Source organism: Acinonyx jubatus, chromosome E4, assembly GCF_027475565.1.
Source record: "Acinonyx jubatus isolate Ajub_Pintada_27869175 chromosome E4, VMU_Ajub_asm_v1.0, whole genome shotgun sequence".
Classification (NCBI taxonomy): domain Eukaryota; kingdom Metazoa; phylum Chordata; class Mammalia; order Carnivora; family Felidae; genus Acinonyx; species Acinonyx jubatus.
The window spans coordinates 11,770,047-11,842,135 of NC_069395.1; positions in this window are offsets into that span (position 1 = coordinate 11,770,047).

Below are 72,089 nucleotides of genomic sequence, written 5' to 3' on the forward strand. Positions count from 1 at the left end.
TGTTAGAGCCCAGTGCTCAGAGGTGAGAGGCTCAACATCACGGCCAAGATCCCGAGAACTGCACTAGATACTGTCCTTCATACAGCCCCCGTTTTAGCTCTTCCCTTTGATTCTGGGAACGGTCCTGTTTCCTCGCAGCAAACTCTTTTCGGGGAGTGCTTGCATTAGCCAGAGCTAACTATTCCGTGCGGCCCAAGAACAGCAACTGATACACTTCAGAGTGTCCAGTAATTGCCTAGATCTCGCAGGTACTAACTGGCAAAGTTGGGGTTTGAACCGGGCCAGTAGACTACGAAATTCCACAAGTAGCCATTAGTTACGCTGATTCATTTACCCTGTCTCATGCACCTCACGGCTTTTGTGGTTCTTGTAGCAACAGGTTTTGTGATTTTTGCTTTTCTGCTTAAAACGTTGGCCAGCTTATTACTAGTCCAACACCTCAGCCAATACTAGGGTTGTTTTGTTCGGTTTCTTAATTTCTGCCAGGAAGTACCTTAGTAATACTAATCCTGTAATGTTGAACGACTTACCTCACCAATCTGGGTGTCTGCCTCCTCACACATTGATGACATAAAAGGGCAGAGGGAAAGTCATATAATTACAGGGAACCTTCAAAGGAAGAAGGATGCAGGTAATTGGAGGGTCCTCTCTGCTGAGCGGAGGCGAGAGAAGATGGTCAGGTGAGCTTATGGTTGCTGAGGCACAGCCAAGCTGCCTCACGGACTGAGGGAAGATGATCCAGGGCCTTGAAGATGGGGGACGACTGGACTCAATCTTAATGGTTTTCAAACTTTCACTCATGTTGTTATGTCAAGGTTTTCTGAGCATGCGTCTCCCAGATAGAGTTCATTATTTTTGTAAATAATCAATAGTTATGGGGCGCCTGGGTGGCTTAGTTAAGCAACGGACTCTTGATTTCAGCTCAGGTCATGATCTCACAGGTCGTGAGATTGAGCCCCGCATCTGGCTCTGTGCTGACAGCGTGGAGTCTGCTTGGGATTCTCTCTCTCCCTCTGCCCCTCTCCAGCTCTCTCTCTCTCAAAATGAATAAACATTAAAAATAAATAAATAGTTACTACTGAAGCATTATGTCATGTTATAAAATATATGCAAAAAATAAAATTCAAGGATACATTTAAAAGCATCAACGGGGCGCCTGGGTGGCTCAGTCAGTTAAGCGTCCAACTCTTCATTTCGGCTCAGGTCACGATCTCACGCTTCATGGGTTTGAACCCCACGTCAGGCTCTGTGTTGACAGCACAGAGGCTGCTTGGGATTCTCTGTCTCTCCCTCTCTCTCTCTCTCTCTCTCTGCCCCTCCCCCATGCGCTCACCCGTGCACACATGTGCACTCTCTCTCAAAGTTAATAAATAAACATTAAAAAAATAAAAGCGTAAACATCGTATTTTGTTTCTGTATCTGCACGATCAGCGCATCCACAGTTACTTTGGACGCCACTGATCAGGGGTCAAGAGAAAGAGATCCTTGTAATAAGTCCAGATAAATTCTTTTGGACCATGATTTTTGCTGAAGGATTTTTTTAAAACATTTATTTATTTATTTATTTATTTATTTTTATTTTTTTTAATTTTTTAATGTTAATTTATTTTTGACAGAGAGAGAGACAGACAGAGTGTGAGCAGGGGAGGGGCAGAGAGAGAGGGAGACCCAGAATCCGAAGCAGGCTCCAGGCTCTGCGCTGTCAGCACAGAGCCCTGTGTGGGGCTCGGACTCACAAACTGTGAGATCACGTCCTGAGCCGAAGTTGGACACCCAAGCGATTGAGCCACCCACGTGCCCCCCTGCTGAAGGATTTTAAAAGGTCCTCCCCTACCCCTGCAGTCTACATAAAAAAACCAATGTTCATAATTACTAATTTAGCACATATCATATTACATGAATTCATTTTTTAATTTGCATTTTTCTATCAAATGGTAACATTCTTGGGGGCAGGAGCCATGTCATATGTATCTTTGCATTCTCAGTGGACAGCTCTAACGAGGTTCTACAGCACAAGTAGGTGCCCTATAAACAGTGTGTCATTTAATAGAATGCTGCTCCGTTTGTAACTTTCCTTCCAGAGCAGTCGGCCCAGACGTCTGCACTCCTTCATGTGGGTCAGGCCTGGGCCAGTGCTGAGGTCCTTGCAGAGGCTGCCTAGTTCCAGCCCAGCAGCCTTGCTCATCAACAGCAAACGCTCAACACGTTTTCAACATGAACAGATACAAATATCAAGAAGGCAATGTCTGAAATGGCAATATATTAAAAGCTATCTTTGCCTTTAGATATAATCTCTATTGGAAGAATGGTCCAGATTTCCAAAATGGACCTTCTGATTTTACTGCACGGTGGAAAAGACATTCATGTGTGTCTCTGGGTCCTCCCAGGAGCTATCAGGAAAGAACCCCATGTGGCCTCAGGATCCCTCCACGGTGAATTGCATTTCTCGGGTCTGTGGTTCTTAGGTCTGGAGGCATTTAGGGTTCACAGTCAAGGCCTTTCATTGTGCTCAGGTCAGGGAACCACACACATGTTTCTCGGTTTCTCTAACCCTTTGACCCTATTTTATTAATTTATGGAGGCGTAGGTTGTATCTCACATTTTTGTGCGGTTACGCAACTCGGTCTTCCTTGGCATCCCAGAAGCAGCCTGGGAAAACTCACAATTGCAAGCTTTTCTCTTTCCCCGAGGAGGAAGTAGAATTCCATTCCTTTGTCCCTGCTGTTTTGCCCCACAGAGGACAGAGCTGTGTACAACAGTTGGCCAAGTAAAGTACTACACTCACATCCTTGGGGAGGGAACACATTAATCGGATTTCTGGGGCGGGAGACATTTAATCTGTCCAACTTCAAGGATTAACCCACCCCGCCCCCATTTATCAATGATGAGACAAAGGAATATCAGACCACATCCCCCCCCCCCGCCCCCCGTCTGGTGAGTGAGGTAGAATGATCTGGAGCAGGAAGGAAGAGAAAAAGACAAAGTGAGTGGAGAGAATTTAAGCATCTAAAAACGTCCACACTGCCATCCTTCACCGAGCTAGTCGGTTAACCTGAGAGAGAGCCTATCATTTTTGAGATGGGATCTTCATACCCAATCCAGAAAGCTTTTTCTTGGACCCTAGAGCGGTATGAGGCTCGACTCAGAGTTGTCCAACCCACAGCTCGAGAGGGTTTATTCAAGTCTCCTCTCCTCCAGCACAAATGCTGCCTCAGCGGTTTGTGGCGGGCACTTTCAGATGCAAATGCCACGTTGGTCCCTCGATGCTAATCTCAGTTGCTATTCTGGTTGCTCCTCTGTCCAGGGGAGAACACCAATGCTACTGTGCAACATGCAGTGTCATGTCCCTGCTGCCATGGCACTTCTAGGAGAGGAGAGGAGAGGAGAGGAGAGGAAAAAGAAAAAAGAAAAAAAAAAGAAAAGAAAAAGAGAAAAAGTCCTGATAGCACTTCCCCCTCCAACAGGGCCAATTAGTTACGGGCTTTCTTTTGGCTGAATACTATTCAGTGGAAACCAACCAAATGGAACCCTCCACCCCTCCCTTGCCCGCAATTCCCTAACAAATTCACAACGCACAAACCAAGGGAGTGTCTTTCCTGGGCTGGATTTTGCTCTCTGAATCTGTGGACAAAATATCACTGTAGCCCTTGTGTTCCTGGGTTCTTCTCTCCCTTTGCACAGAGGTCGTTGGTGTTCTTCCTTCTGAGCCTGAAAGACAAGGAAATGTTTGCACCCTAGAACGGTTTGAAATTCTCTCTTTGCGGTGGGCTTGTTTCCCATGTGGCCAGATTTGCAACATGAGATTGAGTGGTCTTCAGGGCTGTCAGCAAAATAATATCACCCCTTTGTGGTGGGGTGACAGGCCACACAATGAGCACGGCTTCTTTTATCTGCTCATGCTGGCTGCCAACTTTGTGAAAAAACAATTTAAATATTTTCCCACAGAATATATGCTAATTGAGGAAAATGTATGAAACAGAGACAAACCAAATCATTTCACTACTTAAAGGTAACCACGGTTCACACTCCATGTGTACCTCTTACCTCTTATTTGGCTATACGTTTTCTTTTTGACAAAACAAAATGACTGCTTTAGGTCCTGCTTCTTTACTAGATGAAATACACCGCATATGTTTCATATCAGGTGTTGTTCTGAAAATTCATTTGCAAAGGGTTTTCCTGAGGATGTTATCAATCACTTAACCAATTCCCCATTTTGGAAGACACTTTTCTATGGGAAATAATTATTTGGACAAAATCTGTGTTTTGGACACATTTGTGATAGTTTCTTGAAGATCAGTCACTGGCCCTAGAATTGCTATTTCAGCGATAAAATGACAAATCTTTTGACATATCACCAAAAGATTATACCAGGGTATGAGGCTGTGAGCTACGTATAAAATATCTTTAATCTCTGGCATTTTGATTGGCACCCACCAAAATATATCCTATTATTGTTTTAGTTGGCATTTATTTATTTATTATTATTTTTTTTAACGTTTATTTATTTTTGAGACAGAGAGAGAGCATGAATGGGGAGGGTCAGAGAGAGAGGGAGACACAGAATCTGAAACAGGCTCCAGGCTCTGAGCAGTCAGCACAGAGCCCGACGCGGGGCTCGAACTCACATACCGTGCGAGATCGTGACCTGAGCTGAAGTCGGACGCTTAACCGACTGAGCCACCCAGGCGCCCCAAGTTGGCACTTATTTAAATAGATATTACACTAAGCATTTTTTTTTACGTTTATTGCTCATTTTTAGTGTCTCTTTTGAGGCTATTCTATTAAAGACCTTCTATTCTATTCTATTAAAGACCTGGTTTTCTCTTGGGTGAGTATTTGGCACATTGATGAAGAATTCTTTAAAAAAAATTTTTTTTAATGTTTATTTATTTTTGAGAGACAGAGAGAGATAGGGTGTGAGCGGGGGAGGGGAAGACCGAGAGAGGGAGACACAGAATCTGAACCAGGTTCTAGGCTCTGAACTGTCAGCACAGAGCCTGATGTGGGGCTCGAACCCACAAACTGCGAGATCACGACCTGAGCCAAAGTCGGATGCTTAACCGACTGAGCCACCCAGGCACCCCTAGAATTATTTTTTTTCTTTAAGTTTATTTATTTTTGAAACAGAGAACACAAGTGGGGGAGGGACAGAGAGAGAGGGAGACACAGAATCTGAAGTAGGCTCCAGGCTCTGAGCTATCTGCACCAAGCCCAATGCGGGGCTGGAACTCGTGGACCACAAGATCATGACCTGAGCCGAAATCGATGCTTAGCCAACTGAGCCACCCAGGTGCCCTGAGAGGAGTTGTTTATATATTGTATTCTAGAAGGTTATTCTATGTGCTACAATTCTTTTTTCTTAGTTTAATATTTGACTTTCATTCAGCTGGAATAGTTTTGGCATAAGATAAGGGTGTAACTTTATATCTTTACAAATTCTCTTTCTTCTGCCCAGTGTATCTCTGTTCTATGAAGTGTAGATATTCAGTTCTTTCTTTCTGCATAATGTGAAACAGTAAATGGAGGAAACTCTAAGCCAAGTGGTCCTAACAAAAGCAGGAAACTATACCAACAACAATAAAGCCTCATCAACACGAGTGGTCACATACAATAACCACGTCAATAGGGGGCCTCCCAATGGGTGGTGAAATTATGGAACAGCCCAAGATTGCAGGAGGTGACCTGGCTCAATTTCTAGCCCTCTGTCTTTTCCTCATCACCACCCGGCACTCCTGGCGTAACCTCCTGAGAAGTAAAATACAAGCCTACTCATGAGGGTGAGATGGCGTTAAAGCGTAATGAAATCTGTGAACCTACCTGGGAAATTGACCAGGCCTTGATGACCATGAGGTTGGATAGGTTGACGTACCATGGAGGGCACCAGAATTCCCTCAGTGCCAGCTCCAGATGAGAGTAAAAAGCCATCCTCTAGGTATGTGGAAGATTGTTAGCAGATTTGACACGAAATGACTTGCCTACCCTTACTCCTCATTACAGGAGAGTCACGGAGCTCTAGGGTTTAGCTCAGACAACCCGCTTCATGCTCCCTGGTCCTACCCAAGCCTCTGTTAGAACAGCCTGGCTTACGTTAGCTGCCCTGACAACATGTAGAACCCAGGCGAGCCGGCTTCTGCTTCTCTCTGTTTTTCTGTCAATGCCCTGTCTGACCTGGGCTAAGATGTTTTTCCGTTAACCTACTTTGCTGCTTCTACATAACAGCGCGTCTGTGCTAGATCTTAGGAAACACTCGCCTAGCGCCCTTCTGAACACGAACCCTAGGCTGCTTAATTGCAAGTTATGTCCATGCTTTGCTCCCAGGGATAAAAAGACCTCTCTGACTTTGCTCTTGGCTTGTCTTCTGCACTTCGGGACTAACACACGACTAACTGCTGCTCGCCGAACCGCATGCCAGGCCTGATCCCAGCCTTGGTCTCCCTGCCTTCTGGCCCTTCCAATAGCTAAGATCGGATGCCAAGCACTCCTCTTTACTCTCAAGTTATCTGCCACTGACAGTGAGATTTCCAAGTCAGTTCAAGTAAAACTGGGTTTATTTCATCACTGTAGAAATTGGTAACGATTTTCTTTTAAATGCTTGGTGAAATAAAGTATTTTTTTCCTCCCAAGTCTTTTGGCTGGCTCTTTTTTTTTTTTTTTTTTTTGGTTTCAAATGTGTTCATAATTGCTCAGTGAAGCAATTATCACTATTATAATGGCTGCTTTAAAATCTTTGTCAGATAATTCTAACATTCCTGTCAGCTTGCTGCTGGCACCCATCAACTGTCTTTTTTCATTTCATTTGAGTCCTCTCAGTTCTTGGTGTAACAAATGATTTTCGGTGGAAAACTGGACGTTTGGGGGATTGTGTTAGAAGACGCTGGCTCTTACCTAAACCTGTTTCAGCCAACTTCTTCTTTTTTTTTTTTTTAATTTTTGTTTTTTAACGTTTATTTATTTTTGAGACAGAGAGAGACAGAGCATGAACGGGGGAGGGGCAGAGAGAGAAGAAGACACAGAATCGGAAGCAGGCTCCAGGCTCTGAGCCATCAGCCCAGAGCCCGACGCGGGGCTCGAACTCACGGACTGCGAGATCGTGACCTGAGCTGAAGTCGGACGCTTAACGGACTGAGCCCCCAGGCGCCCCTCAGCCAACTTCTTCTGACACAGCTCCAACAAGAAACGTGGTGGGAGTAGTGGTCAGGGTCGCCCCACTCCTCGACCTCTCTGTTGACACTGGAGGAGGTTACTCCTAGTACTGCGGGGCCAGGCGGGGAGTTCCGACTCCCTGTTAGGCTCCACTGATAGCCTGTGGTTGTGAGGCATCAGAGTGCTCCCTCTCCTCCCCTTGTGGCCTCCACTGATGAGGGAGGAACCTTATTATAAGTGGGCAGTGGTGAAAGTCCACTCTACTAACCTGCTGTGACTCCACCCCAGGGGAGAGGGAAACACGCCTCAGGGCCACCAAGGAAAAATGGAAGTTCCTAGTGGACCTTCTGGGACCCCACTCCCCTTGGAAGGGACAGGGACTCAGAGCACCTAGTGATAGCTGGTGAAGGTGGAATGCTTGCGACCTGCCTGGGCCTTTGCTAATGCTGGGGGGGGGGGGGGGGGGAACACAGAGTCTTTTGCAATGTGGGCAAGGCTAAACTATTATTAATTATTGGGTAATAGTTTTCTGTCCTGCTGGGTTGCTCTTTTCCTGGTCCTTTGGCTAGAGAGAACAGGATTTTGTTAGAACCGTTTTTGTCTGTGCCGACTGGTGTTTGGGGATGTCAGCTTCCTGGGACCTGAGTCCGGGAAACATGAAGCAAAAGGAAAGGTCACCTCTGTATCATCCCTTGGGTCCCAAGGTCCTTAACCAGTCAGGTTTCTTGTCTCTTCTTTCGAAAATCATGTCAAGTTTATTTTATCTATAATGCCCAGGGTTTTTAATTATATTTAGTGGGAGAAACATCCAAATGTATTTCTACTGCATCATTCCTGTTACTTTCTTTAATCTTAAAAACAAATAAAAGCAGTAATGTGGATATATGAAAATATATACCTATGCGTGTGAAACGTATATATCTGAAACACACACGCATACATATGAATTCCTACCATGGGAGCACTAAATTCCATGCTTCTTTCATCAAGTTGAATTTGCCTCAATATTTAAGTAAATATGAATGGTCTGTGCTCAGAAAGATTCTTGTCAGAGAGCGTCAGAATCAGCTAAATACGGATTGTCACTTTCTTTCGACGTTTAATTAAACTCCTCACTGTCAGTCCTTTCTTATAATTATATCTTTGTAAGGACAGAGTGGTTTTCCTGATGCCAGCAGTGTGGAGCACTATGAAAGCAAGCTCAGGTCTTACGTGGAACTTACATGGAATACCCAAATTATTGTGTGCGTGTGGACACACACACAGGCATGTGTATATTCTACATCTACATCAGCTGCATCTATTTTTAAGGTAGTTTTTAATGTTTATTTATTTTTGAGAGACAGAGAGACAGAGTGTGAGTAGGGAGGGGCAGAGAGAGAGGGAGACACAGAATCCGAAGCAGGCTCCAGGCTCCGAGCTGTCAGCACGGAGCCCACGTGAGGCTCGAACTCACCCCTGGTGAGATCATGACCTGAGCCAAAGTCGGCGGCTTAACCGACTGAGCCACCCAGGTGCCCCATTTGCGTCTACTTCTATCTATCCTCAGTGAAAGTACCTGTTTCGAGTCATGGCAAATTCCCTTGAGTTTCACTTAAGAAAGAAGCATAATTTGTGGCTTTCTGGAACCAATGTTGAGAAGCACAATGTAGAGATGTCTCCCACCAGAGCCCTCCCGATCTGCAGAAGATCTCACCGAGAGAAGCAGGCTGCGCAGTAAACTCAGTACCCCCCGCTGGAGGTCAGGTGCCGGGATTTGATATCCGAATCCCAGTTGAATTCATCTGCCCTAACCAGTTGTTGGCCTGAGCGGCTGAGCTTTGGCATGTGCTAGACCTGGCTTTTCCGTCTGCCGGGACCCGGGGAGAGGGAGGGAAACTTCAATATGCAGTGACACAGCTACAAAGTACGAGAAAAGAGAAGGAGCCTCTGAGACTGACCGTGAATCTCCCTCGACTGAATGGCCAGACCTGCTTTACAAGCGTCAGCTGCCTCCGAGCTGCAGCACAGAGATTCTTCCCATCTGTCCACACCCACTGGGGAGACCCAGCTCTAGGAGGCCGAGCAACCTTTCTGCAGCAGTCAACACAAGGTCGTCTCTGATTGTGGCGGTGGCAGCTTCGTCATCCTCGCAAAGGGCTTTCAGAGCACCGAGGAGACCAGACTTTCCCCTCCGTGGCCATTGAGAACTGTTTCCAGCCCTGACATACCTCAATGGAACTTCAGCACACACGGAATGAACGTCACTTGTGGGAGGCCCCATTGCACGTCTGCCTGGATGTGGCCTCTTCAGTTCAGCCTCACTCACTCAGGCGCTCACACGCGTCCATTCCCCAAAGTAGCCCAGGACACCCCATCCCGCCATGCCTCCAGCACCACAAATGCTATTACTGAGGTTCTAAGGAAGCCACTCTTGCTTGCCTCGTGGACCTGACTTTTGCCTATGGCTGCCAGGGTTTAACACGCAACTCTCTCTAGGAGGCTCTGACCAGTTTTGCTCTCCTGACTCTCTACCTCCCTGTGCCACTCCCAGCCCCACCAGTGTGGCTTCAGATAGGACCTCACCCTAGCTCCCGGCCATCTGAGCACGCACCCTGACTATACGTGGCCTCTCTGAACCTCAGCTTCCCCATTTGTAAATGCTATGTTACATCACCTTCAACGACTTGTTTAATGCTTTGATGAGATATTCCATGCCAACGATCTAGCACAGTGCTTGGTGCGTAACGTATGCCCCCCATTTCTATCTCTGTCTCTGTCTCTATCTCTATGTCTTCGTATCTCTATCTCTATCTCTATCATTTCTCTCTGTCTCTGTCTTCACCTCTGGGCTGGCTTCAGGAGAATTATGCTTAGTTCTAGGCACCACTTACTTTCAGAAGGGCATTGATGACGTAGAGTGTCCAAAAGAAAACCAGCCCCAGGTGGGGGAAATAACGATTTTGAATGATGAAGTTTTCATCATTGAACACCTGTGTGCCAGACATTGTGCTAATGAACTTACAGTCATTTTTGTCATTCGTTCTTGACAAAAGCCCAAAAGGGAGCTACCACTAACCTTCTTTTCCTGTTATAGAAATGGAGACTGAAAAAAAAAGTCCAAATGCCCAATATCGGAATCCAGAGGGGCAGACATGGGATTCGCTCCCAGGTCAATTGGATTCTGAAATCTCTCCACCACGTGCCTCTGATTCCTGCCCTACGATGCGAGGGGCAAGCAAGGTGACTAGGAATATCTAACAGGCTGTCAGAGTAGGAGGAGGATGGGTGCAACATCCAGAAGTCCCTAATAGCTCATCTTTCTCCAAGGTTCTATGATGTAATGACCACCAGGAAATGCAACCAAACTAGAGGAGACTGTAACCTGCTGTGGCCCTGCTCTGGGTGAGTTCTAGCTCCCGCAACTGACTGTCAGTGTTTTTTTGTTTTTATTTTTGTTCTTTGCCACACTTTTACTTTTTTCTCTATATGCCATAAAAGGAAAGTTCTCATCTTCCCCGGACACATGCTCGATACATTTATAACGTGCTGGTTTTCAGAGGAAATAGGTTCTTTCATCAAAAATCGTTGGGAAGCCTGTAGGGAGGCCTGCTGGTCTGATAGCACCTGAGATGGCGCCTAAGTAATAGCGACCGTCGCCAATGCCTGGTGGTGCTTACAGTGCACCGGTCTCTGTTCCATGTACTTTTCGTGTATTGACTCGTATAAATCTCCCAACAACCCCACGGCAGTTTCTAAATAATGTTCTGTATCTCTGACGTTGTGTCTTCTAGAATATTCTTGCCCTGAGTATAGGAGTTCTAAGCTCAAATGATACCTTATTTTTAAATTTAAGACAACTCCTTTCAAACTTATTTTTCAGTATGGTCTTTGACAGTGCAAACTCTGAAGCCAGGACTGTCTGCCTGAGTTTGAATCTTAGCTCGACCACTTTGCTCTATGACTTGAGGATACTATTGTATTTGCCATTAAGGTTATTAGGAGGAGGGGAAATTTAAGGAAATCGCCTGGAGGCAATAGAAATAGAAATAGAAAATAACCTCCTTCCTCTCTAGCTAAAACCAAAGAGAAACAGAAATTTCAGCAATGTGCCAGTGGAAGTCCCAGGACTTCCTCTTTTTTATTGATTAAAATGGATTCGACAAGTCTTGACTGGAGAGATTTTTATGCGCTGGGCACCATTCTCGCGGTTAAGGATACAGAGACCAATAACATAACCCTTTTCTGAAAGCTGCTTATAGTCTGTGAAGGGAAAAAAACCTGGAAACAAATCAACTCAACGTAGTGTGTGAAGTGAGCGGAAGTAGAACATTTCTGGAATTTTAACTGATTTCTTTTTAAAACGCTCTACTCGTGGTCCTTTGCTTTGTCTCTACTCAAGCAGTGAGGCCAATCCACACTTACTGCCATAGAGGAGGAGACTACCAGCAGAAAGGCCTGAAGGAGTCCCAGCCTGAGGGTGTGAACGCCGAAACCCTCAGGGAAGGGAGGTTTAACAAAAATATTCGAGGACTGGGGAGACTGGGAACTGCCATTGGCCTTATAAGTGGACCCAAATTTTCTTGATCCATAGAAGCATTTGTCCATCTGTTCACTCATATTCCTTTGTTCAGCTCACGTTTATTAAGTAACTGCTATGTGCCGGGGACTGTTTTAAGCACTGGGGACACAACAGTGACCATCACAAAGTCCCTGTGCCTCAAGATGCTCATATTCTCATGTGCAAGGGACCAAAAGTAGGCAGATAAATGGTTAAACATATGAGACATCAGATGGTGATTGTGCGGCAGAGAAATATCAAGCAGGGAAGGGGAGAGAGAGGCAGTGCTGGAGGTGGAATGGGGAGGAGGTTGCTGTTTTATGTAGGAGGATCCAGAAAGCTTCTCTGGTCAGTGACTGAAAGGGAGAAGGGAGAGAGCAGCTCATCGCCAGGGGAACAGCAATTCCAAGGCCCTGAGGCAGGAATGTACTTCGTGTAGGCAAGGAGGGCGTTGTGGCTGGAGTGACTGAAGGGGACACAGCAGATGAGGTCAGAGAGCAATGGAAGTCCAGACCATGTAGGACTTTGGAAGCCTGCGAAAGGAGATGCGCTTTTCCAGCGAGTGACGTGGGAAGTCAGTGGAGTGTTTTGTGCAGAGAAGCGACGAGGTTTCACCTTGGCTTTAAAAGACTGTTCTGGTCCCTGTACTGGAAATTGGATGTGAGGAGAGAAGCAAGGAAAAGACTTTGGAGACTGTTAAAATAATCCCAGGAGAGATGATGGTTGCTTGGACCAAGACAGCAGCAGCTCCAGAAGTGAAAAGCGATCAGATTCAGGGAGAGACCACAGAAGATGCTGAAGGGCCAGACACAGACAGGCCCTTTTTTCTGTGAAGAAAAGAGCTGTCAAACAGGGCGCCCGGAGCAAGTGGAAGCCTACACCTTTAGGCTGGCCGGGACTTAGCATTCGACCATTCCAACCCACGCATTCACAGTTTTGTGAGAAAACGGAGGCCCAGAGAGACAACGTGGCTGCCCTGGTCACAGAGGAAGTTCGAGTCTAGAGCACGATTTCCTGGGCCCCAGCCTTCTGCCTCTTTCTTTTTCTTTGTTGGCACCAACCAAGTTGACTTCTTCAGCCTGGAGAACTTCTCATAGGCAGTATTTCCTGATGCTCTGGCTGCAGAGAAACGGATAATCTGCAAAACAGAATAAGAATTAGGAAGTGAATGAATTTGCATATTTTTAAAAAGTGATGTCTTTAAAATGGTTTAAAAAATTTTTTTTAATGTTTATTCATTTTTGAGAGACAGAGAACACAGTGTGAGCTGGGATGGGGCAGAGAGAGAGGGAGACAGAATCCGAAGCAGGCTCCAGGCTCCAAGCTGTCAGCGCAGAGCCCGATGCGGGGCTCGAACTCACGGACTGTGAGATCATGACCTGAGCTGAAGTCGGATGCGTAACAGACTGAGCCACCAAGTTGCCCCTAAAATGGTTCTTCAAGAATAGTTTTAGATTTACAGAAAACTAAAGTCCCAAACACCCCACACCTATTTTCCCCTATTTTTAGTCTCTTACATTAGTATAATAGATTTGTCACAATTAATAAGCCAAAATTGATACACTGTTATTAACTAAAGTTCATATTTTATTAAGTTTTCCTTGTGTTTTTCCCCCCTCATGTCCTTGTCCTATTCCAGGATCCCCCCCTAGAGAACCACATTATATTTAACCATCATACCTCTTCAGACTCCCCTTGGTTAGGTTGTTCCTCAGACCGCCCTTGTTTTGATGACCATGATGGTTTTGAGGCATACTGGTCATATATTTTGTAGAATGTACCTCAATTGGAATCAGTCTGACATTTTTCTCATAATTAGACTGGGGTTATATGTTTCTAAGAGAAAGACAAGAGAACGGTCAAGGGCGCATGTTATCGATGTGATTTGTCACTGTGGATGGCACCCTTGATCACCTGGCGGAGGTAGTATTTATCGGATTTCTACTGTGCCAGGTTACTCGGTTATTCCCCTTTCCACACTGTCCTGTTTGGAAGGAAGTCACTCTGTGCAGCCCACACTTGAGTACCAAGCTGTTCTCCACTTCCTTGGGGGTCAAATATCTACATAAATTATCTGGAGCTCTTCTGCATTGCTTTGTCTATTCTTCCCCCAATTATTTATTTATAGAATTGCTTCTTATCTCTGTACGGACCGGGCAGGACACCAACAATGTCTGCTACATCATCTGACGCAGAAAACACATCGATGAACTGTGGGATGGATGAAGGCTTTTTTACAGTGGACCAGAGAAAATGTAACAGCAAGCACATGTCCACACAAGAACCTGTACCTGAATGTTCACAGCAGCATTATGCAGAATAGCCAAAAGGTGGGAACAACTCAAATGTCCATCAACCGACAAATGCGTAAGCAAAATACGGTATCGCTCTACAATGGAATATTATTTGGCCTTAAAAAAGAACAGAGTGCTGGTATACCACAACATAGATGAGCCTTGAAAACGTGCTAGGTGAAATGAACCAGTCACAAAAGAACAGATACTGGAGGATTCTGTTCATATGAAATGTCCAGAACAGGACCATCTGTACAGACAGGAAGTGGATTAGTGTTTGCTTCAGGCTGGGGCATTGGGAAAGGGGGCTGGAGGATGATAGCTAAAAGAGATACAGTTTCCTTGCGAGGTGAAAAAATGTTGCAAAATTGACTGTGGTGATGGTTGCACATATCTGTGAATCTACTTAAAACCACAGAATGATATGCTTTAAATGAATGAATTGTATGGTATGTGAATTATACCTCTATAAAGCTGCTTTTTAACAAATTGCAATAGCATGCAAGTTGAGGAATCTAATTTGGTCTCCCTTATTCTAACACTAAGCTAGATTGTACTTTAATTTGGATTCCTGATTATCTTTGGTGTGGAAATGAGCAGAAACACAGACCATTTCAAAATGTTGGTCGATTCAAAAACATTCGTATTTGGTTCTAGACAACATTACAGTGATTTTGAGATAGCTGATTCCTCTTTCTAATTATGTTTCACCTAGATGACAATATAAACTTATGAACTTAAGAACAATATAAAATATGAACATATAGACAATGTGAACTTCCTTGAGTTCACAAAAAGAAACGTGGGGGGAGAGATGAAAAGACATTTTCCAAACGGAAAGTCAACGAGAGATAGAACGTGCATCAAACAGTTCACGACGAGGAAGAGCTACATGGGACAAATGGACAGTCGAACACACAAACACACCATACCCCCAAACGTTTTCCCCTTAGGTTCAGCTGACTCTTTTTCCTTCCTCTGTGTTCCTTCATTAACTTGATTACCACCTCAGCTATGAATAAATGACTCCACACTGTTCAGCCTAAGGCTCGATGAATGGGCTATTTAAACATTAAGTGGAGCCAGATAGACATAAGGGGAGCTCCGGCTCTAAGCATATGAATTTGAACTTTTTGGCAGATTCTGACCAGCAAATACAGAATGCTCTTACTGAGGAGAAATTAGCTCATCATTTGTCTGTGGAGTTGGCCCAGGGCAACCACTTATTTCCAAGTTCCATCTGCAGCGCTGCCAACCCCATAAAACGGGGTTGGCGTTCTCCCAAAAACAAGTTTTCCAAGAGGACTCAAGGAACTGCGTTCAGTGTTTCGCATCACATGGTGGCCTGACTCCTTCCTCAACATAGGAGTCCTCTAAAGACGGCAAAAGCTTTGTGTTGGGGGGGGGGGGGTCGGGAGGGGGGGAAACAGCTCCATCGACCGAGCCAGCAAGACGGTGACAGAGGTGTACAAAGAAAATAACTTCCCTCTAATCAAACCATACCCTGTAGAGACAGCAGGAGAGACAAGCCGGTTGCAGGGTCAACATGAGGGGCTGATACGTGTCAGGACACTTGAGAAAAGAGGAGAAGGAAATCTTCCAGGACAAACAGAGTCTCGTTATTCCCCAAGAAGACCGGCAGCCTTGGTGCTCCATTTCACAGAGCTCTGTCCCAAGCTGGACTCTGCGTTCTGGGCTCTGAGACGGTGAGGAAGCGCGGGAGGAAGAGCTGTGAGGACAGGTTAGGTGAGGACGTGTTCCAAGCCCACCTCTCCCAGTGCTCTGGACCCCTGTTCCTGACTAGCGTCCGCTGAGTTTCCTCCCCGCTCTGCTCTCTGCCCATCTACGCTTTCCCACCCTTGGCACCACTCGGACTTTCCAAGTCAGTCCTCGTTTCCAGTACTCTTTGCCATGGCCCCATTAACAATCAAAGTTACCGGAAACTCTAACCTTTTATCACCCAGACTCCCTCTCTTAGACTATTTCCTGCTTCTAGAAACGGACTACCAGCCAGCATCGGCACTGGTACCTCACTCATCTGCTGGCAGGACCCAGCAATAGACAGAAGGGATGCACCCAAGTGAGCTTGGTTGGTCTCCTAGAGACTCCTCCTTTGTCTTTGGTGTCAGAGGAATCTATCGGCTTGCTGAGCAGAGACCATTGTAATTGCCATATGCTGGGTCATGGAGAAGAATGGTAGGGTGGGATAAAGAAAACAAACATTAAAACTCCAGAAATGAAAGCTTCAGGGTATCAATATCGTCTCTATGGGCACATTCAGTAAAAAAAAACATCAATCATGTGCAATCTGGAATGATGTCCTTCTGGCACTTACCACATTCTCAAGTACTTGAGCACAGCTCTTAGGAAAACTCCCAAGGGATATTCTGGCTTAAACTCACCCCTCCCATCCCCTTCCCTTAAACCCAACACTGGGTACTATCCGGTTCATTAAATGGCACTTTCTAGGAGTTTGGCAGGTTCTTCTGTTCGCTCACCCTAGGAAATCCATCTGCCAGGTGCTGTGGCCTTATCAACATGACATTTTATTAGAGAGTTTGTCACTGACATGGAAAACATTAGTCTAACATACAAAACAAACAAAACCCCCACAGAGCTACAGAACCCCTATTTACCTTTTTGGGAACCTAAGGGCTACTTCACTACTTTCTTCTCTGTTCTCTTTGTAGAAAGGTTATCCACGGGCACCTAGGTGGCTCAGTCGGTTGAACGTCCAACTTTGGCTCAGGTCATGATCTCTGAGCTGACAGCTCAGAGCCTGGAGCCTGCTTCCGATTCTGTTTCTCCCTCCCTCTCTGCTTCTCCCCTGCTCATGCTTGCGCTCTCTCTCTCTCTCTCTCTCTCTCTCTCTCTCAAAAATAAATAAACAGTAACCAAAACATTAAAGACAAAGAAAAAGAAAAGCTATCCAAAATCCCTAGGAGCTATTCAAGGCCCTGTGTGACCGTCCCAGCTTTCTTCTCACATGTCCAGCTTTTTTCCCTACCACTCTTCCCATTGGCATTTCCTGGGCATGCTCACTTCTTTCTCTCTGTGCCTTTGTACATGCAGTTTCTTTCTTCCACCAGGAGTGCCTTCTTCTCAAATTCCACCTGTTAAAATCCTGCCCGTCCCTCAAAATCCAATTCAAATACCAATTCATCTGCGAAGTCTTCCCTGGTCTATGCTCACCAACTCCCTCTTACTGTAAAGGACCTCTCTTTCCCCTGTGGCCATATCTGTATACACAATTATCAAATTCTGCCTAACAGTCATCGACAGTTAATTGCCAGCAAGTATTTCTCTCATTCAACACGTAAGCTGTTAAGGAAATTTAACTTGACTATCTTGATAATTATCATGGTACCTAGAAAGTCACCTTGCCCAGAATACGTAGCAAATGTATGTGATAAACTGACAGTAGGTAGGACTGGACCTCAAGATTTTATGACAATTTAATGAGAAGGGATGAAAAGTTGTGTGTGTGATTTGTATAAAATTCTTTTCTTTCAGACCAGCTGACTCAGGCTTTGCAAAAACAGTAGCGATGTTGTACTTTTTTGTGATTGTTCCACTGGGGACAACAGGATTAGACCGTAACCTCGTGGGAAGAGGTGAAAGATCCTTGAAAAGAGAGAAATATTTATGTTGCTTCATACTGGGAAAAAGGAATAATTTTCAGTCAGGGAATGGGGAATATCAGAAGGTAGGTCTTAGTCTAGCATGAGGGAGAACCCCTTTCTCTTTTGGAGCCAGAAGTAAGTAGGGCTCACGCTTGGACACAGAGATGCCCACCAGCAAGGCCAGAAATGGTGGGTGAGCTCCCCATGGCCACATAGATGTTAACTGCTCGCGAGGCTGACACCAGATCTGAGACAGGCCCCCATACATCCTGGACTTACGCAGTGAAGTTATTTCCTTTCCATTATCCTCAACTTTGATACATTTTTATGACCAATCTGCTGCACAATGTACAATGTGAGGACCTTGGCAAATTTGCCTTTAAAAATCACTGACAAAACACAAAATTATCAATGATTTCAGAACTCTAGAAATGAGCGAAAGTCATACAACAAATTGAAAAGCATTTACTGAAGAAAACTCCTGACCCTCAGTAAGAACAGTGAGGTCTGTAGCATTTTAAGTGTGGAGTTGTTCTCACTTCATCCTCCAGACCCATGATACAATTCACCGTGAAGACAGTCTGCTTCACTGCCATGGAAAGAACTGATCTGATTGGAAGCTCCCCAGAAAAATTCCATGCCCTAGGGCATTGTCAAAAACAATAGCAATGTAGCAAACCATCGGGAAGGCCAATATTGCACCTGCCTGAGGCTATGGTACTAGTTGGGATAAGCAAGAGATCAGCCAAAAATTTAAAAGGAATACGTAGGGAAATGAGACAGCCATGGGGGTTTCATATTTCCAACTTATTTCTAGGGATCTGGAAGATTATGTACATGTACAAGAATGCATGCACACTCGGAAAAGAGGGTCCCAAGATCCCTAAATAGATAAGAGATAGAACCGTGAGCCATCTAAGCTTTGAATGTGTGCACCACCCCACACAAATCCCTTGGCGGGTAGAAACCTTGCCGGCTCAAGATGTTTAAGGTAAACTTCTAACCAATCATGAGATAACCACTCAGCGATGGCAGAGCCAGAATTGACCGCTAGGAAGCCTGGCTTGCACATAAAAGCAATAATTGGAAACCTGATTGGCCACATATTGAATGGACTCTATTAGTCCAGGAAAAGTCACTAAATAAACAAATAAAATAGCAAAACAACAACCCCTTGGAAGGATCAAAATCCAGATGTTACAATATATTATGTAAAATGTTGTTTTTAAAAAATTACCCAAATTGCAGAGAAACAGGAACATGTCCCCATGCACAGGAGATGAAGCACTGAATAGAAACTGTCTCTAAGAGAGTCCAGATGTTGGACTTAGTGGAGAGAGATTTCGAATTTGCTATTCTAAATCTGCCCCCAAAATTAAACGAAACCATGTTTAAATAATTACATGAAAGTATTACAGTAATGCTTCACCAAGTAGAGAATCTCAATGAAGAAACAGAAATTATTAAAGAAAAAGATCCAGTGGCATCTGCGTGGCTCAGTCGGTTAAGCGTCCAACTTTGGCTCAGGTCACGATTTCATGGTTCAATGAGTTTGAGCCCGCATTGGGCTCTGCAATCAGAGCAAAGACTGCTTTGGATCCTTTGTCTCCCTCTCTCTCTGCCTACCTCTCAAAAATAAATAAACACACACCAAAAAATTAAGGAAAGAAAGCCAAATAAAAATTCTGGAGTTGAAAGGTGCAATAACAAAAATGAAAAATTCACTAGAGCTGTTCAAAAACAGCTTTGAACTAGCAGAAGAATCAGCAAACTTGAAGATACAGAGAAAGAGATGATCCAATCTGGAGTACATAAAGAAAAAGAACAAAGAAAAATACAGAGTATGAGAGACCTGTGAGATACCATTAATTAAACCAATCTTCACATAATACGTGTCCTAGAAGGGGGACAGAAAGAGACACAGAAGGGGAGAGAGAGCGACAAATAGAGAAGAGAGAAAGGGAGAGAGAGAGAGAGAGAGAGAGAGAGGAAGAAGAAAAGAGGGAAGGAGGGAGAGAGGGAAAGAGGAAAAGGGAGAAGGAGAGAGAGAGAGAGAGAGAGAGAGAGAGAGAGAGAGAGAGAGAAGCTGAAACAATACTCAAGGAAATAATATCTGAAAACTTCCCAACTTTGATTTTGAAAACATTTATCCACACAGCCAAAATCTCTGCAAATCTCAAGTAGTATAAACTCAAAAGAGATTTGCCCCTGGATACACCTGGTCAAACTTTGAAAAGACAAGTGCCACCAGAACGAACAATTGTCAACTGAAAATTCTACATCTAGTAAAACCATTTTCAAAAATGAAGCCAAGATAGAGACATTTCCAGATAAGCAAAAGCTAAAAAGACTTACTGATAGCAGACCTGCCTTATGTAAGCTATTAAAGGATGTCCTTTGTGCTGAAAAGAAATGGTAACTCAAATCCACATGAACCAATAGAAATAATTATGTAGGAAAATAAAAAAAAATTTTTTTAATGTTTATTTTTGGAGGGAGAGAGAGAGAGAGAGAGAGAGAGAGCACGAGTGGTGGAAGGGCAGAGAGAGAGGGAGACACAGAATCCGAAGCAGGCTCCAGGTTCTGAGCTGTGAGCACAGAGCCTGACGCGGGGCTCAAACCTATGGGCCGAAAGATCATGGCCTGAGACGAAGTCAAATGCTCAACCGACTGAGCCACCCGGGCGCCCCAATGTAGGAAAATTTTGTAGGAAAAAAAAAAAGACAATATAAATATATTTGTTGTTCTTCTTTCAACTGTTTTAAAAGACAACTGTATGAAATAATGAATATAAGACTGAGAAAAGAAATAATGATCTCAATATCTCTCCTTTTCCATCTCCAGTGAAGATCATGGCTCTGATGTAGATCTGGGTATCCTCGCTGGGGTTGAGACCTGTGAGATCAAGGCCACTCAAAGACAGCAAACAGTAAAAAGGGTAAGTTGCAAAGAACCTCTGCGCTAGGATTAGAGCTTACCTACACTGTTGTCCACCTCTGGTGGCCTCTCTAACCTCATGGGACATACCTGCCCCACCTTCCCCAGAAGACTTCTCTTGGCCGAACCACATACTTTTCAGAATCTACCCTGTCGGACCCTACTGAGCAGTTAGACTCCTAATCTTAGTCATTCTGCCCACCTTGGTCCCTATGATGCCCTTATCTTGATTTGGCAGAGATTATTTCATTTCCCAAGCAACCAAATAGTTGAAGAGGAAAAGCTGTGATAACCATAATCTTTATGAGGACTTGTCTGTCGTGTTCCTCTCTGTATATTTGGTACATCAAGTTTGAATGAATGTTGATTGGGTGAATGAATAAAACGCAATAAAACTCAGACAGCGGAGAGGTCATGGTGGTCTAGTGTTGAGGGTTTCTCAAAAACAGAAGTCATGAGCTCTGAGGGATTACAGAAATTTTGAGAAGCAGTGGTAAATGCTAGTCTAAAACCATCTTTCTCCCCCTTAGCCTTACTTACACATTATCTGTTACCTCGCTAATATTCCTCCTGTCCGTTATCAGTTAGTATCACTTAGATCTGTGGAGATGACAGGACAGAAGAAGAAAAGCAGGCAGGTGGGGAAGCTGGAAAAAACTAGAGAAAGAAAACCCTGAAAACTGCTAGCTCTTTCTGTTTGAAAGCCTGCAGTTTTCTGTTCTCTGCTCTTTCTCTGTATCAGAAACTTCGACCTCGGGAGGAGTCCTAGCCTCCAGCTTGAGAAACATTATTTTTAGTCACCACTGCTCGAAATTAGAACCAATTAACAAAAGGAAGGAGACAGATTCTCTGGACGCCAAAAAGGAAAATAATATACACCATCCAGGGCAAGGTAAAATTTGACCCTTTAATTTGGATTTTTGTATTACATAACCACTGGGGATTACATCACGGTTACTTTTAAATGCACGTATTGAAGATTAATTGCTCTTAGTTCCTATTTCCTTTACCCTTTTCATCTCTGCCTTTCGGAGGCTGCAGACTGGAGGTGTTGCTGTGGTTGCTGTGGCAACTGTTAATCAGGAGCTGGTGCTGAAGACCAGGGCAACTGGGTGGAAAGGGATGAGCGGCGGTGGCTGCAACCCTCACCACTGACCTTCGGCACTCAAGTGCTTTACTGTGGGCTGAAAGAATTAACAAGTCCAAGGAACCCAAATAGGGAGTCGGAGGTCCAGCGGAGAGGGAATGGCTCCAAAGTCCCTTTTCGATGCAAACTTCTTCGGAATGACTCCGCGACAGCAAAGTTTTCAAGAACACACTAGGCCTGTTCAGACGCCCTCTGAAATGTGAGACATACATATTCAAGACATGTCAAGGACAGGGCTGTGCTCTGAGCTCAGCACCATCTGGAGGCATTAGCATGAGTGAATCCACTTGTCTTTTTTGTCCCTTTGTGAATTCATTTCCCCAACTTATGTATATCCTGTTTCAGGCTGTTCATGCACAACAAATTTGACTTAAAAAAAAAAAAAACAAAAAAACACCCAAGACCCTCCAAAACTGTAGTTCTCTCTTCACCCTCATGCCAGAGAAAGAAATACTAAACTCTGACCTAGTGATAGAGCCATCTGGGCACACATGACTGATTTGCTCACTATAATAGTCAGGAAAGTGGTTTGACTTATTTTTAACCTACTGAATTTTACAAAGATTTGATTAGGGGGTGAAAATGTATGCGCCTTTCTCAATGAGACCCATGAGGCCCCTTCTTCTGCTCCTGCACAAAACAGCCAATACGAACATCCCTGGTTGGTGAGTACAAGTCTGGGCTCCCCCAATAAGTCGTTCTGTACAAGGTGAAACACAAACTTCATTCAGAAAAGAATTTTCAACAGGAAATGGAAACACCGATGTCCCGGTTTACGGTACCATCATATTTAACTTTGAATTGATAGACCACACAAGGCACTTGAAGACACTTTTTTTATGTTTAGGAAGAGATTGCGTTAAGGAGCATTAAAGAAAAGAAAAATGTTGCCTTTCAGTTTTGTTGATTGTTTCCTTCGCCGTGCAGAAGCTTTTTAACTTGAGGAGGTCCCAATGGTTCATTTTTGCTTTTTCTCCCCTTGCCTCTGGAGACGTGTTGAGTAAGAAGTCGCTGTGGCTGAGGTCAAAGAGGTTGCTGCCTGTTTTCTCTGGTAGGATTTTGATGGTTTCCTGTCTCACATTTAGGTCTTTCATCCATTTTGAGTTTATTTTTGTGTGCGTTGTAGGAAAGTGGTCCAGTTTCATTCTTCTGCATGTTGCTGTCCAGTTTTCCCAGCAAAAATAAGATAAAAAGAGAGAGGGAGGCAAACCATAATAGACTCTTACATACAGAGAACAAATTGAGGGTTGCTGGAGGGGAGGTGGGTGGGAGGATGGGTTAAATGGGTGATGGGCATTAAGGGGGGCACCTTTAGGGATGAGCACTGGGTGTCATGTGTGAGGAATGAATCACTGGGTTCTACTCCTGAAACCAAGACTACACTGTATGTTAACTAACTTGAATTCAAATAAAAAAATAAAGTAACTCTTTAAAACATGTTGTAGATTCTGGAGCCTTCTGTGCTCCATCCAAATAAAGGGATGAAGCGAACAGATCTTGGATCTTTAATGCTCATCACTGGACAAAGTTTTGGAGTGCAAAGACTTAGATACAGATCTCTGCTATGCCTCTCTGTGGGTGTGTGGCCTTGGGAAATTTGCTTAATTTCTCTGAACCTCAGTTTTATGATCTATAAAATGGACATACTAATAGTACCCACTTCGGGAGGATGTTAATAAGAGCTGAAGAAGACGGTGTTTGTAAAATGCCCACCATGTGCCGGAGTGGCCGTTATTGGCTTGATAGGACCTAGCCACGCATCTCTTGAAGTCTCACCCAAAGTCTTCCCAACTCTGGTAGAGTGACATCGGCCATGGTGGGTGCATTAATACCATGGAAACTGGCAGCACTACAAAAGAGGGCTTTGTTTTTAGTTTCACCAGAACAGTTCACCGACACACAACTGTGCTCTCCCCACAGGACACGCTCAGGTATGGCTACTTGTCATGTAATGATGACGGCCCACGGGGTTTGTAAAACACCCAAAGTTCTGAGCTAATCCATTTAGACCAGAACACGAGAGAAGAACAGCTGTAAGTGAACTCAGTCAGCTTCCCCTCACTTGGGCGGCTGGGTTGCAGGGTGGTGACCTCACTCATACTTCCAGAGATCACAAAGAAGATTGAAAGAGAATGTGTGGTCTGGTCAACACAGCCCTTTTATTTATTTATTTTGAGAGAAGGACAGATAGGGAGTGAGCAGAGGAGGAGCAGAGAGAGAGGGAGACAGAGAATCCCAAGAAGGCTTCATACCATCAGTGCAGAACCCCATGTGGGGCTTGAACTCTCAATCTGATGAGCTGAAATCAGAAGTGAGACGCCCAACTAACTGAGCCACCCAGGCACCTCTGAGTGTGATTTTTTTTTTTTTAAGAGATAGATCGAGAGAGAGGGTGCAGTGAGTGAGGAGAAGAGAGAGACATGGAGAGAGAGAGAAGCCAGGCTCAAGCTCACCCAGTGGGGGGCTTGAACTCATGAACCGTGAGATCATGACCTGAGCCGAAGTCTGATGCTTAACCGACTGCGCCCTGACACAGACCCTTTAAAGAAGAACAGTAACTCAAATACCAGCCTAGCTTGCACAGGGATGGTGGCTTGGCAGAGTAGTGAAGGCTCACGTGGTAGAAATTTGACGCACGTCTCTGAAGAGGACAGAGTTTCTGTTTCCACCTTAATATAATGTTAAGAAGATGGTTTCCCTAGGAAACTGACAGTCAAACCGGGTGCTCTTGTGCTTGTACAGAAGATAAGAGACTTCCTGAAACTGCAAATCTCAGGAAATAGGTCCTATCCCCAAGTATCGATCCCTATAACCTCCTGTAAGCAATGCTGGTGCGTTTGAGGTAAGATGATCTGTTTCTGAGCTCATGAATAAGCTGAGTTGTCTCCCTTCAGCTCATTTCCTGTTAGTTACTTGATGAGACTGACAGATTTTATTTACCAACCAATTTCTCTCTCTTTCTCTTCTCCCCTCTTCTCTCTGTCACATCTTTCTCTCTCTCTCTCTTTTTAGTTTCTCTCCATATCTAGCGAAGAACTAAGTAGCAGAGAGAAAGTGATGTTCCCATCTGGGTTCGATGGACAGTAAGACAGCCCGACAGGGGAACGTCAAATCCCAGAGGCCTTCAGGATAGCAGGAAGTCGGGTGTCACCTAAAGGGAGATGCCTAAGTAGTTAAATTATCCCTCAGGGGTCTAGAGGCAAGTAACGAAGGCCCAGTCATGGGAACCGGGGAAAGTAAGAGGATCACAATTCCCAGAAGAAATGTGCTACAGGAAGTGAAAGGCGAGGAAGGACCCTTTCTCCGAGAAACTAGGTGATTGGGCACGTTACAAGGAATCAGGGCAGCCTTCCCATGTAGGAATAGGGTAAAGGAAATAAACCAATTACTAGAAACGCAATGTGAGTCATGAGGTGGGCACAAGTCAATATCAGAGTAGAATCAATGGAGCGATTGGCTTGGTGCTGACTGGCCCAGGGATCTTTGATAATCAAAGCAAAACTTATATAGGAAATTGCTTTGGTGGCACCATCTACTCTTAAAAGAGTGAAGTGACACAGAGCCAGGAAATGAAGTAAATTATCATAAGACTAAGCAGTATGTCTACCTCGAGGCCTCAGATCAAAGGTAGTTTTTCATCCACTAAGATAATCCAACTTTATCTAATTATAATGATTAAATCAGCTCTACACACACTTAATATGTGTAGGCAGCTTTTGGTGATGGTGTTGTTCTAAGGAAATTATCAGAATTTTTATTCTTGTGTTGATAAATATGGCCGCCTACTGATGACCACTGTTCATTTCTTATTATTCCACACTGAAACACTTACGTTATTGAAGTAAAAAATAATTAAATTTCGCCAGAGACACCGGTCTCCCAAGAATTTCTGGGCAATCTGGATTGGCCTTCACAAAGCATACATTTGCTGGCAGGACTAAACTTATCCCTAGGCAGAGTAGAGAGTAGCATACATTTGGTGCAATCCTTCTCTGGTCAGCTGAATTCAAAGACCTTGAGCTCTTGCTGTGAGTTGCTGACTCGCAAGTCATAATATTGTTTATCAAGCACCTATATATGCCACATAATGAGCAAAACCCTGGCAATTTATTTTTTTCTTTTTATGTTTTCTTAAACATTTCTTAAAATGTTTATTTATTTTTAAGGGAGACACAGACAGACAGAGCATGAGCAGGGGAGGGGCAGAGAGGGAGAGACACACAGAATCCAAAGCAGGCTCCAGGCTCTGAGCTGTCAGCACAGAGCCCAACGTGGGGCTCGAACTTACCAACCATGAGATCACGACCTGAGGCCAAGAAGGATGCTTAGCTAACTGCGCCACCCAGGTGCCTTAAAACTCTGGCACTGTAAAGAAAAAGGAGCGTGTTCCCCTGCCATTGAGGAGCTGAGGCAAAAACACCCACTCCTCCTGTTTTTGCTTCCTTCATGCACACTCACCACACTTCTGACACCAGATGTGTGCATTTTCCCCTCATCGGGCAATGCTCTCTGACACCATCTGGGTGTGATTCAATTCAGTTCAATTCCAACTCTAACCAGAGGTAGTGCAGATGGCATAGCTTCAGGAGTTAGTCCCACAAGGCTGCCCTCCTGCTCTGAGACACCTGTCTCAGTCCCAGCTTGTCACCTGTACTTTTGATCAACTAGCTATAAATTAGAGGTTCCCACGACCTCTTCGTTAGGTTCAGTCAGTTATTAGAACAGCTCACAGAACTCAGGGAAACTCTTGCTCATATTTACCAGTTTATTATATAATAAAGGATCTGAGAAAGAATACAGATGAACAGCCAGATGAAGAGGTACGTGGAACGAGGTCTGGAAGGGTCTCAAGTTCAGGAGCTTCTGTTCCTGTGCGGAGCTGGTATGCACCACAATCCCGGAACATGGATGTGTTTACCAACCTGGAAGCTTTCCAAACCCTGTACCATTGGGACTTTTATGGAGGTTTCATCGACTCGTCATAATTGATTATTAGCTCTCTTTGCAGCCTCTCTACAGAGAATGTGAGAGAGGGCTGAAAGTCCTAAGCTTCTAATCATGGCTTGATTTTTGTGGGGACCAGCGCTCATTCAGAAGCTTACCAAGAGTTGCCTCCTTAGGACAAAAGACATTGCTATCATTCAGGAAATGACAAGAGTTTTTAGGAGCTCTTTGGCCAGGGTCAAAGACCAAATATGAAAACAAAAGGTGCTCCTGGTGCTCTTCCCACCTCGGAAATTACGAGGGCTTTAGGAGCTCTGTGCCGGAAACTGAGGACTGAGGCATATATGCATATTCTATTTGACAGGCACCTGGGGGGGAATAAAGAGTATAAGTGGGTATTGAGTGAGAAGCATTTTAGGAAGCAAGGAAGAGGAGAGAGCTCTAGAGCACTGGATATCTGAATTCTAGATCAGGGAGGCAGGGTCAGGATCAGGATGTTGGCCGGGATAGGAGGGGAGGTCAGCGACGAAGTACTATGCAACTTCACTCATTCATGTATCCACTTAACAAATACTTATGAAATATCTCTTATGCCCTGTACTAGTTGGAGGTGGAAGAGTGACAAAGTCTTCCTTGTCTCGTGAGAAGACAGGTTATTAATAATTGCCATAGCAACCACACACAAAAAGATAGAGAAGTATAACGTAAGTGCACATGGCATTTATATCTCTTTTATTTCACCGGGGTATTCCCCACACCTAGACCAGTGTTTGGCATATAATAGGACTCGGTAAATATCTTTTGAATGAGGGAATAAACATAAGGAACACCTAATCTAATTGGGGAGCGGGCACTGAGTGTTCGGGAAATCATGCAGCAGGAAGTTACATTTCAGATAGGTCCTTACAGAGGAGTAGGACATAGGCAGAGATGAGAAGCTTCTGTGTTCCAGGCACCAGGAATAGAAAGTTGAGAGAGAGCCTTGTAGGTTCAAGACACTTTTACAGATGAAGTATAAGGACGGAGACACCAGCTTAAAGAGTTGGTACTTTTTTCTGAGTACAGTGGGAAGCCATTGAAGGATTTTAATCATGGACAGATAACCATCTATTTTTGGTTTCAGAGGGATTATTTCACTACAACACGGGAGAACGAATTTAAAGGACATAAACCTGGAATCAGGAAGGCCAGGTGGCAGGCTTTTGTGGCTGTCCAAGGGAGACAAGTCTGGATTATGGCCGTGTGTGCAGCGATATAAAATGGTGGATGAACTTGGCAAATATTTTAAGCAGTAGCCCATGGCTAGTCATGCACACAAAATTTTTAAAAAGTCACATTGTGGAATCAGTCCATTAAGATGAAGAAAATCAAAATTACTCAATTCTTTCGTGATGATTGATTTTATGTACCAATTTGAAAGGTGTCTTGGGGTGAGATTAACATTTAAATTGGTAAACTTCTGGTAAAGCAGGTTGATCTCCATAGTGTGGGTGGGCTTCATCTGATCAGTGGAAGGCCTGATCAGAGCAAAAAGACTGTCTTCCCGTAGCAAGAGAGAATTCTCCAGCAGACTGTCTTTGGACTTAATCTTTACCTTCAGCTCTCTTGGGCCTCCAGGCTGCCAGCCCACACTGCAAATTTGGACTTGCCAACCCCCGTAATCACATGTGCCCATTTCTTTTTCTTTTCTTTTTTTTTTTTTTTTGAAGTTTATTTATTTTGAGAGAGAGCAGGAGGGAAAGAGGGAGAGACAGAGAATCCCAAGCAGGCTCCACACTGTCAGTGCAGAGCCTGATGTGGGGCTTGAACCTATGAACCATGAGGTCATGACCTGAGCCCAAATCAAGAGTCAGAGGCTTAACTGACTGAGCCACCCAGGTGGCCCATATGAATCAATTTCTTATAATCTATCTAATAATCTATCTATCTATCTATGTCTATCTGTCTCTTATTGGTTCTCTTTCTCTGGAACACCAACTAATACATCGTTGAATTAAGAACACAAGAAAAAAATGGTCTAGATTTCTCAGATGTTTGATCTCAAGAAGCCATCATTGAAATCCACTCCAGGCAACATATGATCTCAATATACACTAAGAAGATAGGTCTAGGAATTCAGCCAAATGTGAATATGAAATTGCATCAGACTTTAAAACAAATCTAATGTTGATGATACCTAGTGGTATCTTGCTTTCGATATGACTCTGATTCATGAACTTGACAACACATTTTTTAGAAATTAAGTGTATGATGATCAGAGCTAGGTGAGAATTTACAGGTTGTTAGTTTGACCCTATTATTTTTTAGTTGTGAAAAATGCCTAATTCCATCAGCATTTATGAGCACTGCCCAGGATTATATAGCCAGGAGGAAGCTCTGGGATGTAGCTGATGGCCAGCTTAGACTTGAGGGTTAAAGTATGGCCCTCCTCAGCTGCGTGTGTGGGAAGAAGGGACATGGGGCATGTTATCCATGGTTGATTAATTAGATCAGTTCAAACACAGAATTAATGATGCTGATGTGATGGGTTTTAGTCTCATGAGCTAATTAACATCAGTTGTATTAATTTGTCACAGGCGGAGTTACTAGCCCTTAGTGGTTTGTTCCTCACAACTATGTGCTATGGGTCACAGTCTGCAAGAGAATGTGGCTGATTCAGAACAAGTTCATGCCACCACTCACAGAAATAATTACAATGAAAACGTGTACATTTTTACTTGCTCAACATCCTTTCTTGCCTCTTGGAAATAAGTGACATTCTTACCTCAGAGGAATGCCCCTTCTGTTGCATGAAGTTCCAGTGAGGCCACCTATCAGAGTCCCTCTCATCACCTATGGTTGCATGGCAGACACACCCGATCCCAGCCAACCAGATCTTCTCTCTTGGGAATATGAGTCTTGATGGGGCACAGAGACCTGAAAGCTGTTAGAGCTGAGTCATCCAGTGGTTGTGTCCTACGGTTCCTGTTGTCGACCACCATAGTAGTGGTCTGGGGGTTTCTACACTAGAAGTCCAGCAACCGACCTGGTTCTGATTTTTCCTGAGGTCAGGTTGCTCAACTTGTCCTGCAGTCCTCTTCCAGTAAGTGTCCATTTCTTACTTAAGGTGAGTTTTTTGTAGCTTTCAGCCAAACATCCTGATGCAACAACTCAACATGCCTATTTTTCAGTGAACCATATCTTATTCTTTTATTCATTCATTCAATACAATGATCACCGGCCATATTTTGGCACAGTTTTAGATGTGTTGGATTCTTTTTATCAGAAATGTTATGCGTGCATATACACCACGCAGAAGGTACACGTGTCCTGGAAACACTCCTTTCTTACGGAGTAGTCACTGCATTGTACAGTTGATACACGGTAATCCAAAATTTTCTGAAAATGGGATCATACTATAAATACTGTTGTGAAACTCATTGTTTACTTTTAACGGTATAGCAATTAATATCTCTCCACATCAGTGTCCATAATTCTACTCATTCTTTTAATTGGCTGCATATTATTTTATTTTATAGATTGTTTTAAGGTGAGGATGCGAAGCAAGGGGAATTCTCATTCACGGCTGGTGGGGGTTCAAGAAGACACACGCAGCCACTTTGGAAGATAACTTGGCGGTTACTTACAGAACTAAACATATTCTTACCACACGATCCAGAAGTTGCGCTCCTTGGCATTCATCCAAAGAGCTGACAACATATGTCCACACAAAAATCTTCACACAGACATTTATAGCAGCTTTATTCATAACTGCCAAAACTTGGAAGCAACCAACATCTTCTTCAGTGGATAAATGGATAATAAACAGTATACATCCAGGCAGTGGAATAGTATTCAGTGCTAAAAAGAAATGAACTATCAAGCCATGAAGAAACATGGAAGAAACTTAAACACGTGTTCCTAAGCAAAAGGAACTAATTTGAAATGGCCACATACTAAAGGATTCCAACTGTATGACCTTCTGGAAAAGGTAAAACTATGGAAACAAGAAAGACATCAGCAGTTGCCACAAGTTAGCAGGGAGAGAGGGATGAATGGGCATAGCGAAGAGAATTTTCAGCAGTGAAAATACTCTGTATGATACTATAATGGTGGAAACATATCATTACACATTTGTCCAAACCCATAAAATGTACACCACCAGAAGTGAACCCTAATGCAAACCATGGGTTTACAGTCTGGATGGTTAGCGATGTGTCCGTGAAGGTTCATCAACGGTAACAAACGCACCACTCTAGTGGGGGGAATGTTGGTAGTGGGTGGAAGGAAGGAAAGAAGGAAGAGGAAAGCCAGCCAGCCAGGAGCCTGGTGGGGGTGGGGGTGAGAGAGCAGGTGGCATTGTGAAGGCTTTGGTGATACGTGCTCCCAGCTGTGTGGGCCTGCTGGTCTTGGTCACAACCACTGGCCAACGCCTTCTCCCAGCCCCATCTTGGAAATGTGATCCCTTTCACATGTACTCGGTGAGTGCACTAGATATGACCCCTTGATTGGAAGTGCTGAGATCTCCGAAAACAACCTAGGGAAAGATTGGACGCAGCCAACCTTGGATAACGTCGTTTTCTAGCACTTGCCATTAGCTCTGTCTAAACTGACTCCATGTGGAAGACTTGGCTCCTGTGCTCCAGAGAAAGTGCCTCGAGTCTTGCTACTATTTGATATTCGGGCTCCAGAGATGCTGGGTCTGCTCCTAACATTTGGTTTGCATTACACATATGTTGCACAGATCTGCTTGAGAGAATTATGCTCTCCCTTTTAGGGTGGCCTCGCTGAGAAGGCAGAAGGAGGCAAAAGATGAATTGCTTTTTGGACTCAAACATGGCCAACCGGTTGCTGACATGGCAGATAATACCTTAGGACCTGGTGACTCGGTCATCTTAGAGTTCGAGAACCAAGGAAGGGAATGCTGGGAATGGTCTCGCACAGAAAGTGGAAGTCAGACCCTCAGAGACAAGGCAGGTAAAATTCCATGGTCAGAAATTCCTTTTTTATTTTATTTTGTTTTAAGTTTATGTATTTATTTTGAGAGAAAGAGCACGAGTGGGGCAGGGGCAGAGAGAGGGAGAGAGAATTCCAAGCAGGCTCCGTGCTCTCAGCACAGAGCCCGATGTGGGGCTCGAACTCATGAATGGTGAGATCATGACCTGAGCTGAAATCAAGAGTCAGACGCTCACCTGACTGAGCCACCCAGGCACTCCCCGTGGTCAGAAATTCTAAAGGAGGGTATGGTTAATAGAAGATTACATTTTCCAGAATAATTTAAATATAATTCTAATAATGCAATCCCAAACAATCCCAGTGATGATTTCAGTGGGGCTGGGACAGATCATTTGCGTGTGGTTTACTCAGTTGACATTTATCAAATTCTTAATGTATGCTAGGAACCACGCAAAACCCTTCACAAGTATTTTCTCACTCAAACCTCAGATGATCTGTTTGTTAGGTACCGTTGTTATGCCCATTTTACAGATGAGAAAACCAAGTTTCACATGGTTACATGAATCGGCCAAGATCATACAACTGGTAGTTTCTCAAATCTGGATTTGAACCTAGACAGTCTGTAGAGTTTATGCTCTTGACCATTTTCTACGTGAAAGAGAGGCCCAGACCTGGAGGGTAGTATCAGGATACACAAAGCCCAAATGAAGCTAGAGGTTATGAAAATACTAAATTGTTAACAATTTATATTCAAAGCAGTACTAATGAGGCAACAACAGGCCCATTTTGGGGGGGAAGCAAATAATATAGCTCAGGATGACAAACAGGTTTCAGCTTGCACGACAATTCCAGGTGACTGATGGAGACTATCTGGGACACGCTGTTGAAAAGGTTTCTGAGGCAGCGTCCAGGCTGAGTTGGAAAGAGTGCTAAGGGGCTCCTGGGTGGCTCATTGGGTTAAGCCTCCGACTTGGATTTCAGCTCAGGTCATGATCTCACAGTTCAGGAGTTCAATCCCTGCATCAGGCTCTCTACTCTCAGCACAGAGCCTGCTTCATTTCCTCTGTTCCCCACCCTCTCTTTCTCTACCCCTCCCCTGCGTGCTCTCTCTCTCAAAAATAAATAAACATTTTTTAAAAAATGAAAAAAGAAAGAGGGCTGAGATTAACGATAGCTGCTAAGGGTGCAGGGGCTGGGGAGAGGCAGAAAGTGCTGTGTGTGCGTCATTTTTTTTTTAATTTTCCTTTTAATGGTTACTTATTTTTGACAGAGAGAGACTGAGAGTGTGAGCTGGGGAGGGGCAGAGAGAGAGGCAGACACAGAATCCGAAGCAGGCTCCAGGCTCCAAGCTGTCAGCACTGAGCCCGATGCGGGGCTCGAACCCACAAACCGCGAGATCATGACCCAAACCAAAGTTGGACGCTTAACCGACTGAGCCACCCAGACACCCCAACGTCATTCTTGGTAGAAGCCCACAGGGGTCACAGGAAGAGCAGGATTTCTTCAAGGAGTTAGGCAAAAATTGAAATAGATATGTGGCCAGCATCAGAGCGGTCTAACCATGACAAACGGTATCTGTCCTGACGCCACACTGCAGGTGGCCTCAGGGGAGTCTGCACTTACGTGGACGCACCAGCTTGTTCTTCAGAGTCAGTGGCCGAGTATCCAAGGGTAACTAGTAAGAAGAACAGGATCTCGGAAGAAATTAGGTGACTCAGTGACTTGGATTGTGGTCTCGAAGGAGAAAGCAAGAGCTAGAGGCATGGTCCCAAGAGGCCAAGTTGGAGTGAGGTTGGCAACATGGCTGTAACACGGTTCCCCAGAGCTATGGGGCTCCAGTCTGTGGGTGTCTGTCCATCCAGGGTCTGAAATGGTTCTACAATACAAAGAGGGACAACTGGGAATTAGGAAGCCCCGTTTGTTTGTGAAGCTTGAGAGAAAACAAGGCAAGAAAGCAGTATGCCTCACACCCATTCCATGGAGAGAAAATGGGGAAACTGGTTTGGCAACCAGTCAAGGGACAAAGGCCTAGAGGCTTTCAGTTGATGCTAAATTAAATGGAAGCAACAACTAACATGCTAATGCATTAAAACCTAACGCAGGGCACCTTGGTGGTTCAGTCCGTTAAGCAACTGACTTTGGCTCAGATCATGATCTCATGGTTTGTGGGTTCGAGCCCTGCTTCGGGCTCTGTGCTGACAGCTCAGGGCCTGGAGCCTGCTTTGGATTCTGTGTCTTCCTCTCTTTCTGCCCCTGCCCCACCCACACTCTGTCTCTCTCTCTCTCTCTCTCTCTCTCTCAAAAATAAATAAACGTTAAAAAAATTAAAAATTAATGCAATCAGCTCTAGTTCTCTTTTTGGAGATTGTGGCATCCAGATTAACCAGGAGTAATTTATATTTTGCATTTGTTTATTTTTTATTTTTTAGAGAGACATAGCATAAGCAAGGAAGAGGGGCAAAGACAGACAGAGAGAGAGAGAGAGAGAGAGAGAGAGAGAATCCCATCCCATACAGGCTCTATGCATAGCATGAAGCCCGTCATTGGGGTTCAATCCTACGAGCCTGGGATCATGACCTGTGCCAAAATCGAGAGTCAGATGCTCACTCAACTGACTGAGCCACCCAGGTGCCCTTATATTTAGCATTTGTAAAGCCACATCTGGGGGGTTGTGCCCAGGTCTGGCCACTTCATGTTAAGGAGACCAGGAATATAGGTACAGTTGAAATGACTGAAGCTGGGTATTGATTTTATTTTTGTTTTCTGGTTAATAGCAGACCTTTGAGGAACATGGGGGCTTCTTCTAGCCAAAGGGCTGGCCTTTGGAGGAAGGATTTGATTTACTCATAGTAACTCCTAAGGAAAGAATTGAAAACAGTGGCCTACTATTACAATGGGGCTGATTTCTGTTCAATAAATGAAAGAATTTCTAACCATTAACACAGCTTTCCTCCAGATTATTTCCCCATAGAGTACTCTTCCCTGGATATTATTAGCATGCACCAAGGGGTAAATTTAGGAATGTCTGTGTTAGACAAAATAAACAGGTTTCTTCCTGGCTGGACTCCTCAAATGCTTTAATGTATTAGTATTAATATGCTCAAAATTTCTCCAAGAAGAATATTTCCCAAACTTCATTGACCACAGAATCAAACTCAGTCTTATTTATTCATTCAGTTTTCATGACTCATCTGTTACTATCTCCCAAAGAAAGTACTCTGTGAAACGCGTTTGGGAATGCTGGACTAAAGCTATCAATAAGGAAATTGGTCGCTTAATGAAGAAAGTTAGCGGCCTGTCAGCATTCAAGCAAGATATCCTCCAAATTCTAGGAAAACGGTTGGAGAGGAAAATACCCCATGGAGACACATTTGGGAATAGACCACTCTAGAGCGTATGGTTCTATGATGTCACTGCCAGCCTTAATGGCATTTGTCCCATAAATGTTTTCAAAGGTGGCTGAATTAATTTTGCAACCTCGACAGATCCCTGTGACAATATAAGGGTTGTCACATGAGGCTACTCAACTGGTGATACCTCCTGAGATTTTGTGAGTCTAGCAAGAGCACGCCGTTGGCAAATTCAGGTTTGTGAAATTTTGCAAGGCTGTTGCTGCCCCCACAAAATGCCTTACTTGTAGAACATTCTAGCCGTCTTGTCCTGGCATCTCAAGTTGATCTCTGAAAGCTTTTTTTCCTGCTCTTTGTTGCAGAGTAGCTTTTGTCTAAGTTGTATCCACAACTTCCCCTAAAAATGATTCCGCTCCTCACGCTTTCATACCATTATAAATCTTTTTAGAAAGAGAGGGATATACATTTTAAATAATTTAGCTTAAGAAGAGTGTGTCTGTCATGTTAAAAAAAAACATTTTTTAAAAAAACATCGAAAAGGGCGCCTGGGTGGCTCAGTCGGTTAAGTGTCCAATTTCAGTTCAGGTCATGATCTCGCGGTCCGTGGGTTCGAGCCCCGTGTCGGGCTCTGTGCTGACAGCTCAAGCCTGGATCCTGCTTCAGATTCTGTCTCTCCCTCTCTCTGTCCCTCCCCGACTCATACTCTGTGTCTCTCTCTGTCTCTCAAAAGTGAAAAAATGTTAAAAAAAAAAAATTAAAAGAAGTATGTGTCTGTCTTAAGCATAATGCATGAGCATAAGCATATGACCAGTTAAAAAAAGGTGGGCCTGGTGTTGAATCTAACATCCCTGGGTTGAACAAACAAGACCCCAACCCTTTTCCTTTTGAGTGAACGACAGGGCTTTAGTTACACAATGTGAGGTTCTAGGGACTTCCGTAAACATCCCAAGCAGCCAAAGCCTATCGTCTGTCCAGCCGGTCAACATTCGGGCAGCAAGGGGTGACTGCCTTGGGTTTCCCTGTCTGAGGATGTGCTGTATGCACAGCCTAGCCTCACATGTGCTGCATACACAGGCCGTTATATACACAGCCCTAGTCTCAGCCCCCACCTCTGGACAAGAGACAATGGTGGCTCTTGTATATTTCTCTCAGTCCTGTGCACCCCCGGCTGCTAAGGAAGGGAGGGAGAACAATTTCTTACCACAGCCCCTGAGGCCTCCTGCGATCCGGCCCCCATCCAACCCTGTGACCTCATCTCCCAATACTCTCCCTTTTTTCCCTTCCAGCACCTGCCTTCTTGCTGCCTTCTACCTCACCAGGCTCACTCCTGCCTCTGGGCCTTTGCATGTGCCCCTTCCCTCCAGCTGGAATTCTCTTCTCCCAGCCTTTTGCTTATTTCACTCTCTCACTTTTTTTTAGTCTCTGTTTAAAGGTCACTTCCTCAGAGAAGTCTTCCCAGATTACCCCGAAAAGCCAGCGACTGTTTTACTAGGAATCCTTCACTCGAGATCCCCTTACCCTGCTTGATGTTACAGTAGCATTTGCCACTGTTTAACACTTTATTCATTGATTTGTTGCCTTTGTTTACTTCAGGCAGGTCTAAAGCCTAGGTCTGCGAGGGGGATAATGTGCCTAGAGAATGGACCCTGAGGAAGTGGACTTCGATCCACTCACCCTGCAGCAAGCTCTCTGAAATGGCCTGTCACCTGGTTCTGGTTGACAGACAGGCATCAGTGACAGCCTCTAGCACAGGTGAGTGGGTCCCGGAAGACATAAAACCCTCATCAGAGTGGCAAAAAGACCATCTCTTAGCACTTCTGGTCTAAACAGTTCATGTGGTCATCAGCTGCTGGGGCTCCTCCCAGGGCCCAAAGCCCAGGAATACGGCCCTGTGGCTTGAACCCCCAGCTCTGCAGAGCTGTCTGCGTGGGTGAGTTGCATCCCTCACATGAAGGAGAGCCCCCGGATTTTGGCATCTTTCCATCAATCCTTTCACTGTCTCATTTGCACAAGTGAACAGAACTCAGTGCGAAAACAGTGTACATAAAAGGCGCTCAATAAAAGCTTTTTCATGGCTAAAAAGAGCAGTGGGAGATCCTTTAAGAGTGAGAGGAGAGAAAAGTGTAAGATCAACAGGGAGGACTAGAGGTCAGCTTTTTTGTTTTTTGTTTTTAATTTTTTTTAATGTTTATTTATTTTTGAAGGAGAGAGAGACAGAGTGTGAGTGGGGGAGGGGCAGAGAGAGAGGGAGACACAGAAGCCGAAACAGGCTCCAGGCTCTGAGCTGCCAGCACAGAGCCCGACGCGGGGCTCAAACCCACGAACTGCGAGATCATGACCTGAGCCGAAGTCAGACGCTCAACCGACAGAGCCACCCAGGCGCCCCTAGAGGTCGGCCTTTTTGTTCAGAGGGGAGCAACCCCAGAGGTGCCCCTAACTTTGTGACAATGGTCTTTGACGCTGACCAGCAGCCTCCTACCTGGACGTGCTGTGCAGCCTTGATGGGCCAACGGCCCAATTACAGTATTGCCTCGGTGGTTCAGCTGGGATTCTTCCCTGGTAATAAAATCCTCTGAAATTTACAAGATGATGAGAAGACACGCCCTTGTTGTTCAGAAAGATGTTAAACCCCTTCTTCCAGATTTGTGTCCAATCTCCCTCTGATCGGGACCATCAGGACTCTCTGTCATCCTCTGACCCACTGAATCCGCCGAGCTCTGCCTTCCATCCTCCACCAAGGCTCACACCTGTTTCCTGGTCCAGCTCTGCTCCTGGAGTGCTCCTCATCTCTGGCTACTCTTCTGGGTTCTTCCTTGCCCCCCACACTAATGGGAGCTGGACATGTGCCCCCATAGGGTGTATATACCGCTTTAGAAAATAAGACCATCTCTGGAAAATGGGAAGGACTCCTGGGGAAGCAGGCTGATTATGGGGAAATCATCAGGTTAGAAACGAGTACTCGAGCATGAAATGTAGCGGCAACGAAGTTGAACTCCAGAAGCTGTAAGTTACAAGCCTTCAATCAATACAGGAAACAGGAAAGACGTCTATTTGCTGCAAGTTAGCTTGTTTTTAAAAGGCGCCATTGAAAACCACACTCCATTAGAGAGGGTTTGTGTAGGTGGGTTACTCTGAGAAAAATCCTGCCTCTCACTATACTTTCCAGGAGGGATAATGAGGCAAATAGAATGATCAAGCTGACCTTCCATAATGAGGTCAGCAGAAGGGAGTTTTCTTTTCTTTTCTTTTAAGTTTATTTATTTATTTTGAGAGAGAGGGGAGAGGGGAGACAGAATTTCAAGCAGGCTCTCCGCAGCCAGTGCAGAGCCTGACACAGGGCTTGAACTCAGGAACTGAGAGATCATGACCTGGGCCGAGATCAAGAGTCTCACACTTAACCAACTGAGCCACCCAGGAGCCTCCAGAAGGGGGTTTTCTAAGCCCAACTGAATTTAATTTTTTTGATGTGTATTTAGTTTTGAGAGAGAGGCAGAAAGAGACAGAGAGCAAGCGTGAGAGGGGGAGGGGCAGAGAGAGACACACACACACACACACAGAATCTGAAGCAGGCTCCAGACTCTGAGCTGTCGGCATAGAGCCCGAAGTGGGGCTCGAACCCATGAACCTCGAGATCACGACCTGAAGTCAGATGCTTAACCTACTGAGCCACACAGGTGCCCCTAAGCCCAAGTGAATTTAAAAATAGATGGAGGTGATGCAAAGTGTTAGAGAGCAAAGAGCTGCCCTTCACAAGCTCCCTCATTGCCCTTGTGCCTGGGAGTCCCTTGGGGTCTGAGGGTATCACATGCCAGTCTGTCTTATCTATTCGGGGCTGGAGGTGTGTGCCCTTGGTCTGGAGGGACATCGGAATCACTTGGTTCTGATCCGCCCCATCATGGCCCAAAGTCACTGGGCCTATTCCAGGGTGTTCCCATCACCCTACACGTGTGCACACCCACACGTACGCACCTGCAACAAGATGGTGACTCCTTCAGGGGAAGGAACTGTCAACATCTCAAGAGGGGAGATAAAACCTGGTTTAAAAAAGCATGTTCAATGTGCTTCTGGCTTAATAATACAAAGGACAGGAAGTGGAGGTTCACAGAAATCTCTGTGTTGGTTTGCTTTAGCAGACAACAGAGCGAGAATACAGTAGGAAGCCACCAGGCTTTTTTTTTTTTTTAATTCTTATTTATTTTTGAGAGAGAGAGAGACAGAGCATGAGTGGGGGTGGGGGAGGAGCAGAGAGAGAGGGAGACACAGAATCCGAAGCAGCCTCCAGGCTCTGAGCCTTTCAGCACAGAGCCTGATGTTGGGCTCGAACCCATGAATGGTAAGACCATGACCTGAGTCGAAGTCGGACTCTTACCCGGCTGAGCCACCCAGATGCCCCGGCTATTGGGCTTTAAAAAAAAATCATTGAGAACCACTACTCGAGTTTGTAGCCTGTCCTTGGTGAGGGGATCAGAGATGGACAGAACAAAGAGGGGTGCTTCAGGGCCTTCAGTCAGCAAATAGTATGCAAGCCTCTGTGTTTGGCGAAAAAAAAAATCTGACCCCTAAGCAACGGAGGCCACAGGCAAATCTGCCTGCAGTAACCAGCTGGCTGCTAGAAAGGTTTGCCTCTGCCTCGTAAAAATGTATTTCACTCGCAGATGTCTGATCTCCACCTGAAAGGATTACTGAGCAAATAGCAGATTTGCCTCAGACAACAGCTTAGTGAGTCATCACTGATGTCAGGCGACGCTCGGGCTCAAAACATCTGGGGACACGTAGCTGGATGGGGGCCGGCTGCGGACTCTGGTAATGTGGCATCTCGATGGCAAGACAGAGCGCTGGAATCTATGTGACTGGAATTCTAATACATTGAGATTTTCATCAAGGACTGTAGGATGTCCAGGCTCGTTCACTGCCAATCGGAGCATTGATTCTGGAGCTGAGAATAGTTCTCCCACCTAAAAAAAAAAAAAAATCGAGACGCTTCAGACCCTGACTGGCTTTACTTGGCAGGTGACATAAAGTTTAAAAAGAAAAAGTTTAGGCGTCAAGATTGAAAGGGACCTCAGACAGGATACAGTCTAAGCAATCAAGAGGCCAACCTCTCCAGCCCTCAAAGACATCGAATTTGAGTAAAAGAAGTTGAAGTGTTATTCTGTTTCAACGCTGGGGAAAAGATGTCTTGAACATATTCCAAGCCATCCTAATATACACACATACACACGCGCTAACACGCCTCACATACATGTACACACATAACTCGGATTCTCCTTCTGTCAATAGCAGCATTTCTGCTTTATTAGATTTATCTGTGGAACTTTTGAAAATCCTGACACTTAGTCCATACTCCGGATCGATTATGTTGAAAAGCTCTGGGAGCGGGACCCAGACGTCAGTAAGTTTTAAAACTGCCACTAGGAGATTCCAATGTGCAGCCAAAGTGACGAACAGCTGCTTCAGAGGTTTGTTATTCAGTCATTCAACAAACATTTATTGGAAATTTAGTATGTGCTGGATGCTGGGAATTCAGGCATTGTTCCACTGTACGACATGGTGGAGTTTTTCTATAGGCAATAAGACAAGGTCCTGCACTCAAGGAATTCACCCGTCTAATTAGGGAGACAATGAAGAAGTGAGCCCAGTGCAGTGGGTGCCATGACAACACCCTAACAAAGGTTGGCACAGGGCTCCAGTCTCCTCACACAGGTGACTGAGTTGACCGGACAAGATTACGTCCATTCATTCACCAAATAGTTGTTGAATGCCTACCATGTGCCAGGACCTGCCAGGAAGCTAGGGATCCAGGGGTGTCAAAAACAGACAAGGGGGCGTCTGGGTGGCTCAGTCAGTTAAAGCGTCTGACTCTTGATTTCGGCTCAGGTCATGATCTCGCTGTTCGTGTGCTCGAGCCCCGCATCGGGCTTCATGCTGACAATGTGGAGCTTGTTTGGGATTCTGTCTCCCTCTCTCTCTGCCCCTCCCCCGTGGCTCTCTGTATCTCTATCAAAATAAATAAAAATGAAAACTTAAAAAAAAAAGAAAGAAGAAGAAGACAAGTCCCAGGCCCTCACAGAAGGCGAGATCTCAGACTTGGAAGTTACAAAGATCTGGGCTCAGATTTCATCTCTCCTCTAGTAGTTAGGTTCCTGGGGCAAAGGGTATAATCTTACCAAGCCTCTGTTTATCTATCAGGTGGGAGTAATAATAGTACTCAGCTCTTACCTCATTATGAGAACGGAATGAGAAAATGCATATATTTGTCGCCATTTTTGACACATAGTAGGTGCTCCAATGCTTTTTTCCCCATCGTCTGTGTGTGTGTAAATAGAACCAAGGATTTCTCTTTGGACGTTGGCCTGAAATAAAATGGGAGGGTGGAAAGTTCCAGAGAGATGGAGGACGAGACAAGGTGTCTGTATGTGACTCAGCATGGGGCTCTAGATTGTTCAGCACCATGAACATAATGTTCTGTCCCCACGTGTGCATTTCCATTTGACTCACAGGGAAGATCTGTTTAGGGAAACAATCTTTAAAATTATTTTTAATCATAGCCAGGAAAATACCAGAATCTAAATCTTACTGTTTATCTGTTTAAAGAATAAGTCCACCCTTGGGGTGCCTGGGTGGCTCAGTCGGTTGAGTGTCCGACTTCGGCTCAGGTCATGATCTCACAGTTCGTGGGTTCGAGCCCTGTGTCAGGCTCTGTGCTGACAGCTCACAGCCTGGAGCCTGCTTCGGTTTCTGTGTCTCCTTCTCTCTCTGTCCCTCCCCCACTCGTGCTGTCTCTCTGTCTCTCTCAAAAAAATAAACGCTAAAAAAAAAAAAGTCCACCCCCACCTCCAGAAGGCTAGAGGGATTTTTCCACATGGCACAGATAAGGTGGCCAATTTCTTAAAAAGACAAATCAGGACGTATCTGATAGCATGGCCACACCATACCAAAAAACAAAACAAAACAATATTATAAATAACCATTATTATACACATAGGGTGACTAAATTAGCATAAAAATATCAAAAATAGGCATTAATTTGAAGTTATATATTATTCTATATTATTTGCCTTCCTGTTACATAAATGTTGTTATTGTTAACAAAACAGTAACAGGATTGGGTAAGAGTGAATTACTAGTAATTGAAAGTAGGAATAATTTGGGGCGCCTGGGTGGCTCAGTTGGTTAAGCATCCGACTTCGGCTCAGGTCATGATCTCACGGTTCCTGAGTTCAAGCCCCGCGTTGGGCTCTGTGCTGACAGCTCAGAGTCTGGAGCCTGTTTCAGATTCTGTGTCTCCCTCTCTCTCTCTGACCACCCCCCCGTTCATGCTCTGTCCCTCTCTGTCTCAAAAATAAATAAACGTTAAAAAATTTTTAAAAAAAAAGGAAGTAGGAATAATTAAACAAAAAATATGTGTAGGAAAAAGATAACAATATTTTCATAGTGTTTCTTCCAATGCAACAATTTATTTTAACTCGTCATTGGATAGTTAAATTTTATAGGCTTTTTTATTGTGTATTCTTAAGCTACATAAATGTAAGTCTTCTAAAAAAAAGAGAACATAACTACAACAGGACTAATTAAACCACTATCAATAGTTGACAAAAGACGACAGTGACATGTTTCTTTCTGTCCCGTGATGCAGTAGGATATTTTACACTTTGTGTTTTCTTTTATTTTAATGATTATTATTTTAAAAAAATTTTTTTAATGTTTACTTATTTTTGAGAGAGACAAAGACAGAGTGTGAACAGGGGAGGGGCAGAGAGAGAGGGAGACACAGACTCCGAAGCAGGTTCCAGGCTCTGAGCTGTCATCACAGAGCCTGATGCAGGGCTTGAACTCATGAGCCATGAGATCATGACCTCAGCCGAAGTCAGACGCTTAACCGACTGAGCCATCCAGGCACCCCCAGCAAAATTCACTTTGACCTGCAGCTTTGCTCTTACCAAAGTCACATTACACAGAGTCCTGGTGTCAATCCTATGTGCTAACATCCAACTGAATAGCCTCACGAGGAATGCATTTGAACTTGGAACTCATAACTTTACTTTTTAGCAACCCCACTTCTACAATTCATTTCCAGCTCTTCAAACATGTCCACCCACTTTGTATTTACAGGCTCATTTTGGTAGACCAGATTTTGTCTTTCAGGTCTTTGGCATCTATAAATTCCTCCCATAGGCTACCATGCCTCAAAGGGCCATCACTTGGGAACACTACAAATCACACTGTATGTCATTGTAAATTAAACTTCTCCCTCTCAGGGAAGATGGTTTTACAGCACAGGGGTGGTTTAAGCTTGTAAACGAGAAGCTGGATTCTAAAGACATTGTAGTTTTAGTAAAGATATTGAGAAATTTCTGTTGAACTTGGCTGTCCTTTACTGGTGACTTTTTTTTTTTAAGGCTCTGAAGCCATCTTATTTCCCCGAAATGAATCATATTTTAAAACTATGAGTTTTTAAAAAATGTATATTTATTTATTTATGAGGGAGAGAGAACGTGTAAATGAGGGAGGGCCAAAGAAAGAGGGAGGCGGGGAATCTCAAGCAGGAGCCACACTGCCAGCCAGAGCCCAATGCAGGGCTCGAATCCACGAATTGTGAGATCACGACCTGAGCCTAAATCAAGAGTCGGATGCTTAACCAACTGAGCACCCCCGGTACCGAAAATTTATGAGATTTTTTTTTTTATCACAACCAACACAGAACATCAAGCATCACAGGCGCAGTCAGTTTATCCTCTTCTAGGCTCTTTGGACTCTTTAAAGATAATCTTGCTCTAGAGAAATAGCTTGTAAATTTCTGTTTCACTGTAATCCTTTTATCCACTCTCATCCTCAAAACTGGAGGCCATTCTTGCACCACACTTTGAAAATGTGATTTTACAGCAGGTCAACATTTTAACATCTTTTCAATGGCCAGCACTAATGATAGCAAACCAATGGTAGGTGCATGTCTAAGGATACCTCCTTCTATTTCTATCAAGTCAAAACTCTCATTAAGTGCTTTGGCACATCCTGAAGGACTTAACTCGACCAACGGCTTTCATGATGAAAGTCTCAATATCACGGAAAAGCAAATCATACCCCTTTATTCGGCAGTTCGTTTTTTAATTTTTGAAGATGTATCTGGATTTATTAGACCATTCATGGATCAGGTGACAATCCATCTAGCAAGTAGAGAAATGCTCTCTGTAGCAGTGTTGCATGGAAGGTGTGCAGGACCTTTTCAGTAGGTAAAAGCTTTTCGTTTTATTTGGTAACATGTTGATAACCTGAATGGAACTTGCCAAAACTTACATTTGCACCGTCTCCCGATTGCACGTGGATGAGTCAAGTCTAGCTTTCATTTGGAAATCGGCAGTCTCAATCATGTTTTTCTGCAGTTTCATTAAAAACTTCATAGAAATCAGGAACACGATTTGAAACTCCAGTTTTCACATCAAAGTACCTAAGAGCTAGGGACAAAACACTTGTTGGATGCTGTGATTTGATGTATCACTTGTTTCACTGTGGAAAGCATGATGGTTGGTGAGTTCTTGCAAAATCAGTTCTACACTGCAAGATGCTGACGTATTTGTGGTCAAAACGTCTTCTTTTGTTCACCCAAAGGATATCCTAGTTGCAATCTCTGAATCAGAAAAGTTATCTTCACAAAGTTTCATTGAGCAATCAAGAGAAGGATGGATAATGCGTGTTAGTGTTTTGCCCAAGCTAATTTAGTGACCACCGTTTGGGGCTGAGAATTAATGTCTTTTGGGGAGATGCAAAACGTTTTACTAAATTAAAAGTTAAAGCTGTGGGGTTCAATATCTATATGTGCTTTTTTAAAAAATGTGCTCTCAGGGGCGCCTGGGTGGCACAGCCGGTTGAGCGTCCGACTTCAGCCAGGTCACGATCTCGCGGTCCGTGAGTTCGAGCCCCGCGTCGGGCTCTGGGCTGATGGCTCGGAGCCTGGAGCCTGCTTCCGATTCTGTGTCTCCCTCTCTCTCTGCCCCTCCCCCGTTCATGCTCTGTCTCTCACTGTCCCAAAAAAAATAAATAAAAAATGTTGAAAAAAAATTTTTTTAATAAAAAAATGTGCTCTCAGCACAGAGCCCTGACACAGGGCTCGATCTCTAGAACTGATCTCTAGAACCGTGAGATCATGATCTGAGCTGAAATCGAGAGTCAGATGCTTAACCGACTGAGCTACCCAGGCGCCCCTCTGTATGTGCTTTTAATTCTCCTCAGCCATTCTCAGCCACAAATTCTTCTCTGCATATTATGTAGATGGTTCTCTTTGGATCACTCACCTCCCTTCTCCAGTTGCAAGCGTCCTTCCATCAATCATAAGAAGAGCACAGTCAGTGAAGTCTGGGTCATGCTGGTGCTGGAACTGTCATTGTTCTCATTTTCATTGCCTGAACTTTAGCAAACACGGTCACGATATTCACAACGTGAAAACTTCAACTAGCAGTTGATACAAAGCATGACAATTAATCTGCAAGCAAAGCCAAAGGTGAGCTCTTAACACTCATGATTACAAGGCCCTTGAGCTATACACTTAAAGTCACATCACTCAGGGGCGCAACAAGGGGTGAGCCTTTAGCGAGGACTGGAAATCGTCCTTGTCAATACTACAGCTTGGGTGAAAAAACGACAGTCACTTTGGAAGGTGGGTAATCTTTGTCGGTTCTTTTCACACCAAATCAGTGCTGCTTTCAGCTCCCATTTCTGGGGCCACCGTATGGGTTTCGTATTCCCTCCCTCTCCCGATCTTTCACACCCATTGCCAAAACCCTAGGACCTTTCACATTCTGGAAACGTTTTCTGGGAAGCAGGACTTTCAGTGCTAAACCCAGGCCACTGCTGGCCACCGCAGGACTGTTGATCACCCTATAAGGTTGGTCCTGGCAGCGGTTTCCTGGCTCTCCCGCAACGCGTCACCACAATGCTGAACAGGAGGATCTCTCTCGGCTCCAGACTCCAAGCTGGAAGTCACTCATGCCTCTCGGGGCTTCAGAGACTTCTTCCCTCTCCCCAGCTCTGAGGATGCATGCCGTCCCCGGAACAGAGATGAAGAGCCCTGACTTAGAGAGACAGAGAGCCACAACATCTTGCAACCCGTCTTTCTGAGTGCAATGTCAGGCAATGTATTTTGAGGGAAAAGAAAGCTCCCCCTAAACATAATCATTAAAATCTTAGTAACCAGGACTTTAGCTTGAACAAATTCAGCAAAATCCTTTTATAATTAATAGCTGGAGACCTGGTATAGAAAATCAGCATGCTATGTGACAAGGGGCAGGGATCTTCTGTGTTGTGTGCATGTATATCCAAGAAAGTTGAAAACTATGTACCCCCTTGAACATTTTTAAGAAAATTTTTAATGTTTATTTAATTTTGAGAGAGACACACACACGTGCGCGCGCGCGCATACACACACACACACACACACACACACACACACACACACGTGAGCGGGGGAGGGGCACAGAGAGAGAGAGACACAGAATCTGAAGCAGACTCCAGGCTCTGAGCTGTCAGCACAGAGCCCGACGCGGGGCTCGAACTCACAGTGAGATCATGACCTGAGCCGAAGGAAGATGCTTAAAGGACCGAGCCACCCAGGCATCCCCCTCCTTGCACATTTTTAAGTTGACATAGAAAAATTATACATACTACAATGTCATTTCTGGTATATGATAAATAATAACATTTTAAAATAAAACTGTCACATTACCCAATGAAATACCATAACCATTTGATATCTATCATCTTTCCCTTAAAAAATATGGGAGTTTGTTTTTTAACATTTGGAAATATAATATCTTTCCCTGCCCTATTTGAATTCATAATTCTGCTTCTCCACACACACACACAAAACTGTCCTAACATCTTTTATGGTTAAAAGTCCTTCATGGTTAAAACGCTCTGATCATCTCTTCATACCTATAATAAAAATCTGTATATTAATTGAAATTTTAATATCCGTATCACTTTTGGTGACCTAAGGTGTTAAGTGTTTAAACAACATTTTAGATTACATTATCATCACACTGATTACTAAGTGCAATTGATGAAGACAAAGTAAATATTTTTATTAATATTAACTATAATGAAGTATAAAATTATATTTTATATATACTACATTTCCTTGACAGATGAATCATGATCAAACGTTTCCTGTACATAGGTGTGGCCACTAGCCCATAATTTTATTTTTTGCTAATGAGTTAAAAATAACTTAAACACCTTACGAAATGAAACAAGGATTGATTGTAACTGGAATAAATATTTAATAATATGATTTGATAATATAGATTTTAACTACTAATTCTGTAAGAGAAATCACATAAAAGTTTTATCTATGGGCTTTAGCTAATGTATCCTGAAAAAGCTTCCTGTTACCTTTAAAAGAATTAATGACACTCCTTGTATTGTTCTTCAGAGTTGACTTGCCTCCAGCCGTAAAGGAATAAGCAGTAGTCCTTTGAAAATGGCTGGAAAAAAGTTAATATTTAAATGTCTTAAGAAATCTGTTTCAGGGGTGCCTGGGTGGCTCAGTCGGTTAAGCATCTGACTCTTGATTTTCGCTCAGGTCATGATCTCATGGTTCATGAACCGGAACCTCACATAGGGCTCTGTGCTGAGAGTGCGGAGCCCGCTTGGGATTCTCTCTCTCTCCCTCTCTCTCTGCTCATACCCTGCTCTATCGCTCTCCCTCTCGCTCTCAAAATAAATAAACTTAAAAAAAAAAAAAGAAATCCATTTTCAGCACTCTATATTTTTTATTCATGTTCTCTGCTTCACTTTCACAAGACTTTCTCTCCATAGTCAGGGAATGCAAGGGGCAAAGGTATTAAGCAAATTCTTGCTTTCCCTACTGCTCCACTCTGCCATACCATCTGCACCAGAGTTCCCAGCACGGAGAGCGCCACCCTCCACCTTCATCAGAACCAAGAGTAAAACCAGGAAAGACAGGAAGCCTGGGGTTCGCAGTGCCTTCATCACCGCCAAAGGAAGCCCTCCTTTGGTTGGCACCCAGGCGTTTTTACATCCCAGGGCAATGTGCCCATAGTGAGGTATAAAATGGGTGAGGATACGAAGAGCTTTTTTTGTTTTTGCTTTTGTGTGTATGTGTGTGTGTTTTAGAGAGAGTGCATGGAGGGAGGGAGGGAGAGGAAGAGAATCCCAAGCGGGCTCAGTGCTACCAGCACAACGGAGCGGAAATCGAGAGTCCAACACTTAACGGACTGAGCCACCCAGACGCCCCATATGAAGAGCTTTTGTGAACACAGCTCAGTTCTCTAGGAAAGAAGATCTCAGAGGGGGATTGAGTATCCGGAAATTCATTTTCTTAATACTATACACTTTATGCCTTAAAAAAAACCCAACTTCTTTCACACCCCAGAGGTGCACATATCATGGTGTCAAGACCACTGAATAGTAGAGTTTAGTGTTGTGGTAAGTCATACGTAGATCCTAATCTGAGCACTGTCATACTAGCTGTGTGACCTTAGGCAGCTTGTTCAGTCTCCCTGAGCCTGTTTTCTTACCAGTAAAATGGGCATAATGGATACATATCATAAAGTTATAGTGACAATAAATAAGATAAGATATGTGAAGCTACTAATATACTACCTAGTTAATACAATGGTAGGCAGGGCACCTGGGTGGCTCAGTCAGTTAAGTGTCTGACTTCGGCTCAGGTCATACTCTCATAGTTTGTGAGATCAAGCCCCGCATCAGACTCTGCACTGACAGCACAGAGCCCGCTTGGGATTCTCGCTCTCTCTCCTCTCTCTGCCCGTCGCCCACTCATGCTCGCACGTTGTCTCTCTCTCTTGCTCTCGCTCTCAAAATAAACACACTTAAAAAATGCAATTGTTGGTCCTGAATAAATAGTGTCGTTTTTTTTTTTTTTATCACTATCATCATTTTGATTTCATTACATTTTGATTTCGGTACAGAAGTTACTATTATCCTTCTGCAGGTGGCATAGGATTACAAGCATAAAATAGGCACCCAAAGAGGAATCATAACAAAACTAAGTCTATTTTGCTAAAGGCTATAATGCCTTAAGATTTTACTATTTGACAGTGGAGAGGAATTAGTGACTGGAATCCGAATCTGTTGTAGAGCTATTTGGTATCATTTTTAGTGCCAGAGAATGGTCTATGCATTCTCAATAATCCTACTGAAGTCATTGTGAAGTCTCTTGTTTAATAAAAACCCGTTTATGATTCTACTTCATTATTATAATCAAGGTGCTGGTGCTTGTTGAGCATACAATTGGGTACGTAAAACACTTTACAAAAATTATTCCTTAATGAGACACAGACCTGAGACCATTCTTCTAGCCTATGGGTTTTGGAAGCAGATTCTCCAGGGTCGAGGTCTAAGGACCACCCTGCTTGCCATTTTTACCAGCTAAGATGCTTGACTGATTCAACTTCTTCCTAATTTGTAAAGACGGATAACAAAATTTCTCCAGGGACACCTGGGTGGCTCAGTTGGTTACGCATCTGACTCTTGATTTCATCTCAGGTCGTGATCTCACAGTTTGCGGGTCTGAGCCCCTCATCGGGCTTTGTGCTCTCTCAAAACTAAATAAATAAATATTAAAAAAATAAAACTTTTCAGAATTAATGAGAAAGAAGTGTGTAAATCATCTAACAAAATCCTTAATATGTGGTCAGTGCTCAACAGAGGGAGGTTAGCATTACTAAAAAAGACAAAAGAAAAAACACGGCAAATCATCATATCAAGCAGAGTGTTAAATACAGTGAAAAGCAATTGAGGGGCTATGAGGGTTCCAAGAAGAGAGAAGGACAGTTTTAATTCTGGAGGGAGGAAATGGGGAAGGCCGCCTGAAAGAGGTAGCATCTGAGATTGCCCTCAGAGGACTGGTTGGGTTTAGATGAGTGAGTTGGGCAGAAGGGACATTCATGGGAAAGGGAGGGGGCGAGAAAAGGCAGAGCTGGGAGATTCTATGGGCAAATTTAAGGAATGAATAATTTAATGTGTATAGGTAGATGATAATGAGAGGTGCAGTTACGGCCTTGTCTGTTTCTATTCCCGCCTCAAACCTCAGGTGATAAAACGGGAGCCGTAGCTTGGTGAATCTGGAATGTTGGATCTGGGAGCTGACAGAGGGAGAGCTGGAGCCAGACTGACCGATATCTCAGGCTGAGTGAGTGCAAGCCTTTATCCACAACATGGAGGCAGAGAGAAACCACAGAGGTTTTTTGTTTTGTTTTGTTTTTTAAGTGTGTATTTATTTTGTGGGGGGCAAAGAGAGAGGGAGAGAGAATCCCAAGCAGGCTCCACACGGCCAGCGTTGAGCGCAACGCAGGGCTCGAACCCACAAACTGTGAGATCATGCCCTGAGCCAACAATCAAGAGTCAGATCTTAACCAGCTGAGCCACCCAGGTGGCCACCATGAGGTTTTAAATTCCTCACCCATTCCTCCCCTGGCTTGGATCACATAAGGAGAGATTTCAGAATGCTGTTTGGGAAATGTACTTAGGCCAGCATTTCCCAAACCATCTTCGGGGTACACAGAAAACTCCTAAAGTTAACACAGACATACCACGAAATAGTCCACTGTGATCACACAGATTTAGGCAACTCTGATGCTCTGTCCCTCTTTGTTGGTTACACTGTGAATTAACAAATTAAGGATCCCGAGAAGTCCTGAAGCCAATGAACTGATCCCCCTTAATTTAAGTCAGCATTTTCCACACCCTTTACAACAGGTCACACTGTCGTCTTCACAACACAGGTACTAAAAACATGTGGAACAGGGTTTTGCAGAACCTAGTTTTGGGAAATGTATCTTAGGCCAGACCTACTTGGGCACCTGAATTACGATTTGAGCTTGGAGACGCAGGGAGAAGAGGGTGGGAGCAGGGGAGGCTGTTGGGGAGAATACCCCACGGTGTATAAACCAGACTGATTGACCCACGGGTCACACAGATAAGCTTCCTTGTAGAAGATTAATGAGCAGACGAAAGAATTTGATCATCCTGAAATTTGGCAATAGTGACTAACACTTTCTTCCTTGAACTCCAATCCTTGTGAGTTTTTTGGTTTTTTTTTTTTTCAACGTTTCTTTATTTTTTTGGGGACAGAGAGAGACAGAGCATGAACGGGGGAGGGGCAGAGAGAGAGGGAGACACAGAATCGGAAACAGGCTCCAGGCTCTGAGCCATCAGCCCAGAGCCTGACGCGGGGCTCGAACTCACGGACCGCGAGATCGTGACCTGGCTGAAGTCGGACGTTTAACCGACTGCGCCACCCAGGCGCCCCCGAATCCTCGTGAGTTTTTAAACTAACTCTTCTCATTCCTTTTGCTGGCCCTGTTAAAAGAACCCCAGACTGCTTTCTCCTGGTTTTGAAGGACAATTCCATACCCTGCCCTAAATTGGGTGCGAAATAGGTAAACATTAAAAATCCAGGATCTCTGAAGCCAGAGAGATTTTTAATCATTTTGCTCCTAGCATCCCTGACTTCTTCCTGATATCGGAGGCCTTTGCAGTTCAGATTGGAGCTGCGTGCATTTCTTCCCACTGAACATCCAGAGGCCATCAATGAGTCTCTCCAGGTCCTGTCACTCTGCCTTCCCTTCCTTCCTTCTGCTTATAGCCTATGGAAAACACTCACAGGCAGCAGTTAAAAAGCACTTAGAGAGAAAAAAAGTTGGCAAATGATAAAAATATAGAGAGATGCCCCCTTTGAGTAACATGTATCGAGTACCAGGCACTTTTCACATAGTACTGAAAGATAGCAGCTCTTCTAAACTGCCGTTCATATGTTTTCGGTACTTACAATCCGATTTGAGCCACTGCTGATAACAGAAACTGAAAATTCTCTATTGATAATATAGGGCCCTCAATATAAAAACAGCATAAGACATAAATAAAAGCGTCTGTAGAACCTGGCCCAGAATGAGCAAATCAGAACACAGACTGCTCTTATAGACACGGCTGGACAAAGACTTCAATAATTCCCACCGTGGGGGATTTTGAGATGAATTATTTGAACCACAAGAGTTTATATGGTTTGTTGTAGATCATTATGTTTGGTTAAGTTGATTATAAGGCAAACTATACATAGCTAATTCGTATGCAAATTTAGTCATTCTGAATTCATGTTGTCTGCTGTGTTTATAAAGTCTATAGTTAAGTAATCTCTTTAAATAGGTATATTGATACTTGTATCTGTAGTAGGAAGTAGACTTTCTCTGACAATTGCAGACAAGATTTTGGCTTTTAGAATGAAGAACAGATAAGTTACATGTCTTGCAATGGGCTATCTTAGCCAGGCTTACTCTGGTACACTTTTTGGTGGTATGGCTTTCTCCAAACACCTATGACTATACATGAGCTTTAGAACCTCTAAAACTGAGGGGCGCCTGGGTGGCTCAGTAGGTTAAGCATCCAAATTCGGCTGAGGTCATGATCCCATCATTCACGGGTTCAAGCCCCATGTCAGGCTCTGTGCTGACAGCTCGGAGCCTGCTTTGGATCCTGTGTCTCCCCCTCTCTGACCCTCCTCCGCTTGTACTCTGTCTCTCTCTCTCTCTCTCAAAAATAAATAAACATTTTTTTCAATTAAAAAAAAAAAAAAGAAACTCCAAAACTGAGTGTTAGCTGTGTTTGGCTGAAATGAAACCCTAAAGGAGATCATGGATCTCCATCTGGATACATTAATGTTCTGATCTAAAGGGCATTAAGGCCTCATCAGTTTCCTTCTATTGCATAGAAGGGTATGTCACAAGACTGGTTTTGATTTTGAAAAGTGGCACTGCTGTGGGATGCCCACTCTCCCTCATAAAAGTGGAACTATGGATATACCTAAGAGCAACTTTAGTCACCAAGCCCTCAGAGCCGATGGCAGCTTTCATAAAGTACCCGTAAGAGCCAGAAAGGTGTTCTGTGGATATGAAGCATTGAGTCGATGTCCAAATAGGAAATAGTACCAGCAACCACCCCTCAAGGGTCTCAGTGTGCTGTTGACCACACAATACAAATCTGATCTCAGAGAAGAAAGGTCAGAAATAACAAGAGAATTTCCCAGAGGCACGTGACAATTCAGGGGCACAGGCGGCGAGAAGAAAGCTCTTCCTTCCCAGTTCTGTGTCGTCCTTAGTGCCTTATACTTCCCACAGAGTAGTTTCTTTCCAGGTCGTTCACTTTGCTCAGAGAATGCAGGGAAAATACATTCACCACAATCGAAGCAGCATTTGTGAGGCATGATTGCCCACTCTTGCTTCCAATGGCTTCTACTCAATGTAGGCAGAGAAGGTGAAAAACAAACAAACAAAAAAAAACAACCAAAATTGGGACCAAGACAATCACACTTTGAATGTCCAATGCTGAGGGCAAGGAAACCCTGCAGAAGTTCCATTGGTTTCTCTCCTTTCTCCCTCCTAGTAGAGAAATGTGGAATGCTGACCAGCTCCGTCGGAAGGTGTCTTTCCTTTAGCTCTTATCCAGCAGTGATTCCTAAAGGAAAAACTTGTATTGGCTTTAAAGAAGGCTTGCTGCCCTGGACGTACATCAGAAGCATCTGGCGAAGGAGAAAAAGGTGTATTTACTCTAAGACTTTCCTCCCACTCTGGGAGAATTTGATATACCCTCCTGGGGGCTTACTCAACATTCTCTGTCCACTCCTGTTGAGGGTCACTGTACTGGGGAGACACTATTACTGATGACATTACGCGTAGCCCTCAGCTCTGCTGAGTCAACAAAAGCGGACCACGAACCACTGCTGAAGAGACTCTTCACTCAACCTCAAACAAGTTGAACAGTTTGCTCAAAGAAAAAGCTAAAGCTCTACTGAAAACAGTTGAGTAGAGTCCAAGGTCAGGAGTGTCTAAACCAGACCGCAGAGGACGCCAAAGGATCTGGTTGCCAGGTGGAGGAAAGAACTCAGAGAACACAGAGCAATGAACAGGCAACGAGGTTAGTTAGCAACACAAAGAGTGGTTAGGGTCTCCTCATGGGATTAACTTCAGAGCAACGTCCAGAGTCAGACAATGGGTTGAGAGTCTGAGCTAGGGTAGATTGAGGCAGAGCAGGACCAGGAGCTGAGGGCCGGCAAGAAGGAGTATCAGACGGATGTAAATGCCTGGCTGCCTCAGTGGGGAGTCTCCCTCTTGAAGAGGCCCTACTTCTTTGACAGTTTGGTGACCTGAACCCGCTCATCTTGGGGGCCAGATCTGCTCGCAGAACTACCGAATTACCCTCAGGCCTCAGGTGCCTCTACGCATCCTTAAGAATATCCTGTTACTTAAAGAAAAGAAGGCACATTTTTCTGTTGTTTGCTTTTGGCCTTCTATGTGAAACCATTGCAAAATCTGTCGTGTTAAGGGCTGGTTTTTACGGCAGAATATTCAGCCTTTCCCTATGTTAGATTTGACCCCACGTGTAGAGGACTTTGGCCTGTTGATATACAGATTGTGTTTGTGTCCCCAAGTCCACATTAGCATCTTTCTGTGAGCTCAAGAGCAAAAAACGTCTTAGGCACCCGTTTTCTTCCTGTCCCCTGACCCTACAAATCTCACGCCTTGCCTGCTCTTTAGCTTTGCACCGATGTCAATGAAGACGAGACAAAACACCTGTTTGACAAGCACTGCCAGTCACGTGACAGGCCCCACGGATGTCTGATGACTGGAGCTTAATGTTGTGATAAGCCTAAGGAGTGACAGGATTCAAGAAGGGATGCTTGGCTCATGTTTTTGCAACGGTACCATCGCAAGAACAAATGCAATGTTGTGCCATGTGTCTGGGCTTCCACTGATACTTTGCTCCACAAGGCAGATTTAAGGTAGAAGAGCTTCTGGGGCGCCTGGGTGGTTCAGTCGGTTAAGCGTCCCCCTTCGGCTCAGGTCGCCGTCTCACGGTTCGTGGGTTCGAGCCCTTCATTGGGCCCTGTGCTGACAGCTCAGAGCCCGGAGCCTGCTTCGGATTCTGTGTCTCCCTCCCTCTCTGCCCCTCCCCTGCTTGCACTCTTTCTCTTTATCTCCCTCAAAAATAAATAATAAACATTAAAAAAAAAAAAAAAAGAAGAAGAAGAAGAAGAAGAAGAAGAGCTTCTGACCCAAAGGCTCTTGATGTCTTATCAAGCCACACTGGATTTGGACCATTGCTTCTGGGTCTATGTCACTGAAGCTCAGTGTTACTTGTAATTAATTTACTACAAAGTATATTGGTAGATAAAATGATTACTTCTTCCTACTACAATGACTAATTATTATTAAAATAAAATGCAGTCGGGGCACCTGGGTGGCTCTGGCAGTTGAGCATCTGACTCTTGATTTTGGCTCAGGTCATGATCTCATAGTTGTGAGCTTGAGCCTCAGGTCAAGCTCTGTGCTGACAGGATAGAGCCTGCCTGGAATTCTCTCTCCACCCCCCACCCCTCCCCTGCTTTGTTTCTCTCTCTCTCCCTCTCTCTCTCTGTCAAAATTAAATAAACATTTAAAAAATAAAATAAAATGTAGTAAATGAAATCTGTCAAAAGAAAGATGTCATTAGTTTTCTATTGGGATTATCAGCTTCTAAATGACTGGAATAGAATTGTGCTGAATGTAATTTGGCTTTTTTTAATTATGTAAAAGGTACTTTAGAATTGTCATTATAAACACTCATTGAACTGAGGTTGGGTCAAAGCATTATTTGGAAAGTGTTCTTAAATTCAGTTTGTTCTAATATTATAAATTACTGCAAATGAAGAATAAAAGTTAAATATCTAGGAATAAAATAGATCAACTTGGCACCTAAGTGACAGCCCCAACATTTTTTCCTCAAATACCTCTAAGAGGTCTGATAAATATTAAAAAAAAAAAAAAAATCTAACATTACCACCCAAAACTATGACTCTCAATTGTACTATTACAAATGTTTCAGAGGTATTTTTATCAATAAAGTTGATACAATGCAATTTACAAAACAATCAGTCTCTCATATTTACTTTTGCTGAAAAGCTAGCAAACTTGTCAATCTGAAAGAAGGGAGGAAGATGCTTTATGGTTTTTCTGACTACTAACTCCAGTTTGAAATGGCAAAATCTGGATTAATGAGAAAATTAGGTATGAAAATCCAGGGGTAGAAGGTTGGGGTGTTAGGACATGGTGAGTCAAGTCATGGGGGCAGGTTATCAGAATAGTGGCTGATTACAGACACAGTCCGCACAATTCTCCATAATGCTTTTTAGAAACACAGTCAAAATTTATCAGAATTCCCAAGATTTGGGGGCGCCTGAGTGGCTCAGTCGGTTAAGCGTCTGACTTGGCTCAGGTCATGATCTCGCGGTTTGTGAGTTTGAGCTCCTGATCGGGCTCTGTGCTGACAGCTCAGAGCCTGGAGCCTGCTTTGGATTCTGTGTCTCCCCCCTCTCTGCCCCTCTTCCACTCACACTCTGTCTCGCTCTCTCTTTCAAAAATAAACATTAAAAAATTAAAAAAAAAAAAAAAGAATCCCCAGATTTTTAGATTGTAAGCACTGAACAGCAGGGATTCTGTTTCTTATTCACTGTGACATCCTCAGCATCTAGTAGAGTATCAGGCACACAGAACGTGCTCAATGTGAAATGAAAGAAAGAACAAAAAGGAAGGAGGAGAGAATGAGAGAGAGAAAGGGGAGAGGCAGAGAGGAGGGAGGAGTGGGGGAAGGAGGAGGGAAGGGGTATCGACTTGCTTGCATCCAAAGTCGGATTCCAATACCTCTTGGGAGAAAATCTTCTATTATATCTACATAATGGCTTACCTAACATGTGTGGGGCTAGCTACACACCCACACAACACATTATAAATTTATATTTGGAAAATATGCCCCTGTGCTATGCCATATTATCCTGCTGGTATTCTTGGATCTACTCAAAATATAATCAGGAGGCCAGGACACTCCAACCTGATTCTTCCCGCTTATCTCCTCTTTTCGGGGACATTCCTATCAGGAATAAACTAAAACCTCCTTGGCTCCTCCCTACCTCACTCTACCTGCAACCTCATTTTAAGGGGAGAAATTCAAGAATGCAAGAGATATCGAGTGGAGCATTGAGCCATTCACCCCAGAGAGACCAAACAGAGGCATGTGCGGCTAATGAGAAGGCCTCTGTAAGAAAAAGGAAGTCAATGAATCTGTACTCTAATAAGGCCAGGACTGCTATTTTATAAGAACTTGGGTCAGGGGCTCCTGGGTGGTTCAGCTGGTTAAGCGATCGAATTTTGATTGGGGCACAGGTCACGCGCTCACGGTTCCTGAGATCAAGCCCTGCATCCAGCTTCACACCAACAGTGCAGAGCCTGCTTGGGATTCTCTCTCTCTTTCTCTCTGCCCCTCCCCGCTTGCAATCGCACACATTCTCTCTCTCTCTCTCAAAAATAAATAAACATTTAAAAAATAAGTAAATAAAAAGCTTTGCTTTGTAAAAAAAAAAAAATGAAGAAGAAGAGGTAGGGTCAAAATCATGTTAAAGAAGGTTAGTGAAAGAATAAAACTAGTGAGGCTCCTGGGTGGCTCAGTCGGTTGAGCTTCTGACTCTTGATTTCAGCTCAGGGCATGATCCCAGAATTGTGGGATCCAGCCCCGTGTTGGGGCTCCATTGAGCACCAAGATTCTCTCTCTCTCTTACTCTCCTTCTGCCTCTCTCTCCTGCTCATGTGCGTGCTCGCTCTCTCTCTCTCTCAAAAAAAAAAAAAAAAGAGTTCTCTCCATGGTGGGGTAAGACTGCTCTTGGGTAACTTAAGAGAAATTGGCTATGGTTCTTGCTGCTGGAGAGAAGCTGGAATGGTATTGGCTCACCCTGGTGAGCCAGCCTAGCCCCTCCCCCATCCCATCCCACCCCCCAGCCACATTTGGCTGAGAGGAAACCTGAGTTCAGCCACACCCCACTCAGATCCCACAGAAACCTATGGGAAGATTTTACTGACTCCAATTGAAGCCCGAGGAAGCTGAGTGTATGAGGCACAGAGGGATTGGACCTCGGATATTTTAGCCTGTGGGGAGGTACAGTGTACCCAAGGGAAGAAAGGGGGTCTTACAGAGAGCATTCCTCATCCAAGAGAACACAGGGAAGATTGGGGAGATGGAGTTAGGGAATGACAGACAACTCAATGAGGCTCAGCACTGCCCTCAGTTCACCCGACTTTATCTACCCCTGTGTATTATAAGGCATCAAGTTAACTAAATAAATTCACAGCTTCTGAGCCTACACTCTGTAATTCTTTGGGACACTTGGTTCAACACTTCATTCACATTTCAGTGCATGAATTTGGTCTGGTGAGGATGAGAAGGGCAATACTGAAGGCACGTACGCAGTCACCTCCAGAAGACCGCACACCCCTACCTTACAGCGTGCCAGCCTCAGCGTCTCTCAGGAGGAGAGTTAGTTGACTGGGGAGTCTGTCCAGGGTCCACTGGCAATATTTCCCCATGGAAAAGAAGAAGAGCATTCCCCACCAGACAGAAAGGAAGCTCTCTCAGAAACTCTTCAACACACCTTCCTGTGACATTTCACCACAAATAAGGGAGGGTTGCAATAGAGTAGCTATTAGTACGGTAACTCCTACTGTTCAAGGAAAGATGCTCGTACAGTCACGTGTGGGAGATTACAACCAGCCATAAACGCTCTCAACTTCTCACATCAAAAGGTAGTGCGTTTTCTAACTCCTTAAATCTGGATTGGCCTTGTGACTGGCTTTAATCAACAGAATGTTGTGGAAACGATATTCTACAAATTTGAACTTAGGCCTCCAGAGGCCTTACAGCTTCTACTCTTCTCGTCCTGGAACGTGATGCTCTGTGAACAAGCCCAAGGTAGCCTCCCTAATGATGAGAAACCACATGGAGAGAGAGGCCACCGGCACGAGGAAGCCAACTCATATCATGTAGAGCAGAGACGACCCATGTGGGTTTAAAAGAAATCTGGAAATTCTCTGATACTTCTCAGGTAACATGGTGGAGTTGAATTCCCTCTCCCCTTGACAATGGGTTGGCTTTAGAGACTCCCTGGTAAGGAATACAATGCAGTCAACGTGGCACTGTGACTTCTGAGACTGGGCTAGAAAAAACAATACACTGCCCACTGGGCTCTCTGTCTTTAGACACATGCCATGGGTTCACCGAGCCAACATTCGAGAGGTCTGACTACGTTGGAGCCACCACGCTGGAGAGAATACATGTAAATAGAACCGGGTGCTTGAGGAGTCTGCTCCGCGTCAACCAGCAGACCTGAGTGAGTGAGTGAGCTGTCACATGACACTCACTTCAGATGAGCCCCCAACTTGGAGACACTCTATGCTGACGCCGGGTGAAGCAGAGATAAGTGGTTCCTGCCAAACTCAGCCTGAATTGCAGATCTGTAAGCAGGATACATGTGCTCATTGTAAGCCACTGAGTTCTGAGATGATGCATCAGCTAACAAGATATAACAAACATGATATTGCATTTTCTTAATCTGGTCTGTCATAACTTGGTGAGTTCTGGTCAGGGGTGTGCTTAAGCCTCATCAGCATGAATCAGTGAGGAAGAAGCAGCTAGAACAGGAAGTGAGAGGGATGGAGGCTAGAGATACCGACCTTGGCCGCAGAGGTAGCTGCGGGTTCCAACACATGATGTTTGAAGGTCAGGGGTACTCAAGTGAAGGGGAGGGGAGAGGTCACAACCCAACAAGTGTAAGTACACATTTTCAGGGAGGCCAGCAGATACCACGTGGTAGCCATCCATTGGGGGGCCTCACAAGGTCTTAATAATTCTCTGTCCCCAAGGGGCTTTCCGTTTGATTTTATTACCCAGTTGGAAGGACAAAAGTAACACACGTGCAACTTTTAGAGGGAGAAGTAAGTGCTCAATCACTTGGGCTATGTGTTCAGAGAACAGAAAGTTAAACACGAAAATTACCTTCACACCATACTAGTCGTATTCGTTCACCTATCACTAGCTGACCCTCTCTTAGTCAGCTAAACCGAAGGTGGGTCACTATGGCTCGAAAATGATTCCAACCTATTTCCTAGAAATGAATGGAAGGGATTGGTGAAAATAAACCACTACTTTTCAGAAAGAGAAGGGTGTAGACTATGTTGTAGTTTGAATGTGAGAGTGAAATCTCTATCTGCCCCAAATCTCATTTTCCCTTCCAGCATTGGTTTTGGGAAATCCATTGCACGCTCTTGCCTTCATGGACTAGGCACTCAAGCACCAGCGTCATGTTTTTGTATAGGTTACGCTGAACCTCTACCCATGAGAGAATCTTGTGTTCTGATCAAGCAGGGGTGGAAAATAATAATGGAAGGGAAACCACAGACACTGAGCATTTATCAGGGACTGAAGGGTAGTCTATGACTATCCGGAATAATCTCATATTCTCATTGTGGAATGTTACTACAGATTTTCTACCCATTTGCCAAGAAGAATATGGAGAAAGGCAGCAGTTTCAGAGAACTGTGTTCAAAATAATCTGTTGCTGTTGGTAACTAAGACTTGGAATAAATTGAACTATAGGAATCTATGTTCCTTTTTGATGTTCAGATGGTTGAAACTTTTAGAAAAGGGACTTAGTTTATTTTTGGTTTTTATGATTCAACTATTTCTCAGAAGGTCAGTAGGCCTTGGGAAGGTTTATATCCCATATTTGGATTACTAGATCTATGTTTTAAAGAAGAATGTTTGGGACTTCCAAAAAATTCAACTTACGGAAAAGAATTGTAAGATAAATAAGATTTCAACTGCCAAGCCAACCGCTTCACGTCTCCATTCAAGGGCACCATCACACATCATTTCACTTCATGGCAGCTATTAGTAGATCACACTCCAGAGAAGTTTCTGGGGTCTCCAGTAACTTGTCTGTTTTTTTTTTGTTTTTTTTCTCAATCCTCACTCTCTGCTCACCCTTTGGACTTGACAAAGGAATTTGGCTAACTCAGTGTATACATCGGGATTTTTCCAGTTGCATGTCACAAAGTATTTAAACCAAACTGTCCCGAACCAAAAAGGGAATGGATTGGCTCATGTGACTAGAAATTTCAGAAGTTCCAGGTACATCATGTTTCAGGAGCTCAAATGAGATCTCTCAGTCACATTTTTTTTCTCTGTCTCATGACTCAACTTCTGTGTTGATTCCTTTCTCAGATAGCCACCCCCACCCCCGATGGCCCCCAAGTAGCTGCTACCTGCTATGGGAAAAACTTCCTTCTAGGTTTAAATCTGGTAGAAATAATCTGATAGAAAGTCGAGAGATCCACATCAATTAGACCAGTCTAGATCTCATTCCCACCCTTGTCCTGAGATAATATGATGTGCCAATTGGTTTAGGCACCAGTCTAATACCTAACCCCTAAGCTGGATCTCCACCTATACTGCAAGAAATGAAATGGGGGAGGAATGGGTTCCAAAATGAAAACAGGGCCTGTTGATAGGAACACAAGGTTGGATACCGGGAAGGCAAACAACAAATACCCATTACATCTAGTTTGGGCCATTAGCTCTACCCAGGCTCAGATCCTAGGCTCTTACAACTCTCCAGCCATACGGAGCTCTCCACACCTTTAACTTGCTGTATTTTCCTTCTTCCTCTGCCTTCCTGCATGCTGGGAAACTTAGAATGGAGTCTGGCCTATTGTGTGCCTGTCATGAAAAAGTGCAAATGAAACTAAACTCTAGGACCCAGATCCGTAATTAAGGTCTTGGACTCAATCCAGTGAAACAACCTAGCAACACCAGGATTGCTACAGATGTATAGAAATGAGCATTAATGCTCCCAAAGTGTATGGATCATGTAAGCCAAAGCACATCTAATTTGAAAGATCTATCCTGATGTAGGAAGAAAGATGATAAAACATCTGTAGCCGACGCCCAGTGCCCAGAAGCCCTCACCATGGTGGCCAATACACCCTGGAAGTGCTTCCCTCTCTGTTGTCATCTTGAAAATATTCAAGACTTCTCCTCCAAGCAATTAATCCCTTTGAAACTACTAGACATCTGACATGGTCATTCATCCTAGAGAAAAGAAGTCTGACTTCACATATATGAAAGACTGTGAGCTAAATAATAATAAAGTAAAATAAATAGACTTTTTTTTTTTTTTGGTAATTTTTTTTTAAGCACGTGACTAGAGCTCAAAAAACAGCACATCTCATTCAACGCACATTTACGAAGAGCCTGCCAGGGCCAGAGCTGGATTGACAACATAGAAATGACACAAGTAAGATCTCTGCCTTCAAGACTAACCCACATTAACACACATATGAATACACACATTAACAAATGCCTGTCTCCCCCCCCCCCCCCGCCCCACCCCCTGCTGGGGCAGCAATAACCCTAGGTGAGACCCACTGCACCCTTTCCACCTCTCTCCCAACACTCCCACCTGGAAAGAAGGTGAGCAGGCTTGGGCTTTGCAACATTCTAGGCCCTGCTTGGCAGCCTCCAGCTGATGACTCCTCCTTCCCTATTTTTGTCCTTCCCGTTAAATCCCTCTGTGTCAAGACCATCATGGCACTTTCCTGCTGCTTTCCCTGCTGTTGCGGAAGGGCTGTGAACTGGAGCAAGGCTCGCTGAATAATTTAAAGGCAGTTTCTCACTTCCCAAAGCCGTTCTCCAGTTACGTAAGATAGCATCGGGCCACCCAGCTCTCGGCCTGGGCCTGAGGCAAGTGGGCCCTGATGGTGGCTCCAGCTGCAATCGCCATGAATCAGCAGTGGCACTAACTATCCCCCGACTTTCATGAATTATGGACGTCACTCTAAATTGAGGGATGTGGGTGGAGGAGCAGCTGCTGGGGCTGGTCAGCAGCAGGATCACAGGCAAAAAGGACCACCTACTGGTGCTATGACAACAGGTCATGTTTGTGTTAAAAAAAAAAATTCAAGTCAATAAACACGAAGAGCTCACTGGCTTTATTAAAGGCTCCATGAATCGGGCAGCATCCCACCTAGCAAGTAAGGGATGTCTAGAGGAGTTGTACAAAATGGAAGGAGAGTACGGTAAGTAGGTTATAAGCAAAAGAAAAGAAAAGATCGTTCCAGGGTAAGATCACTTTCCCTTAGGGGGAGGAGCGGGGGGCGGGCAGTCTTCCTGTGCACATTACCTCACCTTCCTTTGGGAGATAGATTCCCTCAATAGTGCTCCCTGGAAAATTCCTGATTGTTAGGTTAGGACTTAGATTTCTGGGGCAAGGTGAAACCGCAGTTAGGGTAGGTTCTAACCCCCTGTTTGGTGATCTGGCCTGGCCCAAGGAATGCTCCTTTGGGGCCTGTGGTTTTCTTTTTAATAAGTGTTTACATTTTCTTTTAAGTGTATTCATTTTAAGAGAGAGAGAGCATGTGCTTGTGAGTTGGGGAGGGGCAGAAAGAGAGGGAGACAGGGAATCCCAAGTAGGCTGTGCACTGTCAGCACAAAGCCCAACGCGGGGCTCAAACTCCCAAACCTTGAGACCATGACCTGAGCCGAAGTTGGATGCTTAACCGACTGAGCCTCCCAGGAGCTCCAACGAGTGTTTCTAGTTTAAAAATCAAGTCTGGAATTTCACCTACTTCCTTCTTCCTGCCACCAGCATTCTCTGTCACTTCACTAAGGTCATTCCACCTTCTCCAGGGAATTCAGAGAATCACAAATCACCAGCGTACTGGAGTCCTAAGTATGAACAGAAGTGAGACTCCTTCTGTGAGGAAGACAAAATGCAGGAAGGTCTAGGGTTCCCCAACTAGCTTTGTTAACTCAAATCTGCAACAAAAATTCGTTCTTAACATTGCTTAAATGATGATCATACTTGCAAGATTTCTGGGTGTGTTGGTTGAAATGTGATTTTTTTAGTTTTTTATTTTAACTCCAGTATTGGTAACATACAGTGTTGTATTAGTTTCGGTGACTCAACAATTCCATACGTTACTCAGTGTTCATCAGGATAAGGGCACTCTTGTTCCCTGTGCCTATTTCACCCATCCCCCACCCACTCCCCCCTGGGACCATCAGTTTGTTCTCTATAGTTACGAGTCTGTTTCTTGGTTTGATTCTCTGTCTCTCTTTTTTTTTTCTTTGCTCATTTGTTTTGTTTCTTAAATTCCACATATGAGTGAGATCTTATGGTGTTTATCTTTTTGTTTGACTTATTTCACTAAGCATTATACTTTCTAGCTCCATCCATGTTTTTGCAAATGGCAAGATTTTGTTCTTTTTGATGACTGAGTAATATTCTATTGTGTAAGTATATACCACATCTTCTTCATCTATTATCAGTTGATGGACACTTGGTCTGCTTCCATAATTTGGCTATTGTAAATAACACTGTAATAACATAGGGGTGCATGTATCTTTTTGAATTAGTGTTTTTGTATTTGGGGGGAAAATGCCCACTAGTGTGATTACTAGACTGTTAAAAAAAAAAAAAAAAGAAAGAAATATAGTGATTTAGTTAATACTGAACAGAAGCTAAAATTGGAGGAAGAATGGAAACAAATCCAAGACATGGGGTCCTCTTTATATCCACCTTATGAAGGTTGCTCTTATTAGTTTAACTAAGCTCCTGGATTAATTTAGGTAAGCCCCTCTTGACTCATTCCTTACTCATGTAGGGATCCCAGCATGAGCCTAAGCTGGGTTCACTCTAGGACTCAAGCAAGTCAAGACATGTTGCAAAGATAGGTGGGGGTGGGAATGGGGGCAGTGTTCAGTAGGGCTTTACCTACGTGGCAGATAAAGGAAGCTTCTGGAAAAGAACTTTTCAGGAAAGAGAATTGCAAGGCAAATAAGTATGATCCAGAATGAGAAGGACAAAAGGGCAAAAGGAGTGAAGTGGGAGGTCCTCTGAGAGGTTGAGGGAGCCCCAAACTCATGTTTTTGAGACTCCTAAAATATTACACCACTAAAAAATACCAATACTGGTTTATAAAAATGGGCACATTTTTACAAATTCACATTTACTATTTAAATTTACATTTGCATTTAACATGTTCATTTTTTAACACCAAAACAGAAGCAAATCATAAATAATTGCACTCTTCCAAGATAATGAAAGGATTTATAAACACTAGTAATTCATAATTCAACGCAGGTAGGGTGATCCAGTTCAGGAGCACCAGGGAAAGGTATGTTGAATGCTGTCCGGTTTCAGTTCTGACAGCATCTCTGAGACTGTATGAACGACCTCGTTTGGAGTCATCCCCATGGCTAGCCTGCATGGGGGACTCCTACACCGTCCATCTGTCCTCACTGACCCAGCCTACAGCTTTTGCCTAGGGAGCTGCAGGGAAAAGGCAAGTGGAAACCACAGGAGCTCTTTATCCAGAAGCTCCGAGAGACGCTGAGCTCGCAAACCTCTGGCGCCAACAACTTCTTCAGCGATTTTGCTGAGTTTGGCAGCCACAGGAGTCGGCTCAGACATTATTGCCTCAACTGGGCATCAGCAGCTTTGGCACAGGTGTGGCTGGGCCATCACAGAAGTGGGAGTGCCTTCTACTGACACCAGCAGTGGCTACGTCTTCCAGGCATACTGACACAACTGTCGCTTTCAATATTGGTTATAAGAAAGAACACCAATGGGAGCCAGATCACCAATGGCGGAAACCGTGGCATAACCAGGCGGATCGTATTCCGTCAATTAATCCTTCCGTGTCCTCTCCCTTGGGGCCAGACTTCCCGCAGAGGGCACATATTTCTGTTTCTCCATGGCTGATTTTCAAGGGGCAGACCATGTGGGGAATCACTGCCTGTGACAGGGTGTGTAAGTCTATTTAATTCTGGGATTTAATATTTAGAAGCCCTCTTGTCCACAGAGAGAAGGTCCATTCTTCAATACAAGCTTTACTTAGGAATTATTTTGATGTTATAACTTTGAGTCTACATGCTGACTCATCATCAGTGTATTCTCGGGGCCAGGTATATTATCTGACCCTAGCAGACACATAACAATATATTCGTGAGAATGAATGAATGAGAACATATGTACAATACTCACCCCAGGGCAATAGCAGGAATATCTGGTTAGAATTTGAAGGGTGTGCCATGAATGGGAAGAAGGCAGATCCAGAGAAAAATTGTTGGTTGCAACAGTGACTCAAGTTTTTTCCCTAAAGCTAGTATACCCCAGGAAGCATAACTTATTCATTTATTGACTTATAATTTCAAGAAACATCTTTTGAGCACTTCACTTGCACCAGAAAAAGAATTGTCACCTTTAAGCGGTTCATATTCTAGTTGGGTACACAGACCTGGATGCGAGTAATTGGGTTTCAGAATGACAAATGGTTTACCGACAGTGTAAAACCAGTTGCTACAGGGGCTTAGAGAAGGTGACAACCCTGCCTATCAAGAGAGTTAGAAAAGTTTTTAAAAGCTGAGGACCAAAAAATATCAACTAAATTTATGGATTCACAATAAGGAAAAGAAAGAAATGCTTGTGACATTGAACAAACTTCCAAGTAACTGCTGAAAGGGTATGGAACCTCTAAGGCCTCTTGGAGAGTGTCACTCTCCCCAAATCTCCAGCTGTTTGCCAACCTGGAAGCTCTCCACACACTGTCCTTTTGGGTTTGTATGGAGGCTTCAACATATAGGAATGGTTTATTAGATTAACCCATTGGCTATTGGTGATTGATTTAACCCCCAGCCCCTCTCCCCTCCATGAAGGCCAGGGGGATGAGAGCAAAAGTTCCAACTCTCTAATCCTGTGGTTGGTTTTCTTTGCAATTTGCCCCCATTGTTAGGTGCCATCCAAAAGTCACCTCTTTACAAAACAGAGGACAACTTTATTGCTCTCGTTGTTTAGGAAATTCCGAGGGTTTTAGGACCTCTGTGCCAGGAACAGTAGACAAAGACCAAGTATATATATATTTCTTACTATAAATCACAGGATCACACCATTCAACCCACAAGGTAGATAATGGCAGAGAGGTTTATTGCACATAGACCCTTTCTACCTGGGTTAATAGATCAGTAAGACAAAGGGCAGCCATCTAAGATGGACGTCTGTCTCCAAAACCAGAATTGGGGCTAAGAGACGCTTGCAAATTGCTAATGGTTACAGTTCACACTGTGCTCAACTGAAATATCTCAATAACATTACAAACTTGTGTATGGAGAAGCAGAGGTCACTGTGAAGAGAGAAACCTGATGCACAATGAGAAAAAGCCAGAAGGAGCCTAGGTGCCCATAGCTTAGTCCCTATGACACGGCCTCACCTCCTACTCTTGGATCCTGTTGCCCCATAATAAATCCTTGGCACACCACATTTTTGCTTAAGTTAGTTTAGTGGAATCTTCTGTGTTACCAAAAGAGCTTGAGGCTTTAAAAAAAAAAAAAAGTAGAGCAGAGACCCTCTTCTGGGATGAATGGTCTGTAACTCACTAGCTGCAAAAGTTTCAGTTGACTTACAGGGTTCTATAAAGTCTGTGTAGTTGTGGGGAGATAGCTACATATGAACTTGGACACCTCATCCTACAAACTATTGCTTGCCTCTGGGAAATGCAGTTGCTTAGGTAGATCGGCTGCTGAGCCCCCAACATGGAAAGGATATGCAGGCATGGATGTTACCTCCAAGAAGAAAAACTGAAAACAGCTGGACTGGGTTTAGTGATGTTACTGTAGACTGGACTGATTGTGCCTTGTGCCGTATATGGGGTGCTCTTTTAACCTAGCTGAGATAACACCAGAGTTTCTCTCAGCTGTGGGATTGGTTCAGGGGAGGGAGAGATGGATGGGGCAAACACGGGCACCAAAAGGAACGTTTGGGTTTTGTTGGTGCTCATGGGATCAAGATGGTCCCCAGATAGTGTCGCTGGTTTTCAGGATTCTGGGATTGGTTTGTTGATTTCCCTGTGAAAACCAGGAAGAAATCCCAACTCCCCCAGTCACTGCTCTCTGAGCATTGCAAGGGCCACTTCCAGCTGGGGTCCTAGCCTTATCTTGCTGTCACCTTTCTAAAAGTGACTGTACCCCACCTCAGGCAGGGTCACCCCCACTGGTGGCAGAGCTGGAGGCGGGGGGGGGGGTGCTGCGTGGCGGTGGGCCAGGCCAGAAAATGCTTGACAGTGCTCTCGTTTTGTTCATAACATAAATTATTGCTGTCATTTTAGAAAATTTAAATAAAGAGTTTCAAAACAATTAAACAAATAGTTATTTTCTAAAGAGACTCTGTTTCTGAGGACAGAGACCACCTTCTATGGGGCAGGGGTTGATCATTTTGCTAAAGGGAGTGATAATTTCCAGAACCTGTCACATTGGGATCGGACGATCCAGAGGCAGAAAGAAAAGACTCAGAAAGCAGAGAACATTTAACCTTTGAGGAATCTGACGATACCGAGGCCAATGGCTCAACAGAGGGGGATGGGCTCGAGGTCTTTCCTCCCTGTGGGAAAAAGAAAGCTGCCATCTACTACAGTGAGATGGGCCAGAAACTATACAGGCTTCCATGGGTGAGCTCATATCTATACTGGTTTTAGGTTTCTCTGCATTGTAATTTCCTTCTGTGATATTAAAGCCTTCAGTAAATTTTTGTTGGTACAGTCTGGCCTTGACCTAATTCAAGTAATGAATGGAAGGGTCTGTGTAGAGTAGTAAAGGGGAAACAGACTTTCCTCATCTTGAGGTCAGCTTCATGATGGAAGAGAGAAGTTTCTGGAACTGCATAGAGTGGCCATCAGGAAAGTTGAAAGAAAGCCCATGGTGGAGTGGAGTTCACCAGTCTGGAATAGTGCAAAGCAGAGGCATGGGTACAGCATGATTGGCCTGGGAACCAACATGAAACAACCTTTTTCCACCCACCTCCTCCCAAGTATGCTACAGGGGAAGGAACAATTATGGCAGAGACTGCGTAGGTGCCAGACAATAACATTTCCCCCTCTTGAGCGCCCCCTCTTGAGCCCACAGAAGGCTACATCTTCCAGCCCCCTTGTAACAGCCAAAGGAACATGACCAGAAGTGAAATAAACCACCACTTTCAGGCCTAGACCCTAAAATCTCCATGATACACTCTGCTTAGTTTCTCCTTGCTTGCTGGTCAGCTCAATTCAGACTCTGGGAGCGTTGTAGAGGACAGCAAACCCAAAGGATGGAAGGAAGATGAATCCCTGAGTCATCGCTTGGAGGAGAGCTGCCAGACCTGTTTTGAGTTGAAATGTGAGTGAAGAATGAACATTTACTGTGTTCAACCACTGAGATTGTGAGGTTGTTTTGTTCCTGCAGCCAACATTCATTACTCTAACTGATACAACAACATAAAGAGATGCCTCAAGTCCTGTTATTACTCGGATGAGGGCGTTTGAGCCATCGGAGATCCAGGTTACAGAAACATGAATCAGATATAGAGCTTTCCTCCAAAGAGCTTGCGATCCACTAAGAGGGTTAGACAAAAAGTGACAACAGAAGGGTAAATAGGACCTAATAAATGATGTTGTGATGAGGCATAAGGCCACCAGGAAGTGTTTAAGCAAAGATTCTTATAGTACCATTCCTTTGTCAGAATCACTGAGAGTTTCACTAGTAGTGAAGTCATGGAGATCCTACCCATTTTTCTCTCAGATGAGCTCATAGGGTTTTGTTTGTAACCTCTATTTTTTCATTGCCATGGTTTTATCTTTTACTTCTCCATGGTTATTGGAAAACAAAACAAATTAGAGAGGCAGTATACTCAGTCAGTTCTCACTGAACCAAGAACCAACCTTTACTAACACAGTGCTTGTTAATGGCGTGTATAACTACAAGCCCAAATAGGACTAAAACTTTTTAAAAATACTTTTAAATGTTTATTTCTTTTGCGAGAGTGAGCACATTACATGTGTACGCGAGCAGGGGAGGGGCAGAAAGAGAGAGGGAGCAAGAGAATCCCAAGTAGGATCTGTGCTGTCAGCACAGAGTCTGATGCAGGGCTCGATCTCGCCACTGTGAGATCACGACCTGCGTGGAAATCAAGAGGTGGACACTTAACCGCCTCAGCCACCGAGGTGCCCCTAAAACTTTTTTTAAAAGGTTGACCCGGCGTCCTTGGGGAAAGAGCTGTTCACATGGGATATATAGACTTTATTTCTTTTAATCTCCTTTTCCCGCTTCCTTGGGACCTAAATAACGCACGAAATCAGAGGTTTGTGATGGCAGTTCTTTCTCTCATGGACTGCCAAGTAACACTGGGTGAAAGGAGAAATCCAGCCAGGTGATGTGGGTTGGTGACTTTTTAAAAAAAATTTTTTTAATCGATTTTTTTTTTTTAATCAAAAGTCACTTACGATATCTGCTAACCACGGATGAACCTTGAAAACATGAAGCCGGGTGAAAGAAGCCAGACACACACAAAAAACCCCACATACGGTATAATTCCATTTATATGAGATATCCAGAACAGGCAAATCCGTAGAGACAGAAAGCAGATTAGCGGTTGCCAGGGGCTTGGGGTCGGGGGAGGGAGGAAGGGAGAGGAAAGGAGGAGTGACTGGTGCTTAATGGGTACAGGGTTGCCTTTTGGGAAGATGAAAATGTTCTGGAACTAAATTACGATGGTGCTTGCACAGCAGTGTGAATGTACAAAATGCTGCTGGATTACACACTTTTAAATGGTTAAAATGGCGAATTTTACGTTCAATGACTTTTACTTCAATTAAAGATATTCTGATTTTTTTTTTAAAGTTAACTTGACATAATCTGTCGCCTTCCTTGCCCCACATACTCCTGCTCTGTCTCCTACTCATCCTTCCTGAAATTATAGTGTTCATAATGGTAGCACTAATAACAGGAGAAATTAAATGCAACTCACTGCAGCCACACTGGCAAAAGCACAAAAGTCAACTTTAGGGGAATTGACCGTCCGCCAAATCAATGGAAGCTCTGAAAGGCGAAATCACATGCTGTTTCGTCAAGTCCTGGGGGAGGCGGTGCTTCCAGTCGGGGCGGACACACAGCTGTAGGTTCCTGGATGGGAGATTAATAACCAAAGAGTAGAGAAGCGTATCTGGGTCCCGTCTAATTCTCTCCCGAATGCATGTTGGTGTTATTTATGGCTCAATCATTTTTACAATCTTCTTCCCTCCCCGCACTGGTTTTTGTGGCAAACCAGACTCAGACAGAGAAGAAGAACAGAGTAACCGAAGGACAGGAGAGGATCTGAGGTTGGATTGTGATTGTCATGCCGCTCTCCCGAGAGCCACCCCGTCCCTGTCACCCATGCTGCGCCGGGCCGGGTAGAAAGCCATGTGGTTTCAAGAAAATAGACTGAAGACGCTTGATTTAAACTCCTGCCCTCCCCTTGCACCTCGGCCACACCTTCTCCTCAGGGAGACGGCTTAGCATCTTCAGCTTGAGTTGGGAGATAAAGGGAATGTTGGCAGGAGGTTTGTCACTTCATAAAGAGGCTCATCTCCTTCGCAGAGGCCCCGGTCCGTTCTATGAGATGGTTTCCAGGCATCTCCGAGTGTAAAGGTAGCATGATGGCAGCCGACCTTCCAGGGTCCAGCACAACAGAGAGCGAAAGCCACGTGGTGGTTTTGACGATTGAGCCCTGCCTTGAAGAAGACAAGAAGGGAGTCAAGCCAGGTCACTGCCAGCCTCAGAGACAGACGCATGCTGGAGCTGGCTTGGCTCACGGGAGGCAATGATTACATTTGAGCGTATTTTGCAAGCCAGTTCTTAAAATTAGTGTTTAAAAAATTATATTACAAATATGACCAGAACTGAAAGAGCTCTCCGTTTAATGGTTGTAATTTGCATACAGGTGATAACTCCTGGACAAACTGTAGGTGACATAGCAAATGTAATGGCAATAAACAGTGGGGAAAGCTTTAGTGGATTGGAATGTGACTCCATTTGTCACATCATGGTTGAATTGCAAAAATAGGTTGGCTAGGGATATGTGAATGCAGCAAAAGTCAACAAAAGCGTTTTGTGAAAGTCAATTGGTTGTATGGAATTTACAGTAAAGTGTGCCATGCATTGTGTTATTGTTTGTTAATTGTATGAGACACTCCCTTTATATCAGTGAAATTCATAATAAACCCATAAACGCATTCTTTTTGGAGAGCCAGTTGTTAAACATTACTAGCTCACCACTGCCCGAAAGTCAATAATCCAAGGAGACCCGAATCGAGTCATTTGGAAAATGAAGAAGTGAAATGAAAGAAAGAAGGAAGGGGCAGAGGCAAGCAGGTGAGCAAGGAGAAGGGTTACCCTAAACAATCCTACTCCTTGCGTTTCAAATCTAAAGTAGTGAAGGAA